We start from the raw sequence: 72,089 nt of genomic DNA, 5'->3' as shown, positions 1-72,089 counted from the left end.
TCGAAGAATATATAAAAACTGTCTAACAATTAACTTTCAAATTTCATGATTTTCTCGATATGAACGAAGTTTCTTTGATTGGATCGAAGAAACAGTCTAGCAAGTTATTTGGAAATTCTGAATTTTCTCGTTATAAAAACTTGATCACATCGAATCCTATCGATAGCCTGTCGATGGGATCGAAAACCCATCAATGGAATTCATAAGTGCTGATTTTCTTCCCTTCTTCTTTTATGCATTCAATCTTTAATTCCTCACTCTAATACTGTCTCCTTGAATCTTGAGTGCTTTAAATCTTTATCCTAAAGTCATTGATTCTTCAAATCTTCACACTTCATGATTTTGGGCTTTAAAGTGTCCGTTTAAGCACGTATTCTTCTTTAGATAAAAAATCACCTCGTATGCAGAAAACACACATTAGTATGTTGATTTAATAATCAAATGCGTGAAAACTAATGTAATTGAAAGTATAAATATGTAATATTTAGGCTTGATCAATATTCCCTTATTGAGAGCCACAATCAAGTCCAACCTCCCCCCGTAATGAAAACCATAGGAGTATCAACGAGGCCGACTATTATGAAGTAGAAGCAATGCAAGTAAAAATTTAAAAGGCCCATTGCGATGACTTTATTACATCCACTCTGTCCATCATTTTTACGAGCTCATGGTGGGACCAGAGCCCAAAAGTAGTTAGATCTAAAACTCAGGTGGGTCACACCATAGGAAATAGTGAGGTTGAACGTATACAATTGAAATTTTATTGAGCCCCATGAAAGTTTCAAATAAGGCTACCATTTGTGTTTTCCCTTCATCATCACCTAATAAATCGGTCACAATGTTAGAAACAAAAGAATAGCTTAGGGGAAAAAATGGCCAAGCATTTTCCATACATCCATTTTGGACAAGGGCATCTAGATGTGAGACCCATTTGATGGACGGTTTGGATCGTGTATGCTACCATGTTGGCACATGGGGTGGCATGTGAGACGTCTTGCTTGCTGATGACTGATACAATGCTTGCCATAGTGCCTAAATGGTAAACTGCAATGAAAGATTGTTGGGGATTTTAGAAAATATTATAAGAAATTTGCACTTCATGACCTTGGCCTGATGCTGAGTAGGTCACGGATGGTCCAATTTCCTTGTAGGAGGAATCTCAACCATTCAAGAAAATGGACCTTAATATAAACATTTGCCCATTCCATGGTTTTTTAGTCAGTAAAATCAAATAGCTATGGCCGTCTGTAGCAAATCGTACTTTTGAATGGTTCTAATCATTCTCATAGATGGCCCAACTGGGGTACTACGAAATAATAACTTCAGTAGTCCGCAAGTTACTATACCAGACGTCTTTGGCACGAATGCTTGGCTTCCCTTTTGTTTGCCTTGTAAAGATGGAAGCAGATTTTGAAAAACTTTCCTTTAAAAGTAAGAAATTCTTTTATATATATATATATATAAAAGACTACCCAGCCCAAAGAATACAAGGGAGGTCCACAGTCCAGGCAAGACGAGAAGAGAGAGAGAGTAGACCTTTACTTGAGCTGGGGAGAAACCCACAGTCAGGAAAAGAGTAAGAAAAGGAAACTCTTTACCCCATATCAAGGAAAGCTTTGATACTCTAAAAGAGTGTCATGGATGATATACGTGCGCTTAGAAATTGCTAAGAAACAGCAAATGTGGCATGCAAGTAATTCAAACTAAGAGGTCCAAATTATGACTCCCATCTATCATGAACCAAAACTAAGCCTATTTGATCATTTGAGCATCAGGTGTTAGATGTTTATTGTACATTAAAAATGGTCCTATATCAACTAGTAAGTGTCCATGAATATTGAATAGAGGAGGTTAATTAAGATGGCTAAATGAATTTAATTTTACAATTGTTGACATATTGTATTGACATTGTCCACAGCGACATGGCTACTAGACAGTGCTCCGAGGCCCCCACAGTATATGTTTTGTTCAAGCTGTCCATCCATTTTGAATTATTATTGCAGAGCATGAGTCCAAAATTGAGGCAGATCCAAATATGAGGTGGACCATACAACAGGAAAATAGTGGTGACTGAAACAATCATCATTAAAAACTTCCCAGCGCCCACTGTAATGTTTATTTGCCATCCAACTGTAAATTAGGCCACCAAGACGTGGATGATGGGAAAACACAAATATTGGCTTAATACAAAACTTTTATGATCCCTAATAAAATTTTAATGGTGGGCCTTCAATCATCGCTATTTCCCGTGGGGTGGCCACCTTATATTTGGATCCCCCTCATTTTTTGAGAATCTGGAACCTCTGCTTGCCATGAATAAGGATTTTCTATTTGTCTGCATTGTGATTGGTCCACATCATGGCTGACATCATTGGCAATGCTACATTAAATGTGGTTGCGATGATGTGACCTAATCATATTGTAATGAATAGGAAATTTCTGTTGGCGGCAAACATAAGTTCAGACTCATTTTTAGTCTCATGCCCTAAAATGATCCAGTAATGAGCCCAAAAATGATCCGGTAAAATGGATGGACCGCATGGATAAAAACACATGGTGGGGCCACAGAGAACCGTCCGGTAGGCTATCCAGGTCATGCTTAAAGAAAGTATGTCTAACGGCAAGTTTAATTGAATTAGAACATGCCAGTTGTGCAATTCTTTTAATTGAGTATGAAGCATAAACGTTGCCAGAGTTTCAAATAATTCTTTGCTTGGCTATTTCTTGAAGCGATTCTTTGCGTTGCTAACAATAGGAAAATAAGAAGTATCTTCTTTGGAAACCCACACAATAAAGCCTAAAAATTCCATAATCGCCATGCATACAATATTGAGAATTTTCTTGGTGCCTTTGTGCTTGGCTTGCATGGTATAACAAAACACAAATACATACATTATCTTCCAATCCTCGCAACCGGAGAAGATGACAATGGTTAGCAAGATGACCGCCAAACAAAGGAAAATGGCGTTTGTTCGTCAAGAAATATCGGAGATCTTCACATGGTATGAACGATCTGTGAATTACCAGCTCGGAGAGATAACCCGAGAAGCTCAAGATATCATTGAACGTCTGGAAACCATTGAAGGCATCGACAAAAATGCTGAAGCGATGGAACATGATAAGAAGAAGTTGGAGGAGAAGATGAAGGAAATGGAAGGTATAAAGACGAATGTGGAGGCTTGTCTGAGGAATCTAACACCTAACGGGCCACGATATCAAGGTTCAGCCTCAAAAGGAAAGGAAAAGGCAGCTGGAGATGTAGAATTGGAGTCTAAATGGCCGAAGATGGACACAGCGGAGGAAGAGGCAGCCATCAAGAGTAAGGAGGATGAATTCAAAGGCCTACGCGAGCAACTGAAACTGTGCATGCTATGCTTCTCTATCTTCCCAATGGATGCCGATATCCAGAAGAGAGTCTTGATTTATTGGTGGATTGGAGAGGGGTTCGTGATGGCGAAAGAAGAAAAGACCTCTGAGGAGGTTGGGGAAGATTGCTTCAAAGAGCTAGTGGACCGCGACTTCATCCACCCTATCTACAACAGACACCGGCCGAACATCCTTCGGTGCAAATTGCACCCTTCGATCCATCGGATGATCATCGCACTGTCCAGGAAGGAAGAGTTCTTCAACTTGACTGAATCAGATATGCAATCTTCATCTCCCTCCAAAGCCCGTCGCGCATGCTTAATGACCAAGAACAAAGACGGGCAGCTCGACGAAGAGTATTGCCTGAAACTGAAAGAACCCACCTTGCTAACGCTGTTCAACATCAACGTGAAGCATCTGAAATTGAATTTCGGTATCAAATCCATGATGAAGTTGAAAACCCTGGTTGTTTTGCAACTAGGGAATTGGAGGGGCTCCACCCAAGATCACATGGAGGTGGAAGAACCAAACTACATAGACCACTACATTGAGATTGAAGAGCCTCAAATCTTAGATAGGCTAAGTGCTTTAGTGCACTTACGATACCTGAGCCTGAGAGGCATCTCTAAGATCAAGAAGCTGCCAAGTTCGATCAGGTCGCTACGGAATCTGGAGATCTTGGATCTCAATGGATGCCAAGACCTGGAGGAATTGACAGAGGGGATAAAATGGCTAGAGAAGCTGACCCACTTGGATGTATCAGACTGTTACATGCTCGAACACATGCCAAAGGGGCTTGGTTCCCTGTCAGAGCTGACGGTGCTGAAGGGGTTCGTGTTCTGCGGCTCTGTGAGCTGTGATCAATGTAAGATGAGAGAGTTGGTGAGATTGGAGAAGTTGAAGAAGTTGAGTATCAGCATCCGGAGTGGGGCGGATTCCTGGAATATAGATTTGCAGGATTTGATCAAGATAAAAGCGCTAAGATCCCTTGCAATAACATGGAGAAAGGCGTGCTTGATGAACCTCAAGCTTCCCCCTGGCCTCGTGAAGCTGGACCTCCAATGCTTCCCCCAGTTCGATCAGCCGTCTTGGCTCAATCTGGATGAGTTGCCGAGTTTGGAGAAGCTCTACATCCGAGGAGGAAAGCTTGCGAAGCTCCGTCTTGAAGGAAATGGCTGGAAGATCAAAATGCTACGATTTAAGTTTCTAAAAGAGCTGGAGCTGAGAACCGCCGATGTTCGAGAGTCGCTCCCGCAGCTGGAATATTTAGAGATCTACAAATGCCCCAAGATTGAAGTGAATCATCAGCTAGACGAAGATGGGGTGTGGGTAAAAGAGAAGCTGGTGAGCGCGAGCTATATCATACCGCCAGCATCCTTGGAACAGTGATGTCTTCTTTGAAACCTTCTCCTACACCAGCATTTGCAATTGCTCCTGCTTCTCTATCCTTTCCTTCTTCTGCTTCTCCTATTACCATCCAAGAAGCTTCTTCTGCATCTGCCACTCCTACCACAACCCAAGAAGCTTCTCCTGCATCTGCCACTCCTACTACCACCTAAAAATCTTCTCTTGCATCCACATCCACTACTTCTCTTACACCAAAAACCACTCCTGCTATTGACCAACATACCACTTCACCTACTCCTTCAATTGCTACTCCATCTCCACAAACTTCTTCTTCCGTTGATCCCAATCCCGACAGTGCATCTCCTACCACTTCCAGCCTTCTGCATGCAATTATTACTTCATTCTTCTTTTCTACCCACGCTTTCGCATATACCACACCAACCTTGAGCTAGCAGTTGCTCTGGCTTCCAAAAAAGTGGGCGTGTAGATGTCTTCTTTTATTGTTATTATCTGTGATTCTTGAATAAGTCAGGGATGCATGGGTTTTCTCCTTTCCTTATGTGGTATTTCAAGAACTACACGCTATGATGTAATAAGTTGGTTGAATGCTTTTACAATATCATTTTCTTCGTCCGTTATATCTCATTTACTTTACATTTCTTTCTTTTTTTCTTTTTTTGCTTTTTCTACAGAAAAAGAACATAATTTTCTAACCCCACACGCGTGTGGCTTGCCAAATAGCATGCATGCGTGAGATCCAAGCCTTCCATCATTTGGGGCACACTAGAAAAGTGATAGATGGCTTAAAAAAATGTTTTTAGCCCCATTTGTTTCATACTGTGTGACCCACCTAAAGTAGAATATATAATGCCATGATTTATAGGCCAGAAGGCCAAAACTGTGCGTGTCACCGCCAGGGGGAGCTCAGAATATTTGAAGTACGTTCATAATATATATTTGCATGTGTGGTCGCTTGTGGATAGGATGAGATCGACACACGTGTGCATGTGGAGAAGAGCTATGGCACATGCACGTGTGGCGAGGATGAGAGAGATGGGAGAGAAAGTAGTTGGCCAGAGAACTGCTAAGAGTAAAACTAAGTGGGGGAGGACTTTTGAAATGATAAAAATCCATCCCCTCAATTGATGACTCACATTTTTAATACCCTAAATATCTCAACTTATTTTGAAAATTCCTATTATACCCTTTCAAATTGAAGTATGCAAACCTATACTAAGCGGGTGCCTGTTTGGTCAGATTATTTTTTTAATTATTTTTGTTTTTAATGCACTCCGTTGATAAGGCAAAATTTCCACTTCTAGGCTATTCGGGTGGGACCAGAGACAAAAGGACTGCCCCGCCTATCATATCCTATATAGAGGAGTTTCTACGAAGCTCTCTAATAGAGCCCAACCTTGCTTTATCCAAAAGAAAACGACCCTTAACCAGCCGGGGAAGGGAGGAAACCTTTCAGAAGAACTGGTCCGTGGCTTGCACCTTGCTACCCTCTTTAGCCAACCCATTTGCCGGCCCATTAGCTTATCTTGAGATTTGAGAGATCTGAAAGGAGCCCCTATAACTAAGCTTTTTAATTCTAGACAGCCAATAAATTCATTTCCAGGCATAGGTGGACTTCCCATAATGGAATTGCATTAGATGGATTTAACATCAGTATTCTACAATATTTACATGTCTAGAAATACTTATAGTATTTTGACCATCTAATCCCAATGTTTGGGAACAAATCCTTTCTCTAATAAAAGCACAGTATTAAGTAAACCTATTTTTGGTGGACCATGGAATTGTAATCAACCGACTAGACACACGACTAATGATGGCCACTTGTATGTGTATACAACTCAATCCAAATATAAAGGGTATAGATGGATGGACAACATGGATAAAACACATACATCAATGTGGGGCCAACAGATGCAATGAAGTTTAGGGTGCGTTTGGCGCTAGGTATTAGATGGGATTAGGTGGGATAGAATTGCATTTGCTCCCGTGCAAATTCCATCAATCATTTGGCGAGGATGAGAATGGTTGGGATTATTGAGGGATGGAATTGCATTTGGTCCCGTGGAATTGCATTTGGTTTCATGTGGGGTTTCTGTAGATTTTGAAATCCACTACACATGTGGGCCCCACATTGATACATGTGTTTATCTATGTTGTCCATGGACATACACCATTTACACGTGATATTCTAGTTATATAGGTGTACAAGTGAATGACATCCGTGGTGAATTTGGTCTGGTAATTAAAATTCCATCGTCCACCAAACAAGATTTTTCTTAATCAAGTGTTTCCCCATGGCAAGAATTTTATCCCGAACATGGGATTGGATGGCTAAAATACCATGGTATTTCCATGCATGCAATCATTGTGCAATAACTAAGTTAATCCCATCTAATACAATTCAATACCCTTTTATTCCACGGACCAAACACGCCCTTAAAATCCACCAGAAATCCCACGTGGGATCCAATGCAATTCGATCCCACATGAACTTAATATTTCCTGTCGTCTGCAAACACTGAATGGAATTTGCATGGACCAATGCAATCGCATCCCACCTAAGTCCATTTACCAAATAGGCTGGGTCCATACGCAGGAATCTTGTTACTTGGTTTCAAGAGGTTTATGATCGGATACATTTTGGACGTTGGAACTCTAGATGTTGGATTTGGGTCTTTACAATGGCTGTTGGATTTGAGTTACGGTATTACTGTTATTCCATACTTACTAGCTAGTTATACAACATGTTGCTGTGAAATTGCTCAATTTTAATCTCTTATGCTTTTTAGCTCTAAATAATTTAAATAGAACCCACTACCCTAGGATTTTTAATTTATAATTCCGAAATATTGAGCCTGGTCAAGGCAACTCAACCTCAAATTTAGTCAAAATATTAGTTTTCGGACTATGGTGGGAACCAGCCATGGGGCTCGCTGAGACAGGTGAACCTGGTTGGCTTGGCACTGGGCAGGGACCTATTAGTTTGAGTTTGGAATTGAAATGCCTAGGTCGGAAGTTGATTGGTGTCTGCCACGATATTTGTGAAAAATCCAATCAGTACATTCATTTTTATTTTATTTTTTTTTCAGAATGGAGTTGTATATTTCATCTATGAGGCATCTTTACAGAGGAGATACAAGTAAAACAGTCCCTGAAAAACTAAAAGGAGAAGAGGGACGAGGGATGAATGGGGAATGAAGCTAGGACTCTCTAACTGTTCCAAGCCCTGTTCAGTCGAGGAGAAGCTCCCCTCGGGGCAGGAGGGGAAGGTCAGCTGCCTAGACGAGCCAAACCATCGGCCACTCTACTCGCCTTGCGAAGAGTATGGATGAAGTGAACCGAGGCTGATCCCTGGATGTGGTCTATCCTTTTTAACCAGTAGAAAACTTTCCAAGGGGTGATGGTCGACTTGGAAAGAAGATCCACAACTGTTTTCGAGTCACTCTCCACTATAATCCTATTTAGGCCTTAAGCCACACATAGGTTGAGGCCATCTACCACCGCCTTAGCCTCTGCCTAGAAGTTGGAAAGCGCTCCGTTGCCTCTACAGAAAGCAAAGACCAAATCTTTGTGGTCTCGACAGATTCCTCGACCACCAGATGGGCCTGGGTTACACCGAGAGGAACTTCCAGAACTAATGAAAATCAGTCCATTCAATTAGTCAGCTCATGTTAGGATATATCCCAGAACTAATGAAAATCTAAAACTCAAGTAGGCCGTGGACAAGATATTAATGGGGATAGGTATGCCAAAGATTGAAACTTTCACGGGGTCCACATTGATGTTTACAGCTCCTATGGTCAGTACTCCCATTAGGATGAGCTGAAACAAGAAAATATTGGCGTGATTCAAAACTTCTGGCCCGTGAGTATTTCAACGGTGAGCATTCCTTTTCATGGTATCCTAACATATGACCCACTTGAGTTTTGAATTTACTTCATTTTTTGATGTCTTAACATGAGCTGATAAAAAAGATAAATTTCTTACAAACATCCGTTAGGCTTCACCTATCTTTCAACTGCATGCAGGCGAGTTCGATATTAAGTTTAGGCACTGAACTCACCTCACCTGACCCAACTTAATGTTTCCACGTGTTTTCCACAGCACATGAATGTGGTACACCTGTTCATTAGACAGACTAATTAAGCCTGGCTAGGTCGGACTCACCTCATCCACATTTTTAAGGCTTAGGCTGGACCGGAAGTAGATTTGACACAAGGATAGATGTGATGAAGTCGAGCACCGTCTTTCGCGTGGGATAACTATTCCGAATTCACCGAAGTTCTTTGGACTCCTCACAAAGATACCTCGATTCCATGAGAAAATAAGAAAATAGAATCATTTCTAAAAATTAGTAATAAATTGTTTGAAAATTGTTTGATTTGTGTGTCCCCGTTACACCATTAATATAGAAAAAAAAATTAAAATTTGTAATTACTAAAAATAGCAAAATTCTAACTCTAATAAAAATCCTAGTTCTAGTGAAACTCTTCTAAAACCTAATTTTTAAAAATAAAAAATTCAAATAAACATCTACTAAAAAAGTCATAGTATGATTACAAGTTGTTTCGAAAAAAGAAGAAAATCTAAAATCTAAAAATAAGAAAATATTAAAAAATTAGAATTACTAAAAATAGTAATTTTTCCTTAAAATTTTATTTTTGAACTGAAAGCGTGCATTTTCTAAAGAAACGGACAGATACGACCCACTTGGGTCGATTCACCTCAGATGGCCAATTACAGAAAAGATTAATAAGCCGTGCGTCTCGTAACAATATCCGGATCAAAAGTTATGTCCACTTTATGGTTCACCTTCTTTTGCTCCAACCATATTAGAAATGTATCAGTGCCACGTCCTACATCAGATTCCTCCACTTGAAAAAAATTTGTCATCGAGTTACTCAAAGAACTTCGCTCATGATACTCAAACAATTTCTGGCGCCAATGTTTATCAACATTTTTCTTGTACTTTGCATTAGGTTCTTGAGCTGACACAATACATATACTCATACTCTCTTTGACTTGACTAGTATGGATTAGTTTCTTCACTTATCCCTGCAACATTTCACGTTCTATCTGATAATGTGGGCAATTAGGCATACTTGTCCCTAAGACAAGATCAATGTAGTTTTGTATATCTCATATGAGTGGCAATTTATTAGAGAGTTCATCGAGCACAATTGCTTTGAACTCCTACAACATTGGTTTCAAATTCTCTGAGATGTTCACAGGTTCCATATATTTTTTCTTTTCAACTAATACATTTACATCTCATGTTTCCTCGGATTGTTTAACAAAATTCTGTTTAGTTATGAGAGATTGTACCTCTACCTTAGAAGGCTTGGCTTGGTTCTCTATTCTCATAAGAGTCACATATCTGCCACTGATGAATCATATGGCCAGTCGCTACTCTGTTTCGACGAGATCGTCTCTCACCGATAAATAATGAGATTTCTCTGCATAAAATTTTACTGATCGGCTATCCTGCCAATAATTTTGGTTTTGTTAGAATAATACCCGATCGCAGTAGTTGTTGGGAAGGAATCCCATGCGCAACAACTGCTTCATCTGTGATTACGTGCGGATTGGCGCATTCATCTGTCTCATCCACTCAAATTGAAGTTATTCCTACCAAGCTGAAGCTCCACCCTTCAACTTGTAAGTCACAAGTTTAACTTTATTCTCTTCCATAATGTCCATGTAGTTGAAAAAACATTCGACTTCAAGTAACCGATTGAGAAAGTCCTCGAAGTGGAGTTGGTCATTGAAATTAGGAAGATCGACTTTCATCTTTAATTCTTGATCCACTCGATCTATCCTATCAATGCCTCGTCTGGAATGTTGTGAAATCATGTTGCTGGATCTTGGCTTTTTAGTAGTGATCCTATGGTTCATTGCCGGAATCGCCCTATAATCAGTGCGATTACAAATTCCATCACCTAATAGGGGTGAATCATTGCTATAAACATAGAGTTTCCCTAGGGCCTCCATCATGCAATCGATGGCAGCCTGTAGCCCTTGCATGACTTGCTGATTCTCTCGTTGCGCTGCTTCAAAGGTCGTCGTTGTTAAAGATAAATACCTTGAAGCACCATCCATGGGAATATTGTTTGACCTGTTGTTAAAAGCCATAAATTCGAGGGAAAAAAAGCATCGCTCTGATATTAAACTGACCCAAGGATGTACGTGATGAGGTCAAGCACCATCTTCTTTAGACTCCTCACAAAGATACCTCGAATCCACGAGGAAAATAAGAAAATAGAATAATTTATAGAAATTCGTAATAAATTGCTTGATAATTGTTTGATCTGTATGTCTCTATTACACCATTAATATAGAAAAAAAATTCTAATTACTAAAAATAGCAAAATTCTAATTCTAATAAAAATCCTAATTCTAATAAAACTCTTCTAAAACATAATTTCTAAAAATAAAAATTCCAAATAAATTTCTACTAGAAGAGTCCTAGTATGATTAAAATTTGTTTATTAAAAATAAAAAAATCTAAAACTCTAAAAATATTAAAAAATTAAAATTACTAAAAATAGTAATTTTTAATTAAAATTTTAATTTTCAACTGAATGCGTGCATTTTCTGACGAAATGTGCAGTTGCAACATACTTTGTGAGTCGGTTCACCTTGGATGGCCGGTTACAGTAAAGATTGATAAATTGTGCATCCCTTAACGATACCCGGATCAAAAGTTATACCCAATTCACCTTCTTTTTGTTCAACCATGCTAGTAATGTACATGTGTCTCGTGCTGTGTCAAGATTGAGTGTTGACCCAAACGCCACCCAGCTAAGTGGTGTTAGCCATTGTGAGCCTACCATAACATGTGTTTTATCTATGCTATTCATCTGTTTGCCAGCTCTTTTTAGGGCATAAATCAAGTGAATCACAGCACAAAAAACAGTGATGACTGAACGGCCTTCATAAAATAATAATAATAATCTTAGAGGTCATTAAAGGTTTGGATGATACTGAAATTTGTGTTTTTCTTCCATCACGTCTGTGTGCCCTTATCAACTTGTTGGATGGAAAATAAACGTTACAATGGACCCTGAAAAGGTTTCAACGGGAGTGTCGTTGTCCCCACTGTTGCCTATATTCTGGTCCACTTGAGCTTTGATCTTCTTTATTTTCTTTATTTTCGTGCTTATGCCGCAAATGATGTAGAAAAGGTGGATGGACCCTGTGTATATAAAACATCTAAATCACGGGCCGTGGTCACCATCCAATCCGCTTCCTGCCCATGGGCGTCATATTATCATAGTACTATTCCTATCCACAGCCACGTGCATGATTTGAAAAGCAACGGTCTGACCACGCAGCATCTAAAACGGGCCCACCACAACTTTGGATGATCTGGGAAACGGATTGGCTACTACCCCTGCCACCAGCCCTGGCTGGTGGTCGGTGCTCTGTGGGCCCTACCATGATGCATGTGTTTCATCCCTTCCGTTCATTCATTTTTAAAGATCATTTTACAACTTGATCCCAAAAATTAGAGGTATATAAATCTCAGGTGATCCAAACCACATGAAAACAATAGTGATTGGATATCCACCCTTAAAATCCTCCTAAGGCCCACTATACTGTTTATTTGATATCCAGTATGTTGATTAGGTCATACAGGCCCAGATGAAGGGAAAAAACAAAAATCAGCTTGATCCAAAGCTTTAATGGCCCCCAAAATGTTTTTAATGGTCCACGCTCATTCAACACTTTTTCTTGTAATGTGGTCCACTTGAGATTGGTATATACCTCATTTTTTAATATTATAATGTAAAATGATCTGTAAAAATAGATGGACAGCATGGATGAAACACATACATCAGGGTGGGGCCACAGAGCACCGACCAACAGCCATTGGCTGGTGTCAGGGGGAGTAGCCAATCCGTTTCCGATAATCTGGGTCTGCATGCGTGCCACGTGGCCAAGTGCATGAATTGCCGCACATGTACAGCAGCATTCCAACTTGCGACGCCGCACACAGACTCCTTTTTTTAGTGGAGAAAAGCCGCTGGTATCTGGGAAAAGCGAACCCAGTTTTTCCAAACCACCAAAAACGCCTACGGTTTTCTCACCAACACCTCTCTCTCTCCTCACTCTCTATAAAATGACCCCATCTGCCCCTCCCTTATCTCATCCAAACTTTCACAATCCACTACCCTTCTCGTAAAAGAAAAACTCATTCCTACAGAGAGAAGATGAGTTACCCGAGCAGAGCTTGGATGATAGCAGCGAGCGTCGGAGCTGTTGAAGCCTTGAAAGATCAGATGGGGTTTTGTAGATGGAATTACGGTCTCAGATCTCTCCATCAACATGCCAAGAAGACCATCCGATCTTACACGCAAGTCCAGAGACCCTCTCCGTCTCTCGAATCTTATTCTTCTTCTTCAATGGCGATGATTTCGGAGAGGATGAGAATTGATGGAGATGAGAAAACGAAGCAGTCGGAAGAATCGCTGAGGAAAGTCATGTATATGAGTTGTTGGGGTCCTAACTGAAAGATTAAGGGCAAATTTGGAATATTGAAAATATTTCGATGCGATCTGTATTACACGATTGTAAGTTTTGATTAACGAGGGGTTAATAACACTAATTACACTAATCTCACATTACTTTTTATTTTTTGAGTTGTTTGATACTCTAGCTGATATTTAATACGCCGGCACTTGGAAATGATATATGTCACGACTACTAACTTAAACTGATTGATGAAGTTGCGGATCCACAGTGACTAAGTTACGCTCTAAAGATCAGATTGACTGAACAATCTTAACCTCTGACTGTTGGACACTTGTTACCCGAAATAAGGCCGTTGTTATTTTTCACTTTTAGCCGTCCAATAATCCAAAGAGTTGTCCTGGCCAGGATGGGAAGTACTCCCCGCAAGGCGTGCTGCGGCACCAGCGCGCTCCCGGCACCGGCCCATGGGCCTCCATTCGACCTGTCTTAAAATACGAATCAAGGAGTCTGACATGTGTTCAAGTCAACGAGTGTATAAACCTGTAAGGCACGAGGAAGCTAATTGGCGGAATCCTTCGTGGGTAGAACCGCCAACCGACTTTAATCTTCTAAGAAAGGTTCGAGTGAGAGCATGCCTGTCGGGACTTGAAAGATGGTGAGCTATACCTAAGCGAGGCGAAGTCAGAGGAAATTCTGATGAAGGCCCGTATCGATACTGACATGGAAATCATTCGTTTGACTTGGGTATATGGATGAAAGACTAATCGAACCGTCTAGTAGTTAGTTCCTTTCGAAATTTTTCTTAAGATAGTTGAAGCCCACAGGTGAGTTTTATTGGGTAAAGCTAATGATTATATACATCAGGGGCGCAACGCCTTTGACCTATTCTCAAACTTTAAATAGGTAGGACGACGTAGCTATTTCGTTGAGCCGCGCCTTAGAATCGAAAACTCTAAGTGGACCATTTTTGGTAAGTAAAACTGGCGATGTGGGATGAACTGAAAGCCGAATTATGGTGCCCAACTGCACGCCAACCTAGAACCCACAAAAGGTGCTGGTCAATTAAGACAAGAGGATGGTGGTTATGAAAGTCGAAATTCGCTAAGGAGTGTATAACAGCTTACCGGTCAAATCAACTAGCCCCGAAAATGGATGGCATTGAAGTGCGCGACCCATACCCAACCATCGGGGCAATTGACATGCCCCAATGAGTAGGAGGGCGAGGTGGTTGCTGTGAAACCTTTGGCGCAAGCCAAGGACGGTCATCGGTGCGGATCTTAGTGGTAGTAGCAAATATTCAAATGAGAATTTTGAAGACAGAAGAGGGAAAAGGCTCCATGTGAACGACACTTGCACATGGGTTAGTTAATCCTGAGAGACGGGGGAAGCTTGTCAGATAGCGTACACCACACGAACTTCAAAAGGGAATCGGGTTAAAATTATTCAACCGAGACGTGGTAGCCGACAGTAATGTTAGGAAGTCTGGAGACGTTAATGCGAGCCTTGGGAAGAGTTATCTTTTCTATTTAGCAACTTGCCCACCCTGGAAACGGCTCAGCCGGAGGTAGGGTACAGCGGCTGGAAGAGCACCGCATGTCACGTGGTATCCGATGCACCCCCGGCGGCCCTTGAAAATCCAAAGGACCGAGTGTCTCTCACGCCCAGTCGTACGCATAACCAAAGAGTTGTTTGAATGTCCAATAATCAGTTCAGCTTAAAAAAATTGCTAGTTAACTCTTTTAATTTTTTATTATGAAATGAGAAGTGGAAAAAAAAATTAATTAATTTTTTAAATTAGAGATTGCTATATTTTTATCACACGATTGTGATTTTTCTTTTCAATTAATTTTGCATCTCAAATTTGATTTGAGGCAAACGCAGCATGACTGGATATTGAAGGCTCGACGCTTGACCTCGAACCCAGCCTAACCTAGCCCGGCACAGTAGGCCCAATCCTAATAGTAAAAGAATTGGTTAGACCGTAACCCTTTAAAAAATTGATACTTAGTTGTATCTTAGGCTTGACACCAAGTTAAGGGCATGTTTGGATTACACATTATCATAATAATGTGTTGTAAATTCATTGTAAATGAGTAATGATTATCACTACTACAGTAGTTACATGGTTTGTCACATGTAAACCATAATAGTGGTTGTAGGTAATACTCCCTAAACTTTAAACTTTTCATTTGTATAATATTCTCGGTGGTTAAACATAAGTTAATGATTTGACATATTCATCCATGGAACTGAATGAAGATAGCCTTGTTTCAACACTGAGGTCTTGGTATTGATTCCCAAGTGGGGTGTGGCCAACAGTCGAGTGTGTACTAATGTGCTAACAAAATAAAAGATATACATCAATGTACTTTTGTTGTAATTAATATTAGTTATATCCCCGTTGTCCATCTATTTTGCAATATCTTTTTAAATCATGTTCAATTCAACTGCTTTATGTGGAGTGGTCTATTTTTTTGTTTGGATCTACCTCATTTTTTATCCTATTCCACAAAATGATCACCTAAGGATGGATCATGTGGATATAACACATACATCATAGTGGAGCCCACAAAACTTTCACATGAACACACTTTTATCCATCCGTTTTCTGTTGTAATCCCAAAAGATTATCATAATTTAAAAGCTGGCGATACTAAATCAAAGACAAGATGTAATGATGTGAGTTTTACATCACATTACCGTTGTAGTCTATCATCCAAACAGGCCATAAAATGATAAATCCATATATTGCTACTTTTCTTACTTAAATGTTTCTAATCTATCCTTTAACCCAGTGGGCCAAGTGGGCAGGTCCCTACTCATGACTCATTGGTAGACAATGTGTCATACTGACACCGAGGCTATGGGTCAGAGTGCCATGTGGCGTGTGTAAGTGTTAGGAAATGTGTGTAATTAATCATTCCAAGCTCCGTTATGAAGGTATACATAAATTCATCTATTTTCTAAAGATTAGACACAAATATATAGGTAAATCATTGTCTAAATCCTCTGGAATACTCATCTATGTAAATCCCTAATTGAAAAATAATTATGTTATAGTTGTAGGAGATTTAATCATCCTCACATTATCTTGGTAGCCTCATAGGTACATAATATGCAAGGTACTTGATCATATGACCTGAAAAATCTACATTAAAGATCGAGAGAGCACAAGAGAAGCGGATTCAAGAAAAGAAAAAGCATATCAAGAAGGCGCATCAACAGGACTTGATCTGACAAGTAAGGTTGTTATTTTAGACTCGACATACTCTCTTCTTATGTAGTATTAGGTATAGAGTTTGTGACCCAAACTCGATTAAGTCCTTGTGTGGGCTTTCGACGAGAGTGTATGTGTATAAGTCCATGTGTAAGCATCCGACGAGAGTGTATGCTTGTGTAAGTCCTTGTGTGGGCCCCCAAAAAGAGTGTACATATAAAAGACCTTATATAGGCCTCCGAAGGAAGTGTATGTGTGTAAAAGTTAAAGGTGAGCTCATTAAAAACCTCTGAGATAATGAAATCAAGTACTTCAAATGAAGTACATGTGTATAAAGGTTAGAAAGGTGAACCTATTAGAAACATCTAAAATAGTGAAATCTGGTACACTCAAGAAGAGTACATTTGTCGAGAGTGGACTAGGCGATTAGATAAATCACTGTGTATCATTATGTTTATGATTGTCTTATGTGAATGCATTTTTATTCTTTCTTCTGTTTGAATTTGTTTAATTCATATAGATGTATGATTAAAAGTATATGTCAAGTACTTAATTTGTAAGCGCACACAATTGATGTTTCACGTCTCCTTCAAATAGACTAATTGATCAATTACTTGTATCTATTGTAGTCTATATGTTGAACCCGTGTACCTTGTTTGTTTAAATTGATAAATTATTTAATTAGGTAAAGAATTGTTAAGCGGTCCAGTCCTATGCACACCATTCCATCAGTCTCGTTTACTGCTATCAATGGATACGACGATGAACCTTACCTAACCTGGCACATTTAGGGTTGTCAATGGGTACCTGATGTACCTTACCCAATTTTAACAGGTCCTGATCCCTTTAATTTCCTTTACCCGTTAAGAAATTCAGGCCGGATTTGGGTCTCACACTTTGGACCCGATTAAAATCGGATCCATCTAGATGCAGGTCGATAGGATGAACCTGGTTAATGGTTAGGTCATGTCAGTGCAAGTCAGGTCTAGTTACAATAACAAGTATTAATCATTCTGGCAAAAGAAATACGGTTTCTTGCACCACACATGCGAGAGAGCAAAGTGGCATATGTGTGCAATCTAGTCCATCCATCCGGGTGAGCCCAACCACGTAAATGCTCGTTTTTTTTCCATGCTCTACATTGTCTACCATCCATCTAGACCCAGCCCTGGACCCGGCAAGGCTAGAACCTGATTAGCCGGGTATGGGTACTATAAGACCCGACCCAGACTCATCCCGTTGGCCGTTGGCAGCCATGTCCACATTCCACTCCCACAGCTAGGAGCACAGAGTGAAATCAAAAGGGTGCGTTTGGATGCTAAATTGAACTGAATTGCAATTTGACCAAAGTCATGAGTCCACCCTTTCAACTCATAATCACAGCAAAACCCCACATTAAAAATCCGACCGTTACAATGAATTGGGTCCCCATGATCTAAAATTTCAAATCAGATAAACCCTTTTAAATTCTACAAATACCCAACAAGGATACACCTTCCTAAATACACATACATCTATATACATAACAAAAATTAATCATATTAGCACATAATCAAGACATCTAATCACACCCAAATCACCAAATTCCCACAAAAAGATCCATCAGATCTTGTTTTTTCCTCAAACCATGAATTGGGTCCACTTGATCTAAAATTTCTATACAGATAAACCCTTCCAATTTCTACAAAACCCAACATAGGTAGGGTAAACATCTCCACATACACATACATCCACTTACATAGCAACATTAATCATAATTAGCAGATAATTCAATCTATCTAATCACACCCAAATCACAAAAACATCCAACAAATCTTTCTTTTTTTTTTCCTCAATTGCATTCCCAAGAGCTAACATACATCATACAATATTTACATATTAAGACTTAATTAAGAGATCTAATCAGACCCAACTCTCTTAATAATCACAAAAGATATTTACAATCCTCAGTTGGGTCCCCAACAGCTCAAGTACATGACAGTCCTCAACGACTCCTCGGCCTGTTTTAGCTTCTCATCAACGGTCTTGATTGATTTTAGAGAAGGAAAGGAGGAATCAAAGGCGCTTGAAAAACGCCTCACCTGCTTGGAGGTTGATGTAGGGTCCTTGAGGGATTTAGGTGCTTGGTCTTTCATGCCTTGGGTGGCACGTATGGCAGCTTGCAACAAGATCCTGCTCGTGTAACGCAAGCTCATGTGGCAAGATATCGTATCCGAAATGTAAGATATCGGGAGAGTATCGTAACGGGCTATTCAATATAGGCTTTTGGCTTGTTGTTTTGACGTTGGATAGGTGAGAATGCGGGTACATATAGCGCTCGTTGAATGAAGTTTGGTGATCTACGCGCATGAGTCTATCTGTCTGAACGCAGGTATACTTGCTGATTTGGAACACGTGTAAAAGATCTAAGCTTTTCAGAAGCTTGGATACTTTCTTTAAATCATATAGAATAAATTTTATATAATTTTAAGTCTCAAATAGGTCATAAGATTATAAAATAAATGGACAAATAAAAATATTGTTTTATCCGGTCCAATTTAAAAATAGTACGGATTTATTTTTAATATTTACTATTAATGAATCGTTTTCAGACAGATGAAAGGCTCAGATTCGATGATACTATATGGTCCTGCGTTTGGAGAGAAACGGTTCCCCAAGCGTGTGGACTTAGTAGTCTTCTCGTCAAGGATATTCTTTTTAGATAATCTCCGACAAGTAACTGACACGTGTCATTCATATCCAAAAACCGACAGCTAATGCCTGTGGTTTTCTCGGAATCGGATTGTGTACTGAGTTACTCAGTACCTTAAGGGGTACTGAGTAAACGTGGAAAGAGGCTATTGGCTGTAAGATGTGGGGCCAATCCCGGCGACAGAAACGCCGTTACCCTCTCTCTCTTTTTCTCTCTCTTCCGTAAAAGGAGGTGGAAGTCGGATTGCGCTGGTGCTTATTTATCGTACTGTGTAAACTTAGTTGGGCCCACCTTGAATGTATGTGATCTATCCACACCGTCCATCCGTTTTTACAACAAATTTAAGGCGTTGAGCTCAAAATTTAAGCATATCCAAAGATCAAGTGAATCATACCATAGGAAAACATTTTGAGTAATGATTTCCACCGTTGAAACCTTTCTAGGCCCCGCTAGGCCCTACAATTGTACAACGGTAGACATTTAATTCTCACTGTTTCCTGTTGTGTGGTCCATTTGAACTTTATATGTGACTAATTTTTGATCTTAAGCATTTAAATTATATATGATTAATTTTTGTAGAGAAAGACCCGTTGTAATTGCCGCCCATGGCCCGGTTGAAGCGGAGATGGCGTTAGAGATAGGAGGCATGGGTTTTTCTTAGAGAGAGAAATAGAGAGAGGGGGCACAGAGAACGAGAGTGAATCGAGCTCCCTCACTTTTTTTTTTCTTTTTCGCGCTAATGGAGAGAGTTGGCGAGAGAGATGCCGAGCGAGAGGAGGCGGAGAGGATCGACGATGGTTTTTTTTTTTTTTCCACACATCTTATAGCCAATAGCCTCTTTCCACGTTTACTCAGTATCCCTTAAGGTACTGAGTAACTCAGTACACAATCCGATTCCGGTTTTCTCGTAGAGTCCGCCGTCACAGCCGATAGTTTTCCTCGTGAGCCCGGGTAAAACCTTACTGTGTGTTACGTTACTGTGTGGCCCACCTTGATGATTTTTTGTATATCCAAGCCGTCCATCCGTTTCTCCAGAAAATTTTATATTTTGGACCCAAAAAATTAAATATATATACATTTCAATTGTATTACACCACAGGAAACAATGGTGATTGAGTGTCTCACTGTTAAAAATTCCAAAGGGCCCATAGTAAGGTTTTGTTAATGTTTATTTTCCATCCAATATTATAATAATTTCAAAAATATCTGCATGAATTGAAAATACAAATATCATTTTGATCCAAAACTTTTGTGGCCATAAAAATCTTTTAATGGTAATTTATCAATATTTTGATGTAGTGTGGTTCATCTGAGAATTTTATTTTCTTAGATTAAGGATCTCATGCTAAAATTATATTTAAAAGCATATGGACGGAGTGGATATACAAAAAATAAATAATTATGGGGCCCAAACAGTTAGAGTAATACCCACTAAGGTGTTACCCAGGTAACATCTAATCCGCTCCCGTTTTCCTTTCAAACCGCGGATGAGGTGCATTACGGTGCTCGGCCGAATGTTTCTACGGTAAGATTTCAGCTTCGAGCCCATGTTTCTATCATCCAAACCGTTGATATGACAGAAACCAAAATAGATCATTTATTCATAAAAAGGTTGTATTATATTTAGAAACTCTTAACCTTTGAATTAGTGGCCATGAATAGACGATTAATAAGAAACCTCAGCCACGGTTCATGATCACTCCGAAAGCTACGAAACGTTCAATGGATAAGATCTTATCATCATAACATCTACGGTCAGGAAAATTACACTATCGGCCCGATCATTTGATGCCTTCTTGCGAGTTCCTAGGACGGACCGGATTCCTATGCAACGCCTGTTTTACTGAGAGCGTGAAACACCAATGCTCTTTGTGGCCAATCATGTTGTATATGTTGAATCTACTCCGTCCATCAGATTTACGACTCGATTAAAGACTCTAGGAACAAAAATCAGTCAGATATACTACTTATTTGGACCACACTACATGGAACAAGGGGGATGGGACACCAACCATAGGATTGTATCTGAGGTCACAGTGGCATCAAAACCGTTCATCAGATTTGAATAACCAGGATGAATGAAATATACGAAACTCATAAGTGCCATAACACGTGAGCTAAAAGGTTTTAGACGCGATTTTATATTGTGTCTGTGGTCAATCTGAGGTTTTATCAAGATAATTTTTTTTATGTACGGTGAAAATAAGATTTATCACCTGATAGACGGATTGGATTTCACGTCTGAGCTTGGATGTTTTACGCCCTGGTTAAAAAGGTGGTGCGGATTGGGTACTACCCCCGCCGGTCCAGAGCTCAGAACATGCTGGGGCTATGAGGCCCACCGTGATGGATGGATTTATCCATACGGTCCATCCATTTTTTCATGTCATTTTAGGTATAAGAGAAAAAAGAAGATATATCCAAGACCTCAGTGGACCATTCATTGGGGATTTTATGTCCACCATTAAAAACTCCTTGAGAGACGCAGAAGCTTGGATCAAGCTGATATTTGTGTTTTGCCTTCATCCGGGTCTATGTGATCTTATGAACAGGTTGGATAGGAAATAAACATCAAGGTGGGCCCTAGGAAGGTTTCAATGGTGGACACCATTTTCGCTACGCTTTTTGTGGTGAGGTCCACTTGATTCTTGGATCTTTGTAATTTTGTCTAAAACGATATGAAACAAATGGATGGACGGTGTGGATAAACCCATACATCACGGTGTACCCCTCACAGGCCCAGCATGTTCCGAGTTCGGTACAGGCGAGGGTAGTACCGAATCCGCGTCATGCATTTCATGCTCTGGCGGAATTTGATACGCATGTGCAGGAACTTTACATCTGCCTTGTAAGTACCTCGAGTTAGACCGTCCGATTAATGGGATGTAGCAACCATATCAGATAGACAAGATTTTGCGAGTTCTGACCTCTGATTAATGGTTACTGGATTTTTTTTATTTCGGACGGTGGAGTATTCTTTTATTTTTAACCGTTCATAATAACGGTTTCCAAGATTTGGGCGGTTTGATTTAAGATAAGGAATTTAAAACCAAAAAAAAAAAACTTTTTACATTCACGTCCTTTTTCAAAAAACTAGCCTTCTATCACGGCATGCAATGATAGCAAATGGGTCAGTGGCTAGGTGGGCCCGAACATTATATAAAATCCACCCCAGCCACTAGGTGAGTCAACCCTTGTTTGGCCAAGGGACCCAAAATCAGCTACATATGTGATTCATGTAAACCAATTGGAAATAGTGCATAAGCAATCCTAACCTTCAAATTATTTTCATTAGTGCAGCCCACTTGAATCACACATAGGTATGAATTTAAGCCACAAGAATAAATGTTTGTGTGAAATCTAATGGTTGGAATGGTTTAAATAGATTTAATATAATTATGGCCATAAGCATAAAAATAAGGGTGAACATCTCTCTCCCAATTAATTTCTTAGTGTGACACACTAGAATCACATATTAATCTTCTTCTTCTTTTTTTGTCTCTTAATCTAATATGATGTTAAATATCCAATTGTTCGAGTACATCTTATATAAACATTACAGTGGGCTTATTAAAAAAAAATATATCTAATAATTTTGTTGAGAGGACCTTATGTTTGATATTTTTATTTTTTTATTTTTTTATTTTTTTTACACAGCCCACCATGATATGTATGTGAAATCTAACATAACTATTATATGCATAACACCGATTCAGCAGGGAGGAAAAAGAATATCAAGCTGACTTGTTGATTGCTTGCCTCCAAGTGTAGAGGTTCGTAAGTAGTATCTCGTGAATACAGGGTCGATCCCACAGGGAGATGAATTGTGAGAAGAAAAAAATAATCAAATGCAAAACAAACTAAGTAATAAAAATTAATTTGATGATTTGATTTTGGAATTTTTGAATGGATGTAATTCAACTGAATAAAATAACACCCGAGCTTCAAAGTTCCACACATAGGTTAATGTTTCAAAATCATGATGACTTGGATAACACAACTAGGATTTGAACACTATGGTCAGCCTAATCGGAAAATAAAACACTTTAAATATTTTAATAAATAATATAAAAGATTAGAAAATAATAGATTTGCACCATTGACATATATTCTCAAACGCCAGTGATTTTAAGTATTCAATATCTATAGGATAATGAATATCAAAGAAATATAACAGATTGAGAACATCTCCTATTTAGGAAATCTAATTGATCTAGGGTAAGCTTATCCATCAATGTAGATCTCATATGATGGAAACATATGGATCTTATAAGAGGATAAAAAACAAAACTTAAATAATAGATAACATACATACACCATTCTTCTCATCATTAAAACAATCAATTATTATAATCTTAAAAAATTATTAAACCCATGTGCTTCCCTTTTAGCTTGGGCTAGAAGGAACTTAGAAAAACATAATTAAATTGCAGAAATAAAAAGCAACAAGAAAGAAAGAAGAAAAAAATACAAATAGAAAAGATCTAAAATAAATAAATAAATAAAAGCAACTTATAAAGCTTTAATAAAACTAAAAACTCTTAAAAAACCTTAAATATTGCTCTTGAATGCTTCTAATGATATTTAAGAATGCCCTATGAGGCCCTATTTATAAGTAGGGAACTCCAATTTTCGTACAAAGTTAAAAACCCTAGAAAACGCTTCAAATATACGTATTTTTTAAAAATAGACTTCTCGCTGCATAGTTCGTTTAAAACAGACTTCCTGCTGCGTAGTTTTCCAAAATACACTTCAGAGCTTTAGAATACACTTTTCAGGACGATTTCAGGATTTTTCACTTCAAATCTTCGATTCTTTCATTCCTCACTTGGTTTTCTTGGATCTTTGGCATGTTAATTCTTCAATCTTGGTTTCCTAAGATCCATCCCTTGCCTTAGTGATTTTTGAGCATTAAATTCTTACTTTTTAGCACCATTTTTCAATCCAAGCTCTTAAATTCACCTTGCAACACATACATGAGTAAAATAAAATATTAAGATGATTTATGTTCATAAAATCAATATATAAATGAGAAAAATTATGCAATATTTAAGTCTTAACACACCCCCCAACCAACATTTTGCTAGTCTTGAGCAAAATAAGCGAAGAAAAATAAAAATAAGAATAAAAATTAATTTTAAAAATAAAATTAAAATGAAAAAAATTCTAACTACACCACTTTCACAGGTAATCTCGATTGCATTTAGCATATGCAATAAGCCTTTAAACCTCTAGGTTTCCCCTAGTGGACGAGTTATAGTCTCGTGAGGGTTTATAGAAATGTTACCCACAAATATTAAAAATATGAAAAACAGTTCAACACTCAGAAATTTATACAATTATGCCTCCATTCATCATATGAATTCCAAAACAAAACAATACTTACTCTAAATCTAAAGTTAGTTAGAATCTCGATTTCCTAATCCATTACATCTTTGAGTTCAGAAACCTAATCAAAATTTAGAATAGTTATGATCCAATATACTTAGGTGCTCCGTAACACTAGTCTAACTTTGAGAAATATGTATGTTCCCTATCCTAGTTCCTTTCAATCATCCTAAAAATATGAAATCTCTAATTATCTCATTTTTTTATGACATTTCTTCTTTCATCATCATATCCTCATTATTATAGACCACCCTTAGATGAAAATTCCCACCGGGTTTGCTTCATAACCTAAGGTATCATACTTGTAATAGTAACAGTAATGGATATTTAGGTATCCTTACTCCGGATTACTGACATGATTGTTATGGTCATTGCATTCATGTTGTATAATAAAATTTTATTTTTTCTTCACTTTTTTTCTTCAATATTCTCTCTTTTAAACATATTTCAATGGTATTAGTTCATTCAACCTTGTTTGAATCAAAATTTATTATTCTAGTTCATATATCATATTCCTCACTTAGTTAGCTAGGGTGTATTGTGAATTCAGTACATCAAATTACAACTCACTTTAAACTAGTGATTAGATAATTGAACTCAAGTCTATGATTTTCAGTTATCAGATTTCTGACTATTATCAATCTATACTAAGTATTAACTTTGCCTTTGGAATTCACAAAATATCATGTTCACATTCTTGTCTATAAAAATATTATTTTGAAAATGTTGAAATTTTTTTCCATAAACCTAAAAAAAATAAATTTAAACCTAATTGAAACCTAAAAATAATAAAAATAATAATAAAATAAACTGAAACTAAAAAAAAAAAAAAAAAAACTTTCACATGGATGACTATCCACACCCCCCAACCTAAATTCAACATTGTTCTCAATGTAATGATAATGTAATGCAGACAACATAAAAATAAAAGAAAGGGTGGATAGTACCTACTATAAAAAAAAAACTCATCTGCTATGTGACACTAAAAAAAATTGAATATGATACAAATCCTGCACAAACGCTCCATCAGACCAGGAGCATCAATCTGAATATTCTGGCTCATGAAGAAGGAAGGACTCTTCTCCCACATGAAAGTTTTCCACATAAGGCTTTAATCTCTGACTATTAACCTTATACACATTGCCATTACGTGGATTCTCAATTTCAACAGCCCCATGAGTATAAACATTCTTCACAATGAAGGGGTCTGTCCATCTTGATCTTAACTTTCCCGGAAAGAACTGGAGACGGGAATTGTATAATAGGACTTTTTACTGAGGTTTAAAATTCTTCCTCAGGATATTTTTGTCATGAAAAGCTTTGGTTATTTCTTTGTAGATTTTAGAATTTTCATAAGAGTCTCTCCTCATCTCCTCTAATTCATTCAATTCTAATTTTCTTTATCCACTTACTTGATCCATATCAAAGTTTAATTTCTTTATTGCCCAGTAGGCTCTATGTTCCAATTCCGCAGGCAAGTGGCAAGCCTTCCCATACACCAATCTGTATGGAGTCATTCCAATCGGGGTCTTATAAGCAGTCCTATAAACCCATAAAGCGTCGAATAGTCTGAGGGACCAATCTTTCCTATCTGGCCTTATAGTTTTCTCTAAAATGTGTTTGATTTCCCGATTAGAAATCTCAGCTTGCCCACTCGTTTGTGGGTAGTATAGGGTGCTCACTTTATGCTTGATGCCATATTTCTTCATCAAAACCTTAAATGTCCTATTGCAAATGTGAGACCCGCCATCACTAATGATGGCCTTTAGAGTTCCAAATCTATCAAAAATATTTTTCTTGGGGAATCGTATGACCACTTTGTTGTCATTGGTCCTACTTGGAACTGCCTCAATCCACTTTGAAATATGGTCCACACCAACCAATATATAAAGAAATCCAAAAGAAGATGGAAATGGGTCCATAAAATCAATACCCCAACAATAAAAAATCTCCAATGGTAAAAGTAGGGATAAAGGCATCATCTTGCGCCGGGACACTCTTCCCAACCTTTGACATCTATCACAAGCAACACAGAAAGCATGGGTGTCTTTAAACATAGTGGGTCAGTAAAAACCACACTGCAGGATTTTTGTAGTGATTTTCTTAGCAGAAAAATAGCCACCACATGCTTCCATGTGACAAAAAGAAATAACACTTCGAACTTCATCCTCTAGGACAACGTCTAAAAATTTGTTCAGTCCCATATTTATATAAATACGGGTCATCCCAAAAGAAGTTCTTAACCTCGGTTTCAAAATGCTTCCTATCTTGTGACTTCCAATGATATGGCATTTTTCCCGTTACAAGATAGTTCACTATATCCGCATATCAAGGCAATTTGGAGATCGCAAATAATTATTCATCAGGGAAAGTATCCTGGATATGCATCTCCTCAGTGGAATCATCTAACACCAATATAGAAAGGTGATCGGTCACTACGTTTTCTACTCCTTTCTTATCTTTTATCTCTAAGTTAAATTCTTGGAGTAGGAGGATCCATCTCAAAAGTCTCAGCTTTGCATCCATCTTAGATAACAAATATTTCAAAGCCTAGTGGTCCGTAAAAATGACCACTTTGGATCCCAACAAGTAGGACCTAAACTTATCCAAAGCAAAAACTACTGCAAGTAACTCTTTTTCAGTTGTTGAGTAGTTCACTTGGGCCGAGTTTAAAGTTTTACTCGCATAGTGAATAACGTAGGGCCGTTTATCTTTCCTTTGGCCCAAAACAGCCCCTATAGTATAATCACTTGCATCGCACATTAGTTCAAAAGGAAGTGTCCAATCTGGTGGACGCATAATAGGTGCAGTGGTAAGGGATGATTTAATTTTATTAAAGGCACTTGTACACTCATCTATCCACTTAAATGGAACATCCTTTTGAAAAAGATTAGTCAAGGGTCTAGTAATGACACTAAAGTCCTTGATGAATCTTCTATAAAAACAAGCATGCCCTATAAGTGATCTAATATCTCTAACAGTTAGGAGGATAGGTAGATTAGCTATAATGTCAAGTTTTGAGTGATCTACCTCGATTCCATTACTAGAAATAACATGGCCAAAAACAATTCCCTTTTGAACCATGAAATGACATTTCTCCCAATTTAAGACAAGGTGTTTCTTTTCACACCTAGACAAGACAAGAGATAAATTGTTGAGGCATTCTTCAAAACTACCCCCAAATACAAAAAAGTCGTTCATGAAAACCTCAAGAAACTTTCCAACCATATTTGAAAAAATACTTAACATACACCATTGGAAAGTTGCTGGGGCATACACAATCCAAATGGCATCCGTTTGAAAGCAAACGTGCCAAATGGACAAGTGAACGTGGTTTTCTCTTGGTCTTCTAGGGCTATCTCTATTTAGTTATATCCACAATATCCATCAAGAAAACTATAAAAGGAGTGACCTGCTACCCTCTCTAAAACTTGATCAATGAATGGTAGAGGGAAATGGTCCTTCTTTGTAACTTGGTTCAATTTTCTATAGTCAATACAAACACGCCAACCGAATTTTGCATTAAGGTCGTCTTCCTCTCTTAGGACATACATTCTCACTTTCTCTCTAGGAATGAGTCTAGTTTGGTCTAATTTAGCAGAGACATACCATGTCTGAGTATTCTCTACTAACATATCTAGAAAATCCCAAGCCTCATTATGATCTTTGTCAAGAAAGGTTCCACCACACATCATCTCTATGAACTGATGGGTATCCATGGTGAGCTCCTTTTGGAAAGCATCAATCACGTGCCATGGTTCATAACCATGATGTGGACAAGTAATTAAAATGTCTTTGAAGTGCTCCCAAGCTTGAAAAAATAGTTCATTCCCCTTTTGGGAGAATGACATGATTTCTTATTTTAGTGCATTTGTTTTATGCTCGGGAAAGAACTTTTTCAAAAACTCTCTACTTAAGGCTTGCCATGAAGTGATGGTATTAGGTCTTAGAGAGTTGAGCCATGCTTTGACCCGATCCTTTAGAGAAAATGAGAATAACCTAAGCTTAAGTACATCCCTATTGCCATTGTTTACTTGTAACGTTGCAATTACTTCCTCAAAGTCCTTGAGGTGCAAGTAGGGGCTTTCAGAATCTAAGCCATGAAATTTAGAAATTAATTGAATCACACCTGGTTTAAAATCAATGTTCCCTATGTGAGTAGGAAAAATTATGCAATATGGTAAAGTTGATCTCTCAGGGTGTAAATGTTCACGTAAAGTCCGTGGTTGGTTTAACACATTCCTATAAACTTCATTTTCATCCTCAAGAGGAGGATTATGTTGATTTTCTCTATTTTGATTTATAGTTGGATCTAGCAGATTTGGATTTGGATTATCAACTGGGTCTGTCATGAAATCCAAGTGATGTTGAGTGCCTCTTTTAAGTGAATGATCAAGGCCTGGAACTAGTGCTCCTTCAGAGGAGAGTCAATTGTTTTGATCCCTACTCCAACGAGACATAAACCATCCACACCACACAACAAATACCACTAATAGCAAGTATGATACTTAAAATAAAAATAAAAACTTAACCAACAACCCAGGCGGCAGGGCCGACCATGAGGGTTCAGTCCATAAAGCAAAATAAATCAACAACCCAGGTGGCAGAGCCGACCATGAGGGTTCAATTCACAAAAGCAAAATAAATCAACAACTTAGGTGGCGGGGCCGACCATGAGGGTTCAGTCCACAAAGCAAAATAAATCAACAACCCAGGTGGCAGAGCCGACCATGAGGGTTCAGTCTACAAAGCAAAATAAATCAACAACCTAGGTGGCAGGGCCGACCATGAGGGTTCAGTCCAGAAAAAATTAAAAATAAATAAATAAATAAATAAAAGTAAAACTAATGCAGAAATTAAACTATGCTAATCTGAAAAATAGATTCAGCGGATGATCTTTGTGATCAAATAGCAACTGTAGGACAACCATAGCACTTGGGTGATAAAATCCCAAGCAGGGCAACCTTATGTCATAGTTAGTGCTTGAAAGACCAACTGAATTTATTTTCAAAGAAAAAGAAAAGAAAAGAATTAAAAAATTAAAAAAATTAAAAAAATTATAGAAAATCTGGAGGGTTTAGAAGAAAACTTACCTTAGCTATCTTGCACAGATCTGATCTATCTCAGTCTCTCCCCGGCAACGGTGCCAAAAACTTTATTGCTTGCCTCCAAGTGCAGAGGTTCGTAAGTAGTATCCCATGAATACAGGGTCGATCCCACAGGGAGATGAATTGTGAGAAGAAAAAAAATAATCAAATGCAAAACAAACTAAGTAATAAAAATTAATCTGATGATTTGATTTTGGAATTTTTGAATGGATGTAATTCAACTGAATAAAATAATACCCAAGCTTCAAAGTTCCACATATAGGTTAATGTTCCAAAATCATGATGACTTGGATAACACAACTAGGATCTGAACACTATGGTCAGCCTAATCGGAAAATAAAACACTTTAAATATTTTAATAAATGATATAAAAGATTAGAAAATAATGGATTTGCACCATTGACATATATTCTCAAGCGCCAGTGATTTTAAGTATTCAATATCTATAAGATAATGAATATCAAAGAAATATGACAGGTTGAGAACATCTCCTATCTAGGAAATCTGATTGATCTAGGGTAAGCCTATCCATCAATGTGGATCTCATATGATGGAAACATATGGATCTTATAAGAGGATACAAAATAAAACCTAAATAATAAATAACATGCATATACCATTCTTCCCATCATTAAAACAATCAATCATCATAATCTTAAAAAATTATTAAACCCATGTGCTTCCCTTTTAGCTTGGGCTAGAAGGAACTTAGAAAAATATAATTAAATTGTAAAAATAAAAAGCAACAAAAAAGAAAGAAAAAAAATGCAAATAGAAAAGATCTAAAATAAATAATTAAAAAACAACTTATAAAGCTTTAATAAAACTAAAAACTCTTTAAAAACCCTAAATATTGCTCTTAAATGATTCTAATGATGTTTAAGAATGCCCTACGAGGCCCTATTTATAAGTAGGGAACTCCAATTTTCGTACAAAGTTGAAAACCCTAGAAAATGCCTCAAATATATGTATTTTTTCAAAATAGATTTCTCGCTGCATAGTTCGTTTAAAACAGACTTCCTGCTGCGTAGCTTTTTAAAATAGACTTCAGAGTTTTAGAATACACTTTTCAGGACGATTTCAGTATTCCTCACTTGGTTTTCTTGGATCTTTGGCATGTGAATTCTTCAATCTTGATCTCCTAAGATCCATCCCTTGCCTTGGTGATTTTTGAGCATCAAATTCTTACTTTTTAGCACCATTTTTCAATCCAAGCTCTTAAATTCACCTTGCAACACATACATGAGTAAAATAAAATATTAAGATGATTTATGTTAATAAAACCAAGATATAAATGAGGAAAATTATGTAATATTTGAGTCTCAACACTTGTAATTCATGTATCCCACACTAAAGAAAATAGTTTGTAAAGAGATGTTTACCCTTAATTTCTAAAGGGCCACCATGATGATTATATGATATCCGCTCATTGAATGCCATACTTAAATTTAGACCTAGGACCTAAAAATTAGGCCCATTGTAATTTAGGTGTGCCATACTAAGGAAAATAATTTTGAGAGCTATTGTTGCTTTATACATTATTTCTAATCATGTGGTCCGCCTAAATCACTAAAGGATGTAATTTTTTATACCTTAGCCTACTGTGAGCTGACACACATGGTGATGGAGGTGCATTTTAGATAAACATAACAATGGTGCCCACTTAAGCTACCCAACCGGAGCTAAAGAAGTGTAATAGAAGTAAGTGGAATGATAATTGTATTGACTAAAGAGGTAGCTTTTTGAAAGATTTTTTCAAAAGATACTTGAATGAAAATTCCATAGTTTTTCGTAAAATCATGTATTTATGAGAGGGTATATTGCATCATGCTCTACCAAAGTATCTAAGTTTTTTCTTCTTTCCACATACTCACGAGTAGAGCTGGGCATCGGACCGAGTCGACTCAGATCGAGCCCAACTCGACCCGGTCTGAGTTCTGCATGGCCTGACCTGAACTCGGTCCGATTCGGAACCGAGTCCGGGTCCTCTGACCCGATCTGATCCTAACCCATTCTGACCTGGACCGATCCGAGTCCGACTCGGTCAGGAAAACCGAGTCGGATAGGATTGGCCCAGGTTCGGATCGATTTTTTTCTTCCTGTAAAGCTGTAGCCACCGGATACTTGCCCATGTTGCACTCTGTTACTTGTTAGCAGGTTGGCTGATGATGATTTGGGCATAGCTTGGTTAGGATATTCATTTAAAAAACAGAAGTTCAATAGCAAACATATATGAGTAAATCTACTACTTGTTGGTGTAAGTTCTGCCAGGTATCTCCTTGATATGATGTGAATGAAGTGGTAGCAGTAAAATTTGAGGGCCTGTTTGGATGATGTCTGAAAATCATCCCAAACTCAATTTTCCCAATGACAATAACCAACGTCATGCATGGGTTGTACAAATCTTTCTATCATCTCATGGTTAGAAGTCCTATCTTTCAAACTATTTTTTCAGAAAAATTACCACAAACATAGGAAACCAAGCCTCTACAGCTTTAGATTCTGTTACCACCTTTTATGAAAACCTTTCCTATCTATGGGCGATCTAGACCGTTGATCTGATGAGCCCTCTACAGAAAACTATGGCCCCCAAATCTCCCAATCCATCAGCCTCCAAATAGATGGCTAACTAACGAGAAAAGTAAAAAAGAAAATTCAACGGTCTAGAAAAGATCAAATGTTATTAGATGACCTAGATATTCCAACATCCCATATTTTACAGTCACAGTTCATCTACAAGGTGGGTCCCACCAGACAACACGCCCCAATCCTCCCAACCCAAGACACATAAATCCAACAGGGCCTGTTTTTTAACTTAGACGCGGTGGACGATATGGACGGAAGGAGGATAGCTGACAGGGGTTTAGTGTGAAAAACGAGGTTTCAAATATCAAAAAAATAAAATAAAATCAATTCACCGAAAAATCCATTTTCTTAAAAGAAAAAAGGCTTTTAATGTTAAAAAAATTAAATTAAATTAAAATTAGGACAAAAAACTCACCTTCTTCTTCCAGAGTCTTTTGATCAGAAGAATCTTTGCTTTCCAAACAAACGCCATTTCCGATGTCCTCTCCATTCTCTTTCCCCATCTTCTCCTCGTCCTTCTTCTTCGCCGCGGCCCACCTCAGCTCGTTCTTCGGTAGGGTAACTTGGTAAGAAAAGAGGGGAGGGGTTATGGTAAAAAATCAAAACGAGTATTTATAGTACCCGCCAGGTCGGGTCTGTTCGATTCGGGCAGGATCCATTCGATTCGGGTATCCGGGTCGGATCGGTTCGGATAGACCTCTATCCACACCTGACCTGAAAGACGAACAGATCTGGGTGGTTAGACTCGATCAAGCCGATCTGAGCCGTCGGTTCTGTTCGGAACGGTACCGAGTCGGGTCGGATCGGGTCCAAGATGCCCACCTCTACTCACGAGAGAGTACGACCTTCACTCCGACGTGAGAGGATTAGGTGTTACCGTTACCATGGGGCCCACCTTTAGATTAATGTTTTGTATATCCACGCAGTCCATCCTTTTCTACGGCACATTTTAGGACGGAGTTCCAAACATTATGCAAATATAAATCTTAAGTGGACCACACCACAGGAAAAAGTGGTATTGAGTGCTTCACCATTAAAAATTCCAAAGGGCCCATCTTAATTTTTTGGTGATTTTATTGAAAATCCAACCTGTTGATGCTGTCAAAAAAATTTGGATGAAGGGAAAATACAAAGATATGCTTGATCCAAAACTTTTGTAGCAAACAAAATGTTTCTAATGGTCATTTATTGTGGTTTCTAGTGGTATGGTCACCAGAGATTTAGATCTTCTTAAGGTTTGGGATCACATCCTAAAATGAGATGGAAAACATATGGACAGCATGGATATACAACAAACACATCAATGTAGGCCCAACATGGTTAGGGTAACACCCACCAAGTTGTTATCCGGTTCCCCTTCCCTTATGGTTGGAATCCATCTGATTTTTGGTCTCATGTTCTAAAATGATCTGAAAAAAATAGATAGATTGTGTAGATTTCTCACAAACATTATGGTGGACCCACCTACCATCCCTTGTGCAACTAGGACATCTGGAATAGACCATGAGAGTTCTTGTAAACTCCTTCATACGTATTGTATATCCAATATACGGAGGAAGCAGAACCAGAGGAAGAAACAAATGCGAGAGAGAAACATTGAAAGCAAGAAATCTCACACTGAGTTGCTGACCTACTGTCTCAATCGAGTCGTCGTTTCAACATCTATTTGCTAGACAGTTCTGAAGAGAGAGAGAGAGAGAGAGAGAGAGAGAGAGAGAGAGAGAGAGAGACTAAAGGAGAAAGAAAGATGAAATTAGGAGGAAGGAAGAAGAAATGAGAAGAAGGAACAAGAGAGAAAGAGCAACGAATTGATCAAAGTTGAGTCAGTCACTGTCAAACTTCACCACTGAACCACCGAGCTCAGGTTTGCGTTCTGCTTTGGTTACTCCTCAACATTCTAAAAATTTTAGCTTATTCTAGTCAAAATCCAATTGTGTGTGTAGTCGTTTGTGTTGACCCACCAAGTCAGAAGACATCTCACAAAAATCCAAGAGTCACAACAGGTAAGTGATCTTCCCGGTTGACAACCGTACGGTTACAATGTACTTTTACATTAGCATGTGGATTTATATTCTTGACTTAGTGTATCATCATGTAGAATGAATTCCTTTAATTGTATTTACATGTTGTAGATCAGATTGGTTTAACTCTTATTACATGTGTAGATTGAATTTAATTCATTATAATTACATTTTGTGGATTAAATTTATCATTATTATTACATATAATAGATTAAAATTATTTCATCATATTACATTTTGTAAATTGAATTTAGTTATTTACTATTACATATTGGACAATGAAATTATTTAATGATTATTGTGTATTTAAGTTATGGGTGCTCTGCCCTAAAAGGATCATTGCATTTTTATGGGTGCTTTGTCAAGGTCATTCTCGAAAAGATCGGCACAGTACAAGTGTTTTGCGTAGGGTCATTCTTGAAAGGATCGACATGGGTGATCTGCCCTATGTATTTACCCTAAATGTCTATTCACCGGTGCTTTGCCGAAGGTCATTTCCTAGAAGGATCAACATTAGTGCTCTACCGAGAGTCATTTTTTGAAAGGATCAACACACATGGGTGCTCTGCCCTGAATTGAACAAAAAAAATTAATCTTAAATGATTGTCTTATCTTATTTTATTATTATGTATGAATACAAAATCATTAATATTGTTATATATAAAATGTCAATTCAATTCTTACAATTGATCATATTTATGTTATTGAGTTATATTTGTATTATCGTAGAATTTTTAATTTTGGGAAAGATGTGACCCCGTGTCATCACGCTTACACCCGCATATATTGTTTTATAGAGTTTGTATATGAAAAGCCAACTGGGCAAGATTAAAGACTTTTCCTCTTGTTTATTTGAAAATTAATTACAATTTAATATATTTTATTTTAATATAATTAAGACTTTATGATATTTTAGTGGAACATTTGTTAATAGAAATGATACTAGTTTATCCCCCTTAGTTGATCTGTTTGCCTTGAAAATGCATTAAAATTCTGTGGGTTGCAATGTATATTTCATTTAAATATAACTCACATTCCTGGAATTCAAGTTCGAGCCTAGCCAACTCGAATACCGAATTTCAGGGCGTAACAATTGGACTAGCCCAAGCTCTATCCATTCGGAGCCCGAGGGATGTCTACTAGAGAGAGAGAGAGAGAGAGAGAGAGAGAGAGAGAGAGAGAGAGAGAGAGCCGTTATGGTTTTAACTTTTGGTTGGAGAAATAGCGAAATTATTAAATGCAAAAAGCTTTGAAATTTCAATGCAGCTTTTTTCTTACTAAATGTAAGAAGCCATGAAATTTCAATGTAGTTTTTTCTTACTAAATGCAAGAAGCCATGAAATTCCAATGCATCTTTTTCTTGGGGCGGAGAATGTAAACAATGAGCTTGTTTGATGGAAGGCCTACATCTCATGCATTTGTGCCTGATCATTCTACAAACCCATCCCTCTCTCGAGCTCCTACAACAACAGCAATCCATTTCCCTTCAACAATCTCCTCCTCCAAAGCCTCATGGATAGGCTCCATCTCTGCCCTCCATATCTCCACACTAAACTCCTTCCTCTCAAAAATCTCATCTAACTTCCTAGTGGACCCCATCTCTCCTCATCCAACGATGAGGACAACTATAAGAAGAACTAGTTCATGTCTGCTAGAGAGAGAGATGGGAGTTTGAAAACCTTAACGGCTGGGCTGGGCTGATAGGCTTTTAAGGATCTAAATGCCAAGCTCAACCCTATTAATTTAGAAACATGCTCAATATTTAAGCTCGAGCCCCGTCCTCGGGCCTGATAATCCAGTCCTGGCTTGGCCTAGAAGCCTGATGGACAAACTCAACCCATTGATAGCCCTACTTGATACTCTAATAGGGTGTGTTGATGATATGCAGGCACTTAGAAATTGCATAAATGACATGCTATCGACTCAATTTGAACTTTCCAAATTATGGATTCCAGTTCAAATATACCATGGAAAAAAAAAAAAACACATTGCTTATTAGATTACCTTACTATCAAATTAGTGGACATATATTAATTGGACGGTTGGAATTGAAATATCCAAAGGACCCACTTGAACAAACAAGCTTCCACAAATCACGGGCTCCGACCGTTCAGCCAATTTTTTATTTTCTGAAAAGGGGAGTTTATTGATGAAGGCAATGCTTGTACACATTCAGTTTCCCCCCTCCAAAAAAGAAAAAGAAAAAAGACAGACCGTTCAAACAATCTGATTTTGAGATTGTGACTTAGAGATCTACAATTTAAGCTGTTTAATTTGAGTAAAGTGGACCACGTGTACAATTTCTGAATGTCTGTTTATACTCGGAGTATCAAATTACATGTGGCGCTTCTGCCTATGTCACAAATTTTCCCACATATCACACACGAGAGAGGTTGCAGATCCAGGTGGGCCCCACACTCAGTTTCTTAGCCCCAAGATCAATACATCCCACTCATTAGGTGTGCAACACATGCATGCTAGAGTCTGTAGACCATCAGGAGTAATTTTCACCATCCACTTATTCTGAATAGATGCGGTCCACTCGATGAGTGGACAGGTGGGGGCTTTCATGCTTGGACCCAGTATCTGTGGGACCATCTGATGAACACCTATGATCTCAACCTATGATGCAAATGTTAGGATCAGGTGTCACCACTGATGTCTAAATGATTCTCAAAAACAGATGGACATGAAGATCTGGAAAGTTTAAGCTATAGATATTTAATCTACTCATATGATAAACGTACTGCATGCAGTGGGAGTCACTAGGTAATAGAGAACTAAATTAAGAAAAGTAAAGTGGACATGTGGATAAATGTGTTTAGTGTGGGTGCCTTGAGCTCTTATTTAGGTGTTCCTTTTATAACTTTTTCGAGGTGGTGGAAGCCCATCGTTGGTTTTCGGGTTCCTTCTGGATTCCTTGCGCGATCTTTCTAGGCACGCATTTCTTTTTGGTACATCTAAATCTACTTTAAGAAAGAGAGAGCCCTAAACTTGCTAGATTCTTTATTCTTCTTCTCATAGCTGACCCACTATGGAGATCTTTGTGGCTCACTAAAGATCTAGCATGATATCACCAAAGTTTCTCTAGCCAGGCCAAAATATGGAGCCTCAAGAGTTGATCTCTATCAAACGTAGTTATCCAACCTCCCTTGATGGCCCACCCTGTCCACTTCCAAATATTGGATGGCCTAGGTCAAGCACTCTCCTTTATCTGATCACCCAGAAGGTGATGGTTTGGAGTGTTAGAGGGATTTGTCCCTCAATTCTGGCCTATCATTTGGATAGATCATATCTCCCATTCTCTTTATTCTGATCATCGCATGGAATGAGACCTGTACATTCGGTCGTCCCTTTATGGTTCCGACGAACGACCAGATCCATGTTGTCTTGCATATAAATTCACCTTTTTGTCATCCGAAATCTTCTGGATAGTTGTTCTTTTAACGTCTATGAAAAAATCTCTCATTTTGAAAGGGTTGTGAAAGATGACCTTTTGGATAATACAAATTTAGTTGTGAGATAGGATATGCTCATCATGCAATAGGTCTTTTATACGAGTGCCGAGCCCATCCCTCATTTAATGGGCACTTCTATCGTGGCCACGTGGTGTGCGACAGTTTGTTCTCCTAAAAGGGCATGGTAGTATCCTGTACCATCGCAATAATGAAAGAAATATGTAACGCCGAAGAAGGACAAATATGGATCTTCCTCGGGTGCGACTACAATTCTGACTATCCCAAACACGTAGTGCCTCCACATGGCATCCTTTTATCAGTCCATGTTAGGACACCGAAAATAGGTGTAAACTCGTCCACGTCAGGAAACCGAAAATGAGTGTAAAAAATGAGTTCACAAAACACTCCAATTTTATTTCCGAAGTAGATTGCGTACTACACAAAACAACTTTTAACATGTGGAACCTCTTTGGCCCCACCATAGTTTACATGTTAGATATACATTGTCCATTAATTTTTCAGATCATCCTGGAGCATGAGCCAAAAAAAATAGGCACATACAAAGCGCAATTAGACCACAACATAAAAAGTAATAGGGATTAAACAAATGACTGTTGAAACCTTCCTAGGGTCAGCCATGAAGTTTATTTGCCATCTAACCTATTCATAAGGGGAAAATACAAATATCAGCTTTATAAGAACCTTCTACAGCTCCAAGAATTTTTCAACAGTAGGCATACAATTCCTATTATTTCTTGTGGTGTGGTCCACGTGAGCTATGGATTTGCCTTATTTTTGGGCTCATATCCTATAATGACCTAAAAAAAATGGATGGACAGTGTTGACCTAACAAATACATCATGTGGGGTAGCCATGCGTCTACCTTATTTTTGGGTTCATATCCTATAATGACCTGAAAAAAATGGATGGAGTGTGGACCTAAAAAATATATCATGTAGGCCCAACATAAATTTCACATGTAAATAAATTTCATTGTTTGATGTGTGGTGTAACACATTTCAGGAAGAGAGAAGAAAACTAAAAGGGTTGACATGTGGAACTTCTATGGGCCCCATCATGATGTATGTGTTAGATCCACCTTGTACATCCATTTTCCATATCATCTTAGGGCATGAAACAAAAAATGAGGCAGATCCCAATCTCAAGTGGGCATAGTATAGGAAACAATGGGAAATAATTTCCTACCATTGAAAACTTTTTGAGGCCACAGAAGGCTTCAATCGAGCTGATATTTGTGTTTTCTCTTCATACAAGTCATTATGACCTTATGAACAGGTTAGATGGCAAATAAACCTTACAGTGGACCCAGGAAGGTTTCAATAGTAGCCGTTCAATCCTTGCTGCCTTTTGTTGTGTGGTCCATTTGGGCTTTGGCTGTGCCTCGTTTTCAGGATCCTCCTCTATAATGATCTAAAAACAATGATGGATGGTGTAGATCTAATACAAATCATGCATGCTGGGGCCTAGAGAGGTTCCACATGTTAAATTTTGTGTTGTGTGGTATGCAAACTATTGGAGATTGAGAAAATTAGTGCACTTTGTGAGCTGGAGTCATCGGCAATGACTTGGACCAATGAGAAGCGATGGCCCAGGATTAGGCGATCCACTCCTTACATGGTACATTCAAAGGCCATTGAAGGTAAACAAGCCATTAATTCCCCCGGAGGCTAACAAGGGATTCATTGAGTTTACATATAAACATATGTGTATGAGTAGATCTAATTAGATTGGGATGCGTCAACTGGTTTTATCGCTAAGACCAACACTTTAAATATTCTAATGACTTTTTAAAAGCTTTTATTTATTTATTTTTATTTTTTAAACCATTAATGTTTTGTTTTAACCGTCGTAATATTATTAATCTCATTTGATGATGATTTGTTGGCCCGTACTTGATGGTCCACTATTGATTAGCATAGGATATATATAGATCTATGGTCAATGACTATAATAGTGAAAGAACTAAATAATGGGATGTGACTTAGCTGCGGCGTAGAACCATCGAATGGTGGGTGGTACCCTGACTACGAGGTCCACCTCGATATATGTATTGTTTATCCACGCCATCCATCTATTTTTTCGGCTTATTTTAGAGTATGATCCAAAAAATGAAGAAGATACAAATCTCAATGCAAACTACGCTATATGAAACAATGGTTATTAAATGCCCACCATTAAAAACTTCCTAGGGCCCATTGCAACATTTATTTATCAAATAACATGTTGATAAGGTCACACATTTATGGACCAAGGGAAAACATAAATCTCAACTTGATCCAAAACTTTTCTAGCTTACAAAAAGTTTTAATGGTCAATGACCATTGTTTTCTGCAGTATGGTCCACTCAAAATTTGCATTTAATTTATTTTGGGTTTATGTTTTAAAATAAGCTGACAAAATAGATGGATCACCTTAGATATACAATGCATACATTGAGGTCATGCTCCCACACCCACATTACTGGTTTGAGGTTGAACCTAAGTTGCATCTTAAGCCATGTATAAATGTATCGATAAGGTATTCTAATAAACTTATATCACACTATAGTAGAGTATCATAATTATGTGTATATCTTAAATAAAATCTTATTTGATTGAAAGGGAGGCTTGGATGCTAACTTCCTTGTCATTGAGTAACAGTGAGTTCCTTGTGGGAGTAAGAAAGAGTTCCTTGAAGGAGTTTCCTTCCTTCTCCATCTCATCCGTCGTATGCACGCCCGTATGTCACGTTGGCAACATGAAAATATCCGTCCATCAAATGGTTAAGATAATCATATATTTATGTTCTAGATTGTCCTATCCATAACACGCCCCCACAATCTGGACGGTCCGGATTGTCCTATAAATACCTCTCAAGAACAGTGGACACGTACATCAATATCATCCAATCAGTCTCAACTGACGTAAAGACAAAAGGCCCACCTCACTAAGACGTGCAACGTGTCCATATCCTACCGGTTGTTTCTTCAGATTACCCAAATCTCACAGCCTTGCGCCACTGGATAACGAGTTCGTTTTCCTTCTGTCGCGACTCCTCATCCAGCGTCTGTCGCCACCGAATGCGGCCCACGTGATAAAATATTCCTATGATCTGAACCGTCCATATTCTACTTACTACTACCAATAATTTTTTTTTTCAATAATCACTATTCATAGATCATCTAGGCCTTTGATTTGTAGAGTGAATACGAACCATCAGAAATTTTCTTTCATTTTTATAAACAGTTAGAATCATCTGTTCGGATTAATTTTCATGTATCAGCGCATGTAGCATCTATTTACAAAATTCAACGTTTCGGATCATAAGATTATAGAGTATGTAGGCCCGATTAGATCACGACGGACGGTGGATTTAGAGACGCGACAGATGCAAAACGAACTAACGGATAAACTGAGAAGCTGCCTTTCGACCTCTCTTCTCTTCGGTCCAAAGAAGAAAAATGCGCTTTTCTGTGTTTTCTCTTCAACGATGAGAAACCGTATCTGAAATTACCAAAATACCCCTGAAATCTCTACCTGAAATACCCCTCTCCGTTTCTTCTCTTTGTCTCTGATGGCGGCAATTTCGTCCTTATCTGTTACAGCTTTAGGGCATGCTACCGAAAGGAAAGGATCGGCTTCTGTAGTCCACTCTCTCGCTTCCAATTTCGACGTTTTTCGGGTCCGTATCTGGTCCGCTTCCGACCCGATTTCCGTTCGGAGCCGGAATTCCAGCTCTCGTTTGGTCGTTCGATGTATGGCAGCTGCATACGGTAAGGTCTTTTTTTAAAAAAAAAATAATAATAAAATTCAAAAAAAATCTTTTTAAAAAAAAAAAAAAATTTTCTTTCAGGGTCATTTTGGTTTTTTTTTTTTTTTTTGAAATATTTGGATTTTAATTTGGAGAGGATAGTGGAGTGTTTGGGTGTGCGTGTGTGAACTTATGGCAGTGGGAGATTGTTTTGGTAGCCCGCCGCACCACCGGAATTGGTGGTCTCTCGCGGTGTCCTATTCTTTAGATGTGCTGTAAATGATGATCAGGACCGTTCACACTTTAGGCCTCATTGTATATAGACCTCCTACTAGAAATTGTGCCAATCAGACGGTCCTGATTGTCTGATCGGCGTCTCTTGATCAAACATTTTAAATCGAAAATGAGTGATAGTTGAATTTCACAAATAGCGTTGAGAACGTGGTTGGGATTGTGGCATTGGTGTAATTTTTGGAATAAAAAGCTATGATGCTCTGGTGGATTGTGATGGTTCATATGCATACACTCAGAATTTTGGTGGTCTGCTGCAATGTCCACTGTTTTAATGTATGCATATGATGAACTGCACCATCTGTTTTTTGGTCTTCGTTGTAGATGGCCCTCCTACTTGAGAATTTGCTGATCAGATAATCCTGATTGTCTGATCAGTGGCTTGCAATTGAACCGTAAAAATAGAAAAACACCAACTGTTAACATTCAACAGGAGAATTTGTGTTGATACAATGGGTCGGGATCGTGACATTGATTTAATTTTTGGGAATAACTTTGGTAGATTGTAATGGTTTGTAAGCATTCACTCAAAATTGTTTCACATGATGTACTTGTACCTCAATCTAAACCATCCAAATGACCAGCCCCACATAGTGAATTTGTGGATATCTAGTGGACAATTAAACTAGAAAAAAAAAAAAAAAAAAACAGCTTAGAGTTCAACAAGTGTCCATAAATAAAATGGCGCCCCCCACAGCTAATTCATGGACATCCAATGGATGATTAAAATAGAAGGAAAAAAAGCAGCTCAGAGTTCAACAGGTAAATGTCCATAATGAAATGTTTGGATCATTCAATCAATCTGGTTTAGTTCTATGACATATCTACTGTGGGTCCCACAGTTTGGGTGGTTTAATTTGAGTTGTGCCTCTTGTACAACTGAGGGCTCATTTTGGCAGCAGCGAATGGGAAGGATCTGTGCCTATTTGCTATTCTCTCTCTCTCTCTCTCTCTCTTTTTTTTTTTTGGGTAGTTTGGTAGCAAAGAATGTGAAGGATTTGGATATTAGAGGAATCAAAATCCCCCAAAAGAGCTCTTTTTGAAATCTCACCCTAAAGCTAATTTGCAAATTTCACTCAATTCCATAGGATTTAAAATCCATGCAATTCCACAGGATTTTACGTCTGTGTGGCCAAACGAGAACTGAGTGTGCCAAGAAATTTTAATCTCCTTACTCTAGCAGCAGTGGAGGGGATGAGAACACTAACTGCATTAAAAGCCTCATGATTTAGAGCCCATAAGCACAGGAAGCTTGGTTCTTAATATTGGTATCGGGAGGCATATCAGCCTGGCCAGAAAACATTATGATATGGGCATTGCGTATTGGTATCGGTCCATAGCAGATAATATCGCCCATATCGGTTTAAAAAAAAATTAACCAAAGAATTAATGAATATATATATATATATATATATATATATATATATATATATAGAGATATATATATATATATATATATATATAATATATTCATGAATCCATCTTCTTTTATTTTTTATTTTTTATTTTGTTGTATTTTGGACATGCAATACGGGTCAATTTTTTCGTATTGGGCCAATACGGTCCCGTATCGTGTATCGTCTTGTACCGATACGAATACAGTACAACTGTATCGGCCAATACTATGCCGATATTCAGATTTATGATAGAGAGGCTAGGATTCTCATAGCCACCTTCAACAACAACGGTTCCTCATTCTTGAATATTTTCCTGTTTCTCTCGAGTCATAGGATTCTAGCCCAACACGAGCATAAGGAGCTTCTAGATTCTTCCCATGAATCTCTACGGGCAGCTACCCCGCTTTGGAGGATGTCAATCAGCTTCCCTTTGATAGGCTAGTCAATACTATCCAAAACAGTCATACCGCAGTGCATGAGCCAAGGGGCATTGTATAAGGAGATGATTTGCTGATTCCTCATCCCTTTTACACATGACGAGCGTGTTGGGGGTGGACAGCCCTCTCCTTTCGAGCTGGTTGATTGTGAGATTCGTCCCTTTGTTGTTGTCCAAATGAAGGATGAAAATCACGCAATAGGGTATGAGAAAGTCACTGAAAATTGGATTGGCTGTGAATTAACCATAATTGGTCCACCGCCAAACCTTAGAGTCGGGTTCCTCATTCAAAACCTGCATGGCTCGAGGAGGTGCAAAAGATTCGTGAGACTAATGATCTCTACATCTTTGAGATTTCTCCTAGGGCTGTTTGGATTGGTGGAAATAAAAGAGTTGTTGATGAAAGCAAAACATCACATCTGAGGAAAACTACGGAAAAAAAGGTTTCTTTTTCTTTAGGTTGGAGAGTGGAAAAAGACATGGCCCTTTCTAACGAAATATGAAGAAAAGGTAATCGATTTCCTTAGTACTATTGTCTTTCGCAAATGCGGGCAGCCGTCAACATTTGAGGAAATTGATTTTCTTTTCCTCGATTACTTTTTGACCTCCACTGATCCAAAAAGCCCCTTCCACACCATTTTCCTGCCAACAGCCTTGACACAGTCCTCCACAAGAGCCTTGCAATGGATCACCACTCTAAATAGATGCAGAAATCTTGCTGCTAGCTTTCATTGCCTATCCATTCATTCATCTTGTGAAAAACAAACCTTGTCACCTCCATTTATTTTAAATCTGGTCCTCGTCTGAGAAGGACCCCCCACAATTGATTATTGTCCTCCATTTTGCATGCGGCTGTCCAAACCTGGGATTTTTTTACCGTGTTATTGCGTTTCAGGTTCCACCCTCCATTTTCCAGACCATACTTCTATGTGGTACTCTTCTCCATAGCGCCTTTTTTCTCGGTGTTGAATCTCCACTGCCACTTGCAGAGAAGTCTCCAGTTTCTCTCCCTGATTCTGCCAAGCCCAAAACCTCCTTCACCCATCGGCTTCTGAACATCTTCCCACCTTACCAGATGGAATTTCTTTCGCTCTTTGCGGCCTTGCCAGAGGAAATTTAGCTGGATTTTCTTGACTCTCTTGGCAACTGCTGGTAGGATTTTGAAGGGGTATAGGAAATAAAGGGGCGAGTTTGCTAATGCTGACTTAATCAAAGCAATACTGCCTCCTAGGAACAAGTAACCTTTCTTCCAGGAATCACACTCTGCCCGGGTCTCAAATAACTCCCCTAGTTTTTGTGTCATGATCCATCGACAATGGGGCCCATCAAATGAGTGGTTATTGGGGTCAGAACCATGAATTCGGGTGTTTTGGTTGGCAACCAATAATTTTCGAATCATAAAATCAAATTGATATTTTGTTAAATCCACCATCAAGTTGGCTGAGACCAACATAAGAAATTGCGTTGGGATGGATTTTATGACACCGACAATCAAGCATTACAGATATGTTTGGAAGCTCAATTGAATTGATTGCAATAATCCAATTCAATTAAGAAGAAATGATTGTACGTCTTCATGTGTTGAATTGGGTTACAGATGGAGTGGGACTTGCCTACTTTGGTTGTCTTTGCGATAGCAATCCAAATATCCAATTGAACTGAGCATCCAAACACAACCTAAAATTATATAAGAATATTCTTTGTTGGTTGGATATCTACAGAAACTCCCACTGTATCCGAAACAAAGTTGAATTTTCTCAAGTCCTACAAGCGGCCAATTCCAAGCATATACAATTCCGTATTGCAAGAGCTAATCGTTCAGCAGCATCTGATGAGGTATAAGAGGACATATCAGTACGATGCAGTCTTTGCTCTTGGTTTCGTCACTGTCTACGATCAGCTTATGGAAGGGTACCCAAGCAATGAAGACCGAGAGGCAATTTTCAAAGCGTATATACAGGCATTGCAGGAGAATCCCGAGCAATACAGGTTTTTTTTTTTTTTTTGAAATCTGATTTTAACCCAATTTTGTATTGGTTATGAATTACTTAAAATGGTGTTGAATCTTGAATTGAAATCTTTGGAAATGCAGTGAAGTGGTTCTTTTTAATCTTTGCATATTCTTTACTAGGCTATAACCATGGAGAATCAATCCTTGTTCCTAGAAGTTAGTATGTAATTATTATGTTTCTGAGATCATAGATTCGATCCCATCATAATAATCAAATTGAATACCTATAGCCATCTGCATTAGGGGTGACAATGGCCCCGACTGCCCGGCCTAGCCCTGTAGGGCCTATGTGGGCCCCTAAACTTGGCCTAGGGCAAGGCCGGGACTTGAAAGCTAGGCCTAGCGTCCAGGCCAGGCTCAGGCCAAATATGAATGGCTTGGTCCATTGGCCTGGTCCAATCATCAAGTGGGCCACCATTGTACCTCAAGAATGGATGGTTTAAAGACATGTGAGCTATTCCTATTCACCATACTGGATCTAGTCATGTTTCAACGACCCACTAATTATATGATGGGACTCATTGTAGATGAAGGATACTCAAAAGAATTCTTTAATTGGATTATTTCAAACAGTCGATCATTTAAATCTTCTTCTTCTTCTTTTTTTTCCTTATAACAAGGTCGGCCCAGTAGGGCCAAGACCTTTTCATGCCAAGGCCAGGCTAAGGCCACCCCGACCAGTCCCGAGTCTGGCCAATTGCCACCCCTAATCTGCATTTCCTGAGCAGATGTTATGTTAATGTTTGTTATTTATCACTTGAAAAATGTGAAGGTGATTCATGAGATAAGGTCTTCTTTGCGGCACATGAAAGCGAGATCTAGGCTGTTCATCAGGTGGGTGCTGCTGTGAACGTGTTCTGGCAAAAAATCTGGCCAGCTGATTTGTAAGGTGGGCCACGTGTACATTGAATATGGATGATTAGTGAGTTTTCCATAGCTTTCTGTTTTTGTAATAAATGTGTGGCTGGGCTACTGTGCAAACTGGCCTGATATTTGGGCCAGGGCGTGTTCTTGGTTGGGAGTGGCGGATGGATGACCTGGTTCTTGCACACATCTGGCAGGAATGCAGATCGTGTTTGAGTGAATCTCTTCAGCTGGCTCCTTTTATTTGCAAATATATATTCTGTTCACATTGAAATAACCTGTTCGATTGCTTGGGGCTTTGGAGATTTCTGATTTCTTTGTTCTGAACTGTCTTTGTTGATGCTCTCATGTATTGTTTTTGCTCTCAGCATGTAAAATGTGCTCTCCCAGCCTCATTAGTGTGAATCAACATTTAGGTCCTAATTACACAATGGCTATTTCCTTCACCTGGCATCTTGCTAAGTTTTCACAGAGGCACTTCTACCCTGTATAGGTTTTATGAAGATTGTGATTTGTTGATGAAAGAACACTGCATGAGCAATCTAGCTTAGTTGCACAATCCTTCTAACGAGGTGGCATTCACACTTCAGACTCATGATACTGCTCCCGCTTCCTACATATTACACTCGAAAACATTTTGAAACAGATGCTTCTCCACTCCTGCACCTGAATCTGTTGCCGATTTGCTTTACACCTTGTGCTACGATACATCGTAGTCGCTATAGTGTTTGATTTATTGATAAAGGACAATATAAGATCCTTATCGTTACTAGGAATATGACCAAAATACGGAAGTAGGGTGTTTGATTGATAATTAGGTAACTAGGAAGAAATTGTGGGAGTTTGATTGTGTGATGAAGGATGCTTCAATGGCATTGCTACCGCCAGGAGCAAGACTCAAAACAAAAGTGAGGAGTTTGATGCCCTGGTTTTAGTCAAGCTGTTAGGAAGGTATTCTCTTTGCATGAACAATCTAGACCCTCCAAAGTATCACTAACGAATCCAGGATCCCTCCAAAATATCCACCACTTTCTATATTCTTCAATATAAAAATATTCAACTCAGGGGCTTAATATCCTTCACCGAAAACCCCCCACAAAGATATCATGGGTTCTCCCTCTTTTCAGTAATCTTTGGGGAATCTGGAAAGAGAGAGAGAACAAGGTTTTCGAGGATAAGTTTGCTTCTAATGCAATTTTGAAAGGAACATCTCGGCCATGATCATTAATTGGTCTCTTGTAAGGCCTGACTTGGCCCTCCAGTCGTTATGTGGCCTTTTGGAGGATTGGTGATGAAGACATCATGTCACGTACACCCTTACGTATGTATCGGAGGAGGCGAGCCGCGCTGATTTCCCAGTGGCTAGGCGAGTACCCGTGATTGTGCTAAAGACCCCATGTGCATGTGCAAGCATCTAGAAGACCCCACATTGGGAAGATGCACATGGGTTGCTTTATGGAGTGATCCAGACCATTGGATCGGAGGGATGCGACGATCGGGCCATTGAATCGCATGGATCAAATGATCGGGTCATTGATCATTGATCGTCCACATGAATTTTAGGATTTAGTTTTTGATTATTTTATATTTTAACACATTATGAGTGTTTTAATTGATTTTATTTAGACTAGAGCTATTTTCATTAAAGTTTACAAGATGGGGATTTTTGTAATTTTTGAAACTTCTTGAATTTATAAAAAGAGGAGGGCGTGTGACCTCTCCCTCATTGAATTACATAATTTAAGAGAGAGAGAGAGAGAGAGAGAGAGAGAGAGAGAGAGAGAGAGAGAGACTCTTGCTTTTTTCTCTCATCTTCATGCGATTTGAAGATACTTCCATGCGATTTGGAAGGAAGATTGGTGCGGGGCTAATCTTCATCAACGGAAGTGCGATGTCTCCATCTATCCTCACACCATCTTCTTTTTTCTTTCCCATACATGTATTTTCTTCCGATTCTCAATTCTTCCATCCCAAATCTTCGTCTTCTCCCAAACCCAACTTTCCCATACCCATCCACAATCCAAACCCTAACCCTAAACCTAAATTTCCTACTTTTCCAAATTACCCAAACCTTAATTTTCACCCTAGGTTGTATTAGGTTTCCTATTTTGAAATAAACTATACCCTATGCTAATTGGATGTCCCTACATCCATTAAATCATAGTTTTTTTTTTTAATGATCTTGTGTTACGATGTTAGTAGCTTAGGTCAGGATTATGCATAATTTTCTTTTGATTTTCATGATATTTGTGATAAATATAGCAACATTTGTGTTTTTTGTTAAATATCTTAATTCGGTTATTTGATCTCACATGTTACTTAGTTCATGCATTGGTTCTGCATCAATTGGGATGAAGAATTTGGTGACTCATGCTCATGTTTTGTCAGTAGCAGGGTCCCTCGGTTTTTTCTGGTTTTCTTTTTTCTTAGGTTGTTGAGGAGAGTGTCACCTCCTGTGCTTGTATTGCACCCTCTTCACTTCTTGTGGTTTTAATGAAATTTAGTTATCTTTCAAAAAGAAAGGGCTGCTTTTTGGTGAAGATTGCAACAGAACCATTCTGGTCTTTCGCTTTTTCAGTATCCAATGCTCTGTTTGGAATTAAGTACCATGGAATACCTTGCTGTTACCCATACCAAATGGCTCCGAAAGAGAATTTAGTAAATTACAGTATAAAGGTTGAATATCCTTGTGTAAAGCAATTGGAGACTTGTGTTCTTGAGGTAGTGGCTTTTGTCTCGTGCCGGTGACCGATTGTTTGGCTACAAAAGATTGGATATTCTAGAAGTTCCGTAAAGCAATGACCATCCATTCATTCTCCTTAACATGTTACTTTTAAGAGCATTTATCAAGATCTCATGTAAATTCGCATGTCAAAGTATCTACATTCTCACAGCTGATTGTATTTACTACAGAATCGATGCGCAGAAGTTGGAAGAGTGGGCCCGCACTCAGAATGCAAGTTCATTGGTTGAGTTCTCATCTAGGGAAGGAGAAGTTGAGGGCATTTTGAAAGATATTTCCGAACGGGCTGGGGGTAAGGGGAGCTTCAGCTATAGCCGTTTCTTCGCAATCGGTCTATTTCGTCTTCTTGAGCTGGCAAATGCAACAGAGCCAACTATCTTAGAGAAGGTTAGCGTAGTGCTCATATTCACTTGGATGATGCACTAGTTCTTTGATTCTTCAGTGTTCATTACAAGTTGCAACACCACAATTCGTCTCTCCCTTGTGTGGTCTGTTGTCTGTTTTATCTCTACTATATATAATGCAAGTAGCGTTTGGACATTTTTTTCCCCTGCAAATAGTTGTATGAGAGGCTGATTTGCTAAGGACACGGAAAGGAATGAAAAGCAGGAGGCTATTTTTGTCATTACCAAAGTGTGGCTGCTCTCTGTTGTATGCTGGAGATTTTACCTGCATAAGGGCTTCAATGGCCTAGATTTTTGCCCCTGCAATTAGTAATGGAGAGGGGTGTTAATAAGTACTTTTAAGAGGGATACTTTAGTCTTTTCAATTCATTGATGAGAGTAGCCTGCTCCACTTCACTTCCTCTTTGCGTGCGGCCTGCAGCACATGTATTCATACCCTTCCTCAGTCTTTCTCCATTTTACTTTCCCCTCCTCTCTCCATATGTTTTATTTATTTATTGTTATTATTATTTTTTCTTTTATGTGATGCAATTCTTTTTTGTCCACATGTATCCCCATCTCATCCATTCTTTCGTAGAAGTTCTTTCAATTTTATAATTTTTATTTTAAGATTGTAACTTTTAAATATGGTTCTTTTTACTTCACCAATGCTCCCGAACTGCACACATCCATTTGTAAAGCAAGGTAATTTTTGGTAGTCGTGAAATTGTGGTTAGGGAGAGGCTAGATGAGCAGAATAACGATTTCAGGCCAGTTCGGGATCTGTTTTGCCATGCATTTCCAAATGCAGGGCTGTTTCAATCTCACATGGAGTGGATTAAAAATGTTTTCAATGGAAACATGGTTTGACCACACTTCTAAATGCTGTGTTAATGTAAAGTTCATTACTGAATCATGTCACGATTCCATTTATTGAAATAGAATTTGACATTTCGTGATTTCTTGCAACCCAACAGCTTTGTGCAGCATTAAACATAAACAAACGCAGCGTGGATAGAGACCTTGATGTGTATCGGAACCTTCTTTCCAAGTTGGTTCAAGCAAAGGAGCTCCTAAAGGAGTATGTTGATAGGTACGAACCACTTACTTTCTATGGCTACTTCCATTTTTCACTTTCATGGTAAAATATCTATATGGTTAATAGATAAGAGCTGCATATCCTTTATATATAGAGAAATGCTCCAATGCTTTTAGAGCACTATAAGTTGTAGTGCTCCTAGTTGCATCAGTTCATGTTGTTCAATTGATCGATCTGAGCTCTCCATTAAGTTCAACACATTTCATATGCTACCATGCCAAAATCACACTGATCGGATGATCTAATCCATTGTTTATTTCACCTTATTTTCTATAGCCATCCTTTTTCCAAGCCATGGATGGGGAGGTTATGGTAACCTGAACAAAGTGATGGTCCCCCCCCATATATATATAAAAAAAAAATAAAAAGAAAAAAGAAGAAGGTTTTATTGTGTAAATGATCAGGACTGTCCATATTTAAGGCCATCAATCAAATGTTAATACTTGTCATATTTGTGTGATGTTTTCAAGGCAGCCCATGAAACATGCGTTGGGCCTAATGAAGAGTCTAGATCTTGGTTTGATTGTGTAAATGATCAGGACTGTCCATATTTAAGGCCATCAATCAAATGTTAATACTTGTCATATTGTGTGATGTTTTCAAGGCAGCCCATGAAACATGCGTTGGGCCTAATGAAGAGTCTAGAGCTTGGTTTGAATGTGGACTGTTGTTGAATTTCTCTTCTTAAACATCTAACTGCAGATCACAAATAGAAATGCTACGATTGTCTTATCAAAGGTGGGCATAGTGCATCCGGGGTGTGGCACAATAGACCATGTTGATAAACATCATAAAGGCCTCTTACATGTGATGGGATGCAAAAACCATCTTAGCAGTGTTGCTATATGGAACCATATGCCCCACAGCTGTGCATCCTACAGTTTTGCTAACTATACATTTGCTGAGGCTCCATACCCAATAATCCTTCTTAGGCAGGGTTGTCGATGGGTATTTGTACCTGTGGGTACCGAATGGACCCAACCCAGTTTTAACAAGTGCTGGGTCCTATTTGTTGGACTCTTTAAGAAATCAGGTTCGGTTCAGGTCTCACCTTTTGGACCTGGTTACAGATTGGGTCTAGTCAGGTTCGGGTTGGGTCCATGTGATGGACCTAGTTGAAGTCAGGTTGGGTATGTTTGATGAACCTGGTTGAAGACGGATCTGTGTCGGGTCCATTTAACTTTGATAGTAACATTATATATGTTGATTATGCTAACAAAGGAAATGAGGTTTCCTAAGACACACACACACACGAAATACAACCTGTTTACTCACCACGTGGGAGTCAAAAGTGGCACGTGTGTGCGATGTAATCCATCCATCAAGTGGTCCATCCAGTTAAATGCTCTCATTTGTGATGTAGGCCTATGGCCCCCATAGGGCCGAACATGTATTGATTTTGGATTGCTAGATTTAGGACCTAAATGTCCAGGATAGCAATTTACTAGTAGAAAATATGGGGGCTGATTTGAAGATGTCATTGAAGATTTTGAGGATTGTGTCCTAGATTTGTTTTTATCATTATCAGGCATGTTGCCATCTTAGGTAGATTAGATTGATTTAAAATCAGTTAAGATTAATTTGAAATCAATCTAATAGTGGGGGATTTCATTAAAGATTCATAACAATTGTCTTAGTACCCATACCAGGCTAAGTGGGTTCATGGCTTGTCGTGTCCGAGTGAAGCCTCGTTCTTAAAGAATTGGACCTGATCAGGTTCACGTACCTATGGGGTCTTTGGACCTAGGGTTTGAGTTGGGTTCGGGACAAATTGGTGCAACCCAATTATCAATTCAATGAGATCTCAACACCAAAATCACAAAGAGATGGACAAGAGTGCACCCACAAGAATATTTGAGTAGAGAGTGAAATAATTTTATTGATATCATTCTTCCCTTACAATACTTAAAAAAACTCATGACTCGGAAAACGTTTGAGTGGGTTTTCTTAAGTATTGCAAGGGAAGAATGATATCTATAAGGTTATTTCTCGCTCTCTACTCAAATATTATTGTGGGTGCACTCTTGTCAATTTCTTTGCAATTCGGAGGATGTCTAGATCTCATTGAATCGATAACTCAAAACCTAGATCCAAAGACCCAATGAGTGCTCGAACCTGATCAGGGCCAGGTCTTCAAGAATGAGACCTGACCAGGACCTAGCACGACATGAACCCGCTTAGCCTGGGTATGGGTACTATAGGACCAGACCCAAACATCACCCATTGACAGCCCTACTCTCAAATTTATGTGACATGGAAATTGCATTTCTCAATTAGTGACAAACATCTTGATGGCATTCATACGAAAATCCCGTTTTACACTTTCAAAGGCTCACCTGGTTGGTTTTGACTTGCAGAGAAAAGAAGAAAAGGGAAGAACGTGTGGAATCTCAAAAGGCGAATGAGGCCCTCACAAAATGCATAAAAGTATTCCAACATGCAGGGCTTTAAGCTTTGCAAGCTCGTGGCTCCAAGTACTTTCTCCTTGGATCCTTAACCGAACGAGTCTCCCAGTTAGGGCTGCCACTAGGGTACAGTTAAAGTTATCAAGATGTACTATTTTGGAGTATGGGGATCTAAGACAAATCCATATGTGTTGAGCCTCTTTTTTTTTTGGTTTTTGTTTTCCTCCTCTCCTATAATTTTCAATTGTATTGTCAATGTTCTTATTCATCATCTGCAAAATGCACATGGATTGAGATTCTCCATAGTTACCTGTATTTTTGAATTTCAATGACCGGTGATGGCACTGCTTTCATTGGAGATGTTGTCCACACTCCATAACCATGGTTCTGTTCTGTTTGATATCGATGTTGAAATCTGGGCCATTTGGATGCAAGAAGAGAAGTGTGACAGACAAATTATCTAGTTGTGCTGCCTTGGATAGGCTACCGAGGTTATGCTGTCTTGGACTAGATATTCTGTTTGTTGCTTATCAAGCACCTTGGAATAGGGAGTTAATTGAGGAATTTAACACGTGGGGAGCTTAAGAAGGATAGCGGACCATGTGGCACCTCCGGTGGATTGTACGAACACATGACTTAGCAGGGCAATTTGAACTAGGGCTGAAAGTCGGGCAGGTTCAACCCGACAGACCCATGACTGACCCGACATTAGGTTGGGCTTGGGCAGGATGTATTGACTTCGGGCTGGGGCTGTACAAACACCAACCCGATAAAACTTGGGTCGGGCTTGGGCTGTACAAACACCAACCCGATAAAACTTGGGTCGGGCTTGGGTTGAGGTCTCGGGTTGCCCGACCCAACCTGAACCCGATCGATATATAAGTTATAAATTATAATTGAGTGTGGATCGTCTGTGTTGAAGGCATAAGAAATTTCCATGTCGTCGAGTTTCATTGGTCCATATCATTTCCCATGCCGTCGAGTTTCATTGGTCTATGTCATTTCTGATGACTCAAAGCAAACGAGATATGTTGGATTTCTCTCTACCAAATAGATAGTGCTACACAACATGACTTTTAAATGAGTAGTCTTATGTTTTAGTTTATTTGTTTAGAAAAAATGCAACATGACTTTTAAATGAGTGGTTGTCCTATATTTTAGTTTATTTGTTTAGAAAAAAATGAAGTTATTTACTATAAATAATTACATATATAATTAATAAAATCATAGGTACAAAAAATAAGACGTGTACTGAAAATATAATAGACTACTGTAATAACGAAAATATTAGCATGTATCGACCTGACCGAGCCCGCTTGGGTTGGGCTTGGGTTGAGAATTCCCAACCCAAGGTTGGGTTGGGTTGGGTTAGGGTTGAGGTATATGAACCTTGGGTTGGGGCTAGGGTTGAGCACCAACCCGCCCGACTTTCAGCACTAGTTTGAACATGGAGAATCCAATGTGTGAGACATTTGGTGCTTGTGATACACATGCATGGAATGTTGTGTTTCTATGTGCATTGAACTAGAGATATGCTTTTCCAATCTTTATTCGACCTTTTTCAAGATATGATTTATTGCACCTTTTATGGACATATCATCCCTACTTCCTTACTCGGAATGCATAAATGAGTCATACAAATCATGAATAACTTAACTACCTTCAGGGCTTATGTTGGACACAATTTTCTTGCATCCAAACAGCTCCATAGGGTCTTCATATTTTCTTGCATCTAAACAGCCCAATACAGTCTGTTTGTACCTTCTATATGGCACATGCGAGTTTCGTTATTAAGAGCCTTTCCCTTTTAACATGAGAAATTGACTGCTCACTGTGGAAAGAAAAGGCATGTTTGGAAGTCCTCCATTCACAATCCAAAAACAGATAGGCTAGTGCGGTTTGGTAGTGAGATTATTCAGGACCTTTCAATAATCTCACTTCCGTAGTGAGCAGAAAAGTGATGCAGATCATGCCTGGCTGTTTTGTAAGTACCACCAATTGCTATTTGTGTTATATGTCCAAACGCCACCTTACGTGTTGAAGCAAATCTAGAAGGCTAACAATCATGGTTTTGACTGATCGGCGTAGATCGTGACTTGGACAAGTTGACTCAGACTCAGCCCTACCTGATCTGGTTCAAAACCATGAGTTGAACCCTCGACTCACCCCCAACTTGCCACTGATACACCTCCTGATCTGGGCAAGTTGCTACTCGATTCAAGACCAAAGGAGTCAATCTGGGTCACCGAGTCTTAAAACCATGCAATCAACCTGACTACATTTTACCAGAACCGAGATTTGGATAGAAGAGAACAGGCTTGAAGCTATGGTAGAATGTTAGTGTTATCTGACATACGCGTGCAAATTCAATGCCAGGAGCTTGCCAGAGTATGAAATAATCATCCTAAAATTTATTCACATTAGCTTGTACTTCAACACATGATCCATGATCAGACAGCGATGGGATGTGGGGCATGTGTCCCATCAACTGACTTTTAGCAGATAGTGGGCCACACATGTCAATGCATCCCATGATGGATCAGTTGGTGCTATATTCCGGCACTTGATTCCAACAACTTCCAAGGAGCTTAACTAAGATTACTAATATCAATACCGTCTGGGAGTTTGAATGTATCTGCTGCACCAAACTTTCTCCTTGTTTCAGAGTCCTCGTCGGAGTCTTCATTACTGTCCTCGTCTTCCTCATCGTGGTGAGGAGTAGATGGACGTGGCTTGGGATTTTTGACACTTTGGGATCTGCAGTCGTGGGTGGCGAGCATTTTGACTTGACCAAGATGAGAGATCTCGACCACGACAGTGTCGTCGTTGACAGGGAGAGGTTGTTTCCATGGTTCTCCATCGATTCTCATGAATGTATGGTCAGCTGCTCCTTTGTGGAACTCAAAGCGGATTCGGTGAGCCTGAATGGAGAAAATGATATGATTTATGCATGGTTTTTGCTACAAACTGCTCTGATTACTCAAAAGCTCATCTATTATAGAAAGTCAACTGATAAATGAAATGGCTGATTGCAAGAGAAGGAATTTTGGGCCCTCTCCCCACACGTCCCCGTGTGTCAATTGTATGTGAGATCTGGGCTGTTCATCAGATAGCCCCACTATGTATGTGCTGAAAATGAGGCATCTCTGGTCATCAGGTCGCTTGCACATGTTTGAAATAAGTGGATGGCAAAAAGGGATTTTGATCATTGCTCCAGCATATGGACAAATCTCGTTCTCGACAATTTCTCCACTTGGAAATTTCTTAGATCTTCAAATTTGGGGATTTCTAGGGGATATTATTGGGAAAATCTCGGTGAAAATAAAATATTTAAAGATATTTAATGTACATTAATAAATAAATTTACTATTTCCAAATATATCCACACAACAAATTGCTTAAGGTTTTTTACTTTTTATAGTTAATATCATGGTAAAGATGAAATATTTAGATTCTGTTGATATTTTATAAATTCTCATGATAATTTCATGATAATACAGTTGAGTGTATTTTTCGATATATTATCACGACATTTTCAAAATCTTGGCGATATTTGTCACACTGGTCCGCATTTAACATACACATATGAGCCATGTAATGACCAGAAGACAGGCCATGGCACATAGGCAGGGACCACCTGGTGATCAGCCAATTAGAATATTGTGAGTCAGACGTACGTTGGTTTTCAAAGAATGTTGAAGAAGGCCAAGTCTATGGTTTTTCAAAAGAAAAATGTGGAAGCTTTTGGTCCTACCACCCTATTAAACCAACATTTAGCAAGATGTGAAACGTGCAGAGATCTTCCAATACATTCATGCACCCGCATGCATGCATTTGTGCACCCATGCGTACGTAAGAGGGAGTTCGCATTGTCCACAAAGCAAGGAAATTACATATGAATGGGCAATCGATAGAAATCGATGTTCTTTCTTACCTGTGCAAGGCGGGTCCCATGTCCTCTGGGTGCAAGCAAAACAAGCCCATGCCAAGCATCTCTAAAGCCCACAACCTCAAGAAGACCGTCATCTACAAATGGCTCAGTCAAGTCCCTCTGTAGAAGAACATGAAATCAATCACGAGATGAACTGATAGAACTTGTAAGGAAAATCCAAGGGAATTATCAGATGGGATATCCTAGTCAATTAGGCCCGTTTGGTAGACACATTAAAAAGAGCCCATCTCATCATATTTAAGAGTAATTATGTATAAGAAATCTTGATCTCCGATAGATAATGAGTTCATGTTACGAGTTATTATGTATTAGAGATCAAGATCTCTTGAATCTTGATCTCTATTACAGAAGGGTGCGCTTGAGTGATACTGGTCCCACAGTAAGCTTATGGTGTACTGGGCAGATGTTGGGCCCACGAAATGTATGAAGACCATTCCAGCCCATCCATCAGACGCGTCGCTCATATTACCTCAGGTGCCAAAAATTAGCCTGATACAACACTCTAGTGGTTCACATCACAGGGTAGGGGATGCCCACTGTTGATTTACACTAGGGGTAAAAACGGCTATGATTTTCCATTTTTTACCTCTTTTCCTTCTCTTTTCAATTTTCTTTTGCTCAAGGATTGTTCTACGCCCAATTCCAATCAGTTGCCGATTTGAGGAAAATTTTGTTTAAAATTTGGTAATCCCTTTTTTTAATTTAAGCTTGCCGTAATCATGTCAAATCAGCATGATGAACCTAAATTGATCAAATCATGCTCGATTTGTGTTCGATTTGAGGATATCTGCATTTTTTTTTTCATTAGTATTTTTTGAAAATTTCAAAAAATTTCTTTCCCTCCTCTTTTCCTTCTCATTTCGATTTTCTTTTGCTTGGGGTTGTTTTCTGCTGAATACCGATCAAATCCACACCTGCTTTGAAGATCAAAACAACTATTTTGAACTCAAATCAAAGGATCGAATGTTGGGTGCCCATTTTCGAGAGCATGAAAAAGAAATTTTCTGAATTTCTTTTTTTAAAAATACCAACAATAATCGGAAAAAATGCAAAATTCTCCAAATCAAACACGAAAGTCAAGCATGATTTGATCAAGTTGGGGTTATCATTCTGATTTGACATGATTACAACAATATTTAAAAAAAAAATGGGCTATCTGAAATTTTTAAAATTTTCCAAAATAAATTTAGGAAAATGAATCAAATGATAAATCTAGGGGTGGCTCTCTCTCTCTCTCTCTCTCTCTCTCTATATATATATATATATATATATATATATATATATATATATATATATTGTAATTTTATTTTTAATATATTTTCTCCCATTTTTGCAATTTATTTTTCAAAAATTAGTTTGAGAAATTGAAAAGTTATTGTTGGTTAAATATAAATCTATCTTGTTTGAACATAGATCTACCATTTATGAGCTGTATTTTTTACTATTTAAAAAATTGTTTTTTTTTTTCCAACAATCAATTTGTGGGAATGGACATATGGATGAAAATACATTTATTTTAAATCACCTCTTCATCATTATTATTATTATTATCATTTTACGTTCTTGCTTTTATTTTATTTTATTATAGTTGGATGTTACCATTGTATTTATTTTATTGTTTTTCACCCAATAAGCAACATTCTTACCAAAGAATGGTCTGATGCACCATTGGATACATGTTCAAAACACACACACACACACACACACACACACACACACACACAAAGATAGATTCTTGAATACCTCAGTTTTTCTATTATTGCAATATTTTCCCCCTTTTCATTTGTTTAAAAAAAAGTCCGATATGGTCCAATATGGGCCAATATGATACGCAACACCATATTGTATCAACTTTTTGCCAAGCCGATATGCTCGTTGATACCGATATTTAGAATCATACTTATGGTGGTATTGGTACCACTAGATTCCAATATGAATGAGATGAACTCATTCGAGGCTTCTACCAAACAGGGCCTTAGTCCTTCCAAAAAGGAATGCAAACCATTCAAAATCACAACTGGAACTTACATCCCGTTCTTTCCGCTGGTTTGGTGTTCCCCAAGGGTTTAATCCACCGGAAAAGCTAGGCAAGTTGAGACAAACAATTGATCTGATGCTGTAGATTAAGGACGAAAATGGTCAGTGAGATGCCTCCATCAAGGATATTGCGAGCATGGTTAAAAGATTTGGTGACTTGGACCGACTCGTCCAATCTCTAGTGGAGTTGCGACTTGCCAGAGTCAGGGGTGAATGAGTCCGTCTCGGCCAAGTCGGGGGTGACTCGTCCAGGAGACTTTTGGTGTCAAACTGGATCAGTCTGACTAAGTCAGATTTGTGCAGGACTCGTTCGTATCTTTAGATCATGATTGCAAGGTTCATCAATAAATCAAAACCATAAATATTAGAGAAATGAAGATATTTGTGAGAATCAGACTTCAAGTCTTTCTCCTCCCACAGTCCCACGTCAACATACAGCACATGTGAGAGAGATCCAGGATGTTCACTGGGTAGGCCCCATTGTGCATGTGCCATGTCCCAAAAATCAGACTTCTCAGTTCAGCAGGTTGGCCACACTAGTACTAACAAATAGATGATTAAAAAGAACTGACCAATGATCAATAGTCCCGTGCCTTTGGCCCATGTGGTTATTGCACCAGTCTGATGTTTTTGGCCACAGTACATACATGGCATGTATGTATGTATGGCTAGTTATTGACATGGGATCTGAAATGCTAATAAGATTCAGCAGAGCTGGATAAAGTGGTGAAAGAAATGGATTATTTTTACCTGCGGTGTAATTGGAGGTCCTCCCAATGACCCTGTCTTTTCATGATCTTAACCTTTGCAAGCTGTGCGATGTTCCTGTGTAGGAATCAAATCATTCAAATTAATTATATGAACTGAATAAAAATAAGCAAGACAATAGCTCTACTTTCAGGTATCCAAAATAAAAATAAAAATAAATCAACCTCACCAATTTTGAAAAAGATGAAGCAGCAGAAAGCGGAATTTCTTAAATAGTAATTTCTAGAATTCTAGCATATGTTTATTACTGTAAAATTTAAAAAAATAAAATAAAATTGCCAATAGAATAAGACTAACAATTTCGTTTATTGAGTTACCTTGAAGAAGGATGAAAGAGAGAAGCACAAAACCATCCTTGTGTACATCCAAGCATAGCATAGGTACTCTGATTCAAGAAAATAGTTATTGCTTCTTTTTTTTTTTCTCTCTCATAGGAATTTCAATAACAGAAATTCACAAAAGATTCGGAACAAAGATGAACCCATTTATTTAGTATACTGCTTCCACCCATAAGGTGATTGAAGACAGCAAGTGATTACAATGTCTGTTGAACAATGGCAGTTAACTAGAAATTTGGAACATGAAACTTTTGTAGAAAGAAATTATGTGAAACTTCATGTACCCATATTTTTTATGGAGGAATGTTAAATGTGAAAGGATTGGAAGCACCTCCACAATTTTTTCTTTTACTTTTGATGAATAGCAAGATATCTATACGATATATAATGTGAGCAGCTTTTAGACAAATTTGCTGCTGCAACTAGTTTCATAGGGTGTAAAACTTTGAATATTTGAAGGACATGGAAGACATTTTAAATTAAGTCAAGAGTATCTTAAGATTTGGAAAATGTGGCAGTTGCCGGTCATGCTGTTCAGATTTCACCTGCAAAAAGCCTGCAATGGCTCATCTTTTCAATTATTTTATGTGAGTAGCCTTTTGGCACTTCTCCTCTTCGCATGTAGCCCACACAGAGCCTAGTAGTAGGGAGTCCATGCAACAAAGCCTTTGTCAGGCCCACATTGCAGTGATGGCATGAAATCCATAGCATACGCCTGTTATGTTGTGCGGGCTGATATTAGGATGTCAGCCCAAAAAGAGGCAGATCTAAAACTCGAGTGTAGGCCACAACACAGGGAAATTGATGCAGGACAATTAACCATTTGCTGTAAAAGCTCAAACTATTAGAGCATGGCGAATTAATCCTTTTATCTCATAGCCCAGGCCTCACATCACATGGGTTAGGACCTCAGCCAAACCCTCCTTGTGGGTCCCAAATCACATGGGTACCGCCTCACACGGGCCGCCCACCCCGAGTGTGTCCCTGTATCCCACAGGCTACCCCACTCGAGCCCGGTGTTAAATACGCATTAATCACTCCCGGTGAGGAGTCTCGAACACGAGACCTCCCCCGTGGGCCCCAAATCACATGGGTCACCCACCTCGAGTGTGTCCCCACATCCCACGGGCTACCCCACTCGAGCCCGGTGTGAAAATGCCCCTGCATTAGAAACATGGAGATGTGGCGCCCACCGTTGACACCATGATCTCTCTCTCTCTCTCTCTCTCTCTCTCTCTCTCTCTCTCTCTCTCCACATGTACCCCACACCTTTGCTACAATTTCTCCCATTTTTTCACCCCTTCTAATTCTCCTACTCCCTTTGCCATCCTCTCTGTATGTGCGTTGCACATGCCACTTTCCCTATTTTCTTTTTCTTTTCTAAAAGAAAACAGGGGATACAACTACCCATCATGACAATAGACAACGGCTACCACATGGCATGGCTTCCCTAACAAAACCTTGCTTACCTAGATTAGAGAATCGGCCATAAAATTTGCTTCCCTAGGAGCTTGCATCAAAGGGATTCTTAGGTAAGACATCAAAGGACATATAATGTTCAAAATCTAAATGATCTGGATGAAATCTCTATGATTTATGTATTTGATGTTTAAAAAATGTCTACAAACAGCATTTGTCCATTGACTTAATTAAAACAAGCTGAATTCACCATACGGTGCACTTCAATATCGCATATAAATGGATCGTCAGTCAAGTGATGAACGCTTGCATTTTAAATGGCAAAGGTAGAGAAGCTTAATCATATTGATCAAAAGATCAATATTTCAGATATTGTTGTTTGAACCATATCACCAGACATTGATATTCATTTGAAGCGACCGAGTTCCTATTTCTGAGATTGTTGTCATCAACGTACTCATGCTAGCGATGTAAGTAACTATGACCACAAAGTCAAACACAAATGGAAAACTTGAATAATATCTGAATGGCCTGAGTGTGTATCTAATTGTTCAATACTTCATATGTTTATAGAAGTCATATTGATGTATTAGAATAATAAGCAAAATGGCTAAGATAATCACAAAAGGTGAGCATGCATTCCGCAAAAAACACAGCGGAAAATAAAGGGACAGGTAAAACTTACCTGATTAACCAACTGGTTTTTGAATCTTTCTGGATGCAACTTCCGCTCAGAATGAAATGCATATGATACTTGTGCATCCATTCCTACACAAAGAGGCAGCATTTTTCATGTCCTACAATATCTGATAATATCAGATACTCATCGGTGTAAACATTTTCTTAGACCATTTTACTTTAGGAAGAAAAATCTGATCAAACGAGATCAAATTAAATTAAATGATGTGAAGGAAAATCACAACATCATCTCTAAAAATCCCAAGTGACGTTAGCGCAGCACTTCATATTGTGAAATTATCGTGCAACTTGCATGTTGATGCAATAACAATTACTCAGGACTTCCTATTCTCTATGCTTTGGTTCTCTTAAACCAGAGGAAAAGAACAAGATCTTGATTCTAGAAGGTCTAGCAAGGAAAGCCAACTTTGTGGATTTCCATGCCAAGGGAAGTTCATACCCATGCTGAAGTAGTTCCAGAATCCACCACGAAATGTGTGGTAACCTTCCTGAAAAGAGACCACCACGAAAACGCATCAGTTAGGCAAATAATATACAGCAGAAATGTAGTTAAGCCACCATATTATACAACACACTTCCTTTCAGTGGACAGGAGCCCCCCTCCCCCCCTCCCTTTCAAGTACTGCTAAAACAAATAAGAGAATGACCATCTGCCATTAAACATGTTTCGGAAAAATTAGAGATGCAATGTCTTCGGTTTGATAATGGGTAATTTCCTACTAGTCACTAAAGAAAATACTATTATAAGATAAATCGATTTAGATATTCTTCTTGTTCTTTCAAAAAGTTAAACATTTATAACCAAAAAAGGGCAAAAAAACATGCACATTAAGAATCCTTGGCTGCTTCCTGTAACAAATGAGATAATCAGCTGAAAACTTGTAGACTACAGCCCATCAGATGGAACACATCAAAACTTAGTGTTTCGCTGGTTTTCATCGTTAAGATCAGGTCAACCCATATTACATTTATTTTCATTGCATTTACCATCAATATCCTTATCATTCCCTAGAAACCCATGATTAGCTTGGTTTTAGAAACATTGCGAAACCAAATTCAACCCAGAAATCTGTCTTCTGAATGTTCAACTTTGTGTATCTAATCAACAGGTGACCAGTCAGAGTCAATATGAAATGATAAATAAAAGCAACAGAGAACCAACAAAAATCAATACAAGACAGACTATGGACCTAAATGCTTGAATTTTATTTTATTTTTTTCTCCCAAATTTAGAGCTTCGAGTTAGGAGATGAGAAGATGAAACTCTAGACTTTTGGTCTGGTTTGTCATTTTGGCTTTAGCTTGGGCAATGAAGAATGGTTGCTAGAAGAGAGTTGGTCTAGGGATAAGTTTAGATGTAACTGGAAGGATAATGAGAGTAATAGTGGTTCTTTCATGTATTTTGGATGGACGAGTGCAAATTTTGATTGGTAGGTACAGGAAAGAAAGACTACTAGATCCATAGAGGTGGACTAGGATAACACTAAAAGGAAGGAAGAACAAAAGTAATTCAGCTATGTAATTTATATGAACAAGTGGTCAGGAGAGGGGTTTGGCAATGGGTGCTTAAAAATCCAAACCTCCCCCTCAAGCAGAGGCCAAATAGGCTTTTTGTTTCTACCTTTCTTAAACTCGGGTGGAGTATGAAATCAGAGATGAATCAAAATGCCAACTTCTTTAGTAGGGTAACTTCAACAGTATCAGGTAAAGGCTTTCCTTAAGGGCCTGTTTGGATTTGCAGAAATGGTGGGAAAGGAAATTGTATTTCTCGAGAAACCTTATTTCCAGGAAAGCGGGGGAAAGGAAATACTATTTCTCATGTTTGTTTATCAACAAAATTTTCTTTAGAAAATTTAGATTTATTTTAAAATCATATGTTTGGCAAAATATATTTTTCTGAGACATTCTTTTGGTTGCAATTTCAAGTCTCAAAGTATTCAAGAAGTAATGTGCGCCTCACTTTACGGGCATTTGATCAATGCCTTAGATGGAATATCTGGTATCCACATACAAATCCATGTTCAGCCTGTCCACATAGATTTTTGTGGATAGGCCCATTTAAGTTGTACATCGGGCTGATTTTTTTGTCCGCCTAACATTGAGGGACGATCCTGATGTATGGAGTAGAATACATACATCAAGGTGGGCCCCACGGTAAGGGCTGCGCTGTCTTGGGTGAGGCCAAAGCATTACCTAATCCACTCCCTATTTCAGTTGGATACGATAGTTCCACGTTGGTGCTGGAAAAGATCCGTGGGCCCAACCATGATGTATGCGTTTTATCCACATCGTCCAACCATTTTGCAAGCTCATTTTAGGGCATTAACACAAAAATGAAGTATATCCAAATCTCAGGTGGACCATGGAAAACAATGGTGGTTGAACGCCCACCATTAAAAACTTTTCTAGGGCCCACCATAATGTTTAGTTTCCATCCAATTTGTTGATTGGATCACACAGACCTTTACAAAGGGAAAACACAAATATCAGCTTGATCCAAACTTTTGTGGCCCTAAAGAAGTTTTTAATGGTGGGCATTCAATCACCACTGTTTACTATGGTGTGGTCCACCTGAGATTTGGATCTACCTCTTTTCTTTAGCTCATGCCCAAAAATGAGCTGGAAAAATGGATGAACGGCATGGATAAAATACATACATGATGATGGCTCACACAGCGTTTCCATCACCGACCTGCACCACGTGGGTGCGGAGTCACTCACAAATCCAATTCCCATAAAATAGGGAGCAGATTAGCTGCGGCAATGGCTTCACAGTGCGGCCTTTACAGTGGGGCCCACCTTGATGTTATTCTATATCTGTGCCATCCATCTGTTTCTTCAAATCATTTTCGGACATGATCCAAAACATGAAACATATCCAAATATTAAGTGGAACATACCATAGGAAACAGTGGTGACTGATCATTAAAAGCTTCTTGTGGGTCATAAAAGTTTTGGATCATGGAAATAATTTTTATTTTTAATCTTCATCCAAGATTGTGTGACCTTATCAATAGTTTAGATGGAAAATAAACATTACAATGGGCCCTTGGAAGCTTTCAATGGTGGGGCGTTTAATCACCCACTGTTTCTTATAGAATGGTCCACCTGAGATTTGGATCTGCTTCATTTTTGGGTTCGTGCACTAAAATGATAAGGAAGAATGTATGGACAGCGTGGGTATAGGATATATACATCAAGGTGGCCATCTTGGGTGAGGCGGGGCCGCACCTAATTTGCTACTGAGAAAACGTGAGGAAGGAAATGTCCTTTCTCATGGGTATGGGTAAGGAAAAAAAAAAAGAAAAGAGAGGCAATTTTGAAGGAATATTGGATGGGTGGGAAATTGAATTTCCCTTCCTTTGCTATGATTTTGGTGTTTACAAACTAAGGAAAGATGGTTTCCTGAGAAGCCCATCATTTCACTGAATCCAAACAAGCCCGCTGTATCATTGAAAGATTTACTAAAATTACACCCAGAGACTGATAATATCCTTAATCAGAAATATAACCAAGAACCAATAGGATCATTGTGAGCAATAGAAGGCTGTCATACCTTGTTCAGTGAGTCTGTGCTCGATACGCGATGAAATGCATGCAAAGAATGTGGTAGTTCTAGAGGTGCAATTGGATCACATGAGCCTTCTGTGGGAGCTTTCATCCTCATGAGAATATGCCAGCTGGAGTACATTTGGTAAAAGAAAGAAATCAAGGATTTAAATAATAATAATAATAATAAAGGCTTTATCAAAAACATTGACAAAAGGTGCATGCACCAAGATGCACATTGTTTCACGCTACTTGCTAGTGGTACCAGTTATTCAAAGTAAACACTTTCATGCATGATTCAACAAACTCATTACGTACATACATCAATGAAGTGGTGAAGTTTTTTCTTTGTATTTTAATATTCTCGATCCAATAAAGGAATCTCGTTGCACATGCATAAAAATGAGAAGGAAACGATACCAAATCACAGCAGAAGTGAATTAAGGAGCGGAAAATCCTAAAACATATCAAAAAGCCAGATATGTATCTTATCTCAAAAGTGGAGATCATTTACGATATAGTACCTGTCTATTTCCATCTCCTTTGCTTTCTTCACTTGATCCAGAAACAACATAACTGAAAGACGATCCGTGCCAGGATTTTTCTTCCCCTGCAAATGACATAGAGAAATGCATCTTATGCATGTTATGGCCACTACAAAATGACGCAAGATGAAGGATGTATGCCTTTCTTTGATTTTAATAAACATTTTCAGCACCCAGAACTAAGATGAATAATGAAATATTTCCTCATAAGATGATGTGAGGGACAACATATACTCATTATATAGATTGCATGAAGAAAAAAAAAAAAAAACATATAAATGGTGAAAACTCAATGTTCAGTTGTGTATGATTTGCGAATCTGTTGGAGCAAGTATTGGTTAGAAAATTGGTGCATATCTAAAACTTAAGAAGCAGAGATAGGTTAATAAATAGTAGCAGAGCATGAATGTAAGGAATAAATACAATCTTTTCATATCAAATAAACAAGATATAACATCCACAGGTTGCAAAATTACTACGAAATCATTAAACTGAAGAAACACAGTGCATTCCTTATACATTCATAATTACATGATAAATACCAAAAGACGAAGAAGAATAAGAAGGGGAGGAGGACCAAAAAGTCAACTGATTCTTTGCCTATCGGATCAAAGAATCATCCCATATCAATCCAACATATTTATTCGTTGTTATCTTGATGTTTTTAATACTTTCAATCTTTAAAGAGACAGATAATGACCTACCCAGCCAAATGAAAAAGGAAGGTTGTTTCCAGTTCCCAAGGGCACTGTAGCAATTGGAGGGGGGTGAGCTAGTTTGAGATCACTCACTACTCCAAGCAGCCAACCTGCTGTACCATCACCACCTGCAACCTAATCAAAATCATGAATAAAAAAAAATTATACCCACTTGGACTTAGAAGGAAAATTTCAAGTACCCCCATTGTTGCAATTGAATATGAAAGTTCATAGGCCCATGATTGTTACAAAATTTACAAAAAGAAGAATATTCAAAAAAGCAATACTCCATAGCATACAGTATCACCATAGTAGCAACGCAGATCCAACTCACTATTATTCTCAATCTCTTCATTATTTCAGAAGCTAAATCATCACCACAGGCCTTAAGTTTCTCCAAATTTCCATAAAGCTTGGTTAGCACTTGATCAGGAGCATCTTCTCCCAAATCAAAGACCTGAAATTTACACTTGCCTGCATTATATCAACGTTCAAAATTTCTATAGCATCACTTATAAAGAGCTAGCAAAATGATTGAGTTTTCGTCTGTTCAGGTACAATGTAATATCAGTGTAGAGAGACGAACTTTTTTTTTTTTGACATAAAGAGCTATTTTCCATCAGTTATTCTTGTGGAGTTATCCTTCTTCATTGTGTGTGCAATTTCATGTGCTTAAAATATGGCATGCTTGTTCTTTCATGGGTTTTCTAGATTCTTTTAGCAGGTTTTCCTATGAAGTCCTTACGTAGGCAAAAGAAAAGTACCTGGGTTTTATTGAGGAGACCACGATACGTTGTCAGCAAATCCCCACCCAGCTGACCACCGCTTTTGGAGTTGATGAACACTATCACAGGGCACTCTGGTGCATGAGAAATGGTATTAGCATCTGATCCTGGTACAAGTATATAATCTGGGATGTGGAACTGCTTCAAAGACCGAACGCTCTCGGAATCATCCATCCCTTGGCCACAGCTGCATTGTTACATACAAAAATAATCTCATCATGTTTGAAGGGCTCAAAGTAACCAAAAATTCAATTCACAATCTCCCTGAGATGATCATTTTATACTTTTCACAGCAATTTCCTTAATTTATAAGTACAATTACTTATCTGCACATAGCATTCATACAAATCAAAGTTGTTTATACAAAAATCCTCTATTCCTTTTATTGGAACAAACAAAAGGCTTCTTTTCATATCTAGGTAGTGTTTGGATGCACAATTCAATACAATAATTAGTTCAATGTGGAAATGACCAGATTGTAATTAACCTAGTATTCAAATTGACGGTCTAAGGTCCAAGTTGTGGTAGGGTCATTTCTCTTGATTGGACGAAATGTCCAAAGATTCAACTCAGTCAAGCATGTCCAAACGCAAGCTTAAGGTGTCAACTAAATGAGAAATGCTACCGTTGTCTAATGCTTCATGGAATTTTGTGAAGCACCAACCAGCACATTTCTGCTGCATGCGTGATGCATGGCTATGGTGATCATGGCCATTGAAACAGTAAGGTAATAAGACAGGTAACCATCTGATCAGTGGCCTGAAAAATGGATGTTTCACAAAACATTGACCAGCAGAAGATGAGTAACTGTCCACATTCGATGGATTATCTTGGTCAGATGATTAAAACAATTTCTGGGCAATGTTCATCTGTGATGACCCACTAGATGAATGGTCCTGATCGACTTACAAATTGACGGGTATAGGAGCATGTAGCACAAAAGCATCTCTCAAACTGAATTGGTTGACTTGTCCTATTAATCGTATAAAAAAAGTTTTGACTACTCCGAAAGAGTATCATACTCTCACCACAAACGCCCATACGTCACATATATGCCAGATCCAGGCGGTTGATCAGGTGGGCCCCACCATTACGCTCTGTGGTCTGAAGATCAAGCCAATCTGGTCATGAATGGGCCACAAATATACATTGAATCTGGTTTTTTTTTTTTTTTTTCTAACCATCGATTCCTTTGGCTGACCCCACTTAGTTGGGATAAGGCTACGATGATGATGATGATTTTTCTAACCATACATTTTCAATTTTTCGCATGTGGCCTACATGATGGCTGGTTGGCCTGATCTTGGGACCACATCATGAAACGTGGGGACCACCTGATAAATGGCACAGACCTCACAATGAGATTCACATTCCTTGAAAACGATTATACTTTCTCCCCAAACTAATTCATAATCCAAACACAAGATCGCAATTTCAAAGATTATGTAACACAGATAGAAATTATCCAAATGAAATCAAGCCAAAGAACTCATCAGGCAGGCCACAATACCTAGATCCTCTGTACCAAAAATCATGCCATTTCACACCTCAGGTGGACCACACATCATGCAAAACAAACGGACGGCCTAGAAAATTGTTTTAACGGTCAGTTTTACTTCATACATCGTATCCCACCTGAGAAGTGAAACGGCCAGGTCTTTTGCTAAATGGAAAGCTCAGATCTCTCACACGTGTTCCGTATAGTCACACGTGTGCAAGCAACCTCGAGAAATGAGATTGTTCAATTTCCACCAATCAAGAAAGAAGCAACAGAACCGATACGAATTCCAGAGGACGCTGTTTGGATGAGAAATCAAATAAAAATCAAAATTCCAGAAATTTCAATTCCTTCTCCAACAAAACAAACCAAAAATCCTCAAAAATCACAAAAAAAAAAAGGAAGTGAAATTGAAGAAGAAAAAGAAGAGCTTTTTTGCATTTGCATGTGCATGAAATCCTACCTTTTGGGGAATCAAATGCCTTTCTTGAATGCTTTCTCCTTCAGATCTGAATTTGAATTTGCAGACAGAGAGAGAGAGAGAGAGAAAAAAGAGATTGACTTTTTCAGGCATCTTGAATTGGATTTTAAGAAGTAAAAAACCCGAAGCGGATTGGCTAGTGTACCTCACACCAGCTATATAGCTGCTGTAGGTACGTGTCGTGCGAAGACGAGCACCAACGCTCCTCCAGCTCCGAGTTGTACGAACGGTTCAAAGGAGATCAAATTACATGGGCCGCACAGTGATGTATTTATTATATCTACACCGTTCATCTCTTTTTAGATATCATTTTAGGTAATTATCCAAAAATGAATCATATCCAAAGATCAGCGGGACCACACCACAAATAGAGGCAGAGATAATGATTTTCACCATTAAAAAATTCATAGGGCCTAGGCCCACCATAATGTTTATTTTCCATCCAATCTGTTCATGAGTTCACAATGACCTGTCTTAAGAGGAAAAACAAATCTCATATTGATCCAAAACTTTTGCGATCCCAAAAAAGGTTTCAATGTTAGACGATTTAATCCCCCGCCGCTTTTTGCAGTGTGGTCCAGTTGATACTTAGATCTGTCTTATTTTTATTTTAGATCTTAAAACGATCTCGTCAAATGTATGGTCGGTTTGGATATAACACATAACTCATGACCAGACTCACAGAATTACTGACGTCGATACAGCAGCTGTAGCTGGTCTGAGATATTCTAGTCAACGCGCTTCCGTAAAATGCTGCTTCTCCTCTGGGCTTCCATCAAACGGAGAGACAGATAAAGGACGGACCCGGATTGCGTACTACCCGGCCCGTCCCTAGCTCTGAACGGGCAGTTCTGTGGGCGGGCCAACCGTGATTTATCTGTACATCCAAACTGTTCATTCCTTTTTTAAGATTATTTTAAGATACAGAAAGAAAAATGAGGCAGATCTAACGCTCAAGTGGGCCACACTAAATAATAAGCTGGGTTGCATTATAATGCACGAAGCATTAAATGTCAGTTGCATTAAATGCAAGAGTCTTGGATGTACAGATAAATCACGGTGGTGTGGTCCAATTGTGTTGGATCTTTCTCATTTTTCTTGTTATGCCTTAAAATAATATGAGAGAAGGGATAGACGGTTTGGATGTACAGATAAATCACGGTGGGCCGCCACAGAACTGCCCGTTCGGAGCTGGGGACGGGCGGGTTAGTACACAATCTGCGTCCATGAAGGGGCGGCTCATGTGTTCGGGCCCACGCCTTCTGCAGCTCTTCCCACTCGGATTCGGTGGTAACGTCTCCACTACCGAGCTCGGCACTGGTCGAAGCACTGTGCGCCTCATCATGATCATGTAGTTTATCCATGCCGTCCATCCATTTTGAAATCTAATTTTAGGGTAATAGCCAAAAAATGAGGAAGATCAAAAGCTCATGTGGACCACACCACACTAAAGAGCAGGGATTGAATGAATACCGTTGAAAACTTCTTATGGGCTATAGAAATTTTGGATCAAGCTGATTTTTATGGTTTTCCTTTATCAATAATTATGTTACTTTATGAACAGGTCGGATGGTAAATAAACATCAAGGTGAGCCTTAGGAAGGTTTCAACGGTTAGCATCACTATCCCACTCTGTGGTCCACTTGAGATTTCGATCTAAGTCATTTTTGGGTTCATAAAATAAAATGAAATCAAAAGATGAATGAACGGTATGGATAACACACATACATCATCGTTGTCCACATAGATTTTCCGGTACCGAGCTGGGTACTCCAGGGGTAACCACAGAATCCGAGTCCTGTATCTATCCAAAAACGTGAATTTTGTTTACCACGGGGTTGCAGGAATCTCAGGCTATGTGGGGCCCACCGTCTTGTCCATCTTACATCATTTACGTCATCGACGACGCCAGCCATCGTCAGCGCATGATAAAAACACAGGCATTTGTAGAACTCAAGCGCCGCTACACTACAAGCGTATTCTATCGTATTAGCTGTTATCCGGGTAACAACTGTGTGGGGCCACCTGACGTATTTTTTGCATATCCATGCCGTTTGTCTGTTTTTACATCCCATTTTAGTAGGCCATCCAAAAAATTAAAATTATAAAACTTTCATTTGGACCACACTATTAGAAACAATGATGAATAATAATTAAAAACTTTTCATGGGCGATAAAATTTTTGTATTAAGCTGATATTTGTATTTTCCCTTCATCCACGTTTTTTTGACACTATAAATATGTTGGATGGAAAATAAACAT

At 38.6% G+C, this 72,089-nt stretch overlaps 4 protein-coding genes and 1 non-coding gene across 6 annotated transcripts; 4 read left to right on the top strand and 1 right to left on the bottom strand.

Annotated features, from left to right (window-relative positions):
- Window positions 1-2,922: 2,922 nt before the first annotated feature.
- LOC131220320 (disease resistance RPP13-like protein 4) lies at window positions 2,923-4,755 on the top strand. Its single transcript, XM_058215268.1, has one exon. It carries the CDS (start codon window positions 2,923-2,925, stop codon window positions 4,753-4,755), a length of 1,833 nt encoding a protein of 610 aa, XP_058071251.1.
- Window positions 4,756-12,829: 8,074 nt separating this feature from the next.
- On the top strand, window positions 12,830-13,361 carry LOC131220667 (uncharacterized). Its single transcript, XM_058215449.1, has one exon. It carries the CDS (start codon window positions 12,948-12,950, stop codon window positions 13,245-13,247), a length of 300 nt encoding a protein of 99 aa, XP_058071432.1. The 5' UTR covers window positions 12,830-12,947; the 3' UTR covers window positions 13,248-13,361.
- Window positions 13,362-28,268: 14,907 nt separating this feature from the next.
- Window positions 28,269-28,375, top strand: LOC131222131 (small nucleolar RNA R71). The gene has a single exon (XR_009159839.1). It is a non-coding gene; the product is annotated as a small nucleolar RNA R71 (small nucleolar RNA).
- Window positions 28,376-41,109: 12,734 nt separating this feature from the next.
- On the top strand, window positions 41,110-53,418 carry LOC131221872 (protein THYLAKOID FORMATION1, chloroplastic). The gene is made up of 5 exons (XM_058217171.1): window positions 41,110-41,451; window positions 45,275-45,542; window positions 49,342-49,558; window positions 50,532-50,647; window positions 53,011-53,418. The coding sequence occupies exons 1-5, from the start codon at window positions 41,253-41,255 to the stop codon at window positions 53,102-53,104; spliced, it is 894 nt and encodes a 297-aa protein (XP_058073154.1). The 5' UTR covers window positions 41,110-41,252; the 3' UTR covers window positions 53,105-53,418.
- A 1,937-nt stretch (window positions 53,419-55,355) lies between these two features.
- Window positions 55,356-69,967, bottom strand: LOC131221870 (diacylglycerol kinase 1). Of its 2 annotated transcripts, XM_058217170.1 has the most exons (14): window positions 69,810-69,950; window positions 69,484-69,645; window positions 67,828-68,035; window positions 67,398-67,520; window positions 67,070-67,198; window positions 66,345-66,430; window positions 65,828-65,951; window positions 62,711-62,759; window positions 62,258-62,340; window positions 60,133-60,200; window positions 59,798-59,872; window positions 59,039-59,126; window positions 56,993-57,109; window positions 55,356-55,979 (listed from the first exon to the last, which is right to left on the bottom strand). In XM_058217170.1, exons 3-14 carry the CDS (start codon window positions 68,020-68,022, stop codon window positions 55,647-55,649), a joined length of 1,470 nt encoding a protein of 489 aa, XP_058073153.1. In that variant the 5' UTR covers window positions 68,023-68,035; window positions 69,484-69,645; window positions 69,810-69,950; the 3' UTR covers window positions 55,356-55,646. The 2 variants fall into 2 exon arrangements, with proteins under 2 accessions (XP_058073153.1, XP_058073152.1); XM_058217169.1 differs by lacking the exon at window positions 69,484-69,645 and having other exon boundaries at window positions 69,810-69,967.
- Between the last annotated feature and the right edge of the window lie 2,122 nt (window positions 69,968-72,089).

The sequence above is a fragment of the Magnolia sinica genome, chromosome 12 (genome assembly GCF_029962835.1).
Source record: "Magnolia sinica isolate HGM2019 chromosome 12, MsV1, whole genome shotgun sequence".
Taxonomy (NCBI): domain Eukaryota; kingdom Viridiplantae; phylum Streptophyta; class Magnoliopsida; order Magnoliales; family Magnoliaceae; genus Magnolia; species Magnolia sinica.
The sequence above is the reverse complement of the archived record's forward strand: the minus strand, read 5'-3'. Positions and strand labels throughout refer to the sequence as shown.

Excerpts from the sequence above, each read along its gene's own strand:
- LOC131220320 (XM_058215268.1), top strand. The coding sequence starts at position 2,923 with ATGACAATGGTTAGCAAGATGACCGCCAAACAAAGGAAAATGGCGTTT.
- LOC131220667 (XM_058215449.1), top strand. The coding sequence starts at position 12,948 with ATGAGTTACCCGAGCAGAGCTTGGATGATAGCAGCGAGCGTCGGAGCT.
- LOC131221872 (XM_058217171.1), top strand. The coding sequence starts at position 41,253 with ATGGCGGCAATTTCGTCCTTATCTGTTACAGCTTTAGGGCATGCTACC. Across the intron at positions 41,452-45,274 it reads ATGTATGGCAGCTGCATACG|AAACTCCCACTGTATCCGAA; the intron begins GTAAGGTCTTTT and ends GGATATCTACAG. Across the intron at positions 50,648-53,010 it reads CTAAAGGAGTATGTTGATAG|AGAAAAGAAGAAAAGGGAAG; the intron begins GTACGAACCACT and ends TTTGACTTGCAG.
- LOC131221870 (XM_058217169.1), bottom strand. The coding sequence starts at position 68,022 with ATGGATGATTCCGAGAGCGTTCGGTCTTTGAAGCAGTTCCACATCCCA. Across the intron at positions 65,952-66,344 it reads AAGGAGATGGAAATAGACAG|CTGGCATATTCTCATGAGGA; the intron begins GTACTATATCGT and ends AATGTACTCCAG. Across the intron at positions 60,201-62,257 it reads AAAACCAGTTGGTTAATCAG|AGTACCTATGCTATGCTTGG; the intron begins GTAAGTTTTACC and ends TTCTTGAATCAG.